General features: G+C 33.3%; 2 protein-coding genes, 1 non-coding gene and 2 pseudogenes across 3 annotated transcripts; 1 reads left to right on the top strand and 4 right to left on the bottom strand.

The window, feature by feature from the left end:
* Positions 1-3,767: 3,767 nt before the first annotated feature.
* Positions 3,768-4,870, top strand: LOC106794805 (ATP-dependent DNA helicase PIF1-like; annotated as a pseudogene).
* Positions 4,871-13,573: 8,703 nt separating this feature from the next.
* LOC102663812 (B3 domain-containing protein At2g33720) lies at positions 13,574-14,068 on the bottom strand. The gene has a single exon (XM_006589933.1). The coding sequence runs from the start codon at positions 14,066-14,068 to the stop codon at positions 13,574-13,576; it is 495 nt and encodes a 164-aa protein (XP_006589996.1).
* Positions 14,069-22,862: 8,794 nt separating this feature from the next.
* LOC106794804 (protein SEMI-ROLLED LEAF 2-like) lies at positions 22,863-42,765 on the bottom strand (annotated as a pseudogene).
* On the bottom strand, positions 30,890-30,996 carry LOC112998206 (small nucleolar RNA R71). Its single transcript, XR_003263246.1, has one exon. It is a non-coding gene; the product is annotated as a small nucleolar RNA R71 (small nucleolar RNA).
* Positions 42,766-53,257: 10,492 nt separating the features above from the next.
* On the bottom strand, positions 53,258-59,403 carry LOC100794037 (zinc finger AN1 and C2H2 domain-containing stress-associated protein 16). Its single transcript, XM_003535855.5, has 2 exons — positions 59,109-59,403; positions 53,258-54,162 (listed from the first exon to the last, which is right to left on the bottom strand). Exons 1-2 carry the CDS (start codon positions 59,205-59,207, stop codon positions 53,425-53,427), a joined length of 837 nt encoding a protein of 278 aa, XP_003535903.1. The 5' UTR covers positions 59,208-59,403; the 3' UTR covers positions 53,258-53,424.
* Between the last annotated feature and the right edge of the window lie 12,686 nt (positions 59,404-72,089).

Below are 72,089 nucleotides of genomic sequence, written 5' to 3'. Positions count from 1 at the left end.
TAAAATATGGTATAATGAAAACATATCAAAACGTTCAAATGGCTCAAGCCCACGATTCAACCTATGTTGTGGAAATGACAAGATTGAACTTCCATTGATACAGAATCCACCTAAATTTTTGCCGCAACTTCTATTTAAGCAAAATGCAGCTCATGCAAAAAATTATCAACAGAACATAAGAACTTATAACATGATGTTCGCATTTACTTCTGCTAGTATTAAATTTGACAAAACAATTGGTCATTCGAGAGGTCCTCCTACAATCAAAATTCAGGGTCAACCCTGTCACAGAATTGGAAGTCCATTACTAATGCCTAGAAAAGAACCTAAATTTGCACAATTATATATCTATGAAACAGAAAATGAAGTTCAAAATTGAATTAACACCATGAGGTAGTTAACAACACTGTGTCAATATAAGATCTGTGATTTAGATTGATGTCCATTGTTTATTTTACATTAACATCCTCTTAATTTTTGATATATTTGAATATCTGGATTTTCAGCCACTATAATGAAATAGAGGCACATATTGTCTCAAATTTGCAAAAAATGTTGGATGAAAACAATGCTCATGCAAAAAGTTTTAGGATGGCAAGGGATAGATTGACAAACACTCAAGTGCATAATGTCATACTCAAATTGATTGCTGGTCGAGAAAAAGATGGTCGTACATATAATATACTAAGTGTTCCAGAAGTTGTTGCACTTATTGCAGGTGATATTGATGCAAATTCGAACAGAGATATTATTCTTGAAACTCAAAATGGGCAATTACAGAGGATACATGAATTACATTGTAGTTATCTAGCTCTACAATATCCTCTATTGTTTCCTTATGGAGAAGATGGATATAGGACTGACATTCTACATCGTGATTCATTAAGTGGGAAAAGAAAAAAAAGGAATCGTCTTACAATGAGAGAGTGGTTTGCTTATAGACTACAACGCAGACCCAATGAAGGTCAAACTCTGATGCATTCTAGAAAACTATTCCAGCAATTTGTTGCTGAATGATACACAATGATTGAATCCGAAAGAATCTCCTATGTTAGAAACAACCAAAAGAAACTCAGAGTTGACAAGTTCTGTAGCTTGCAGCAGTCATCCGAAGCTGGAAATACAGAAGGTTTAGCCCAAGGCAAGAGGATCATCTTACCTTCAACCTTTGTTGGCAGCCCACGTTACATGAATCAACTTTATTTTGATGGCATAGCTATATGCAGTCACGTAGGCTTTCCAAATCTTTTTATTACTTTTACCTGCAATCCAAATTGGCCTGAATTCATAGGCTGCTAACACCTTTGAATTTGACAACAATAGATAGGCCAGAAATAATCTCCCGCATTTTCAAGCTTAAATATGAGCAGATGTTATCAGACCTTACAAAGAATCACCTGCTAGGCAAAGTCGTCGCATGTAAGTTGATGCTAATTTCTATTTGTAGTGTTACAAATAGATAAGCCATTTATTGTAAATTATGTTTTCTTTAATACATTTCTATTAATCATATTTGGTTACAACTACAGACATGTACACAGTGGAATTCCAAAAACGAGGGCTTCCTCATGTCCATTTATTGTTATTTTTACACGCCAACAACAAATATCCATCTCCAAACGATATTGATCATATTATATCAGCATAAATACCTTCACAGAAAGATGATCCAGAACTCTATAAATTAGTGCAAAATCACATGATTCATGGTCCATGCGAAATTTTGAGGTCTGCATCTCCATGCATGAAGGAAGGCAAATGCAATCGATTTTATCCAAAAAAGTTTCAGGCCACAACTCTTATAGATGGAGATTGTTATCCTGTATATCGTAGAAGAAATACTGGTCGGACAATAACCAAGAATGGTATTATAATTGATAATAAATGTATTGTATCCTATTATCCAAAATTACAGAAAAAATACCAAGCACATATAAATATTGAATGGTGTAACCAAAGCACTTCTATCAAATATTTATTCAAGTACATCAATAAAGGATACGATAGAGTTACCGTTGTGATGGTACATGATGACAATGAAATAGTTCTGCATGCAAACACTCCAAATGATGAAATCAAGGAATATTTGGATTGCAGGTATGAACCAAGTTTAATATGTAAATCATCTTATGATTGTATTTTTAATATTTTTTTATTATAGATACATTTCTCCATGTGAATCTGCTTGGAGGATCTTTGGTTTTCCAATACATGGTAGAAAACCTTCTGTAGAGAGGCTACAGTTCCATCTTCTAGGCCAACATAGCGTTCTCTACCAAGACCATGATGATATTGATGATATGCTCTCTAACCCAAGCATTTCTGAATCAAAATTTATAGCTTGGATGAATACAAACCAAGTTTTTGTTGAAGGTAAAAACCTGACTTATTTTGAATTTGTGACTAAGTTCGTGTATAACCAGAAACAAAGATGTTGACAACTTAGGAAAAAAGGTTATACTATTGGCAGACTTCAATGGGTTCCTCCAACTAAGGAATTATTTTATTTAAGGATGATGCTGACTGTCTGTAGAGGACCAATCTCATTTGAAGATATCAGAACAGTGGATGGTGTTGAATATTCTACATATAGAGAAGCATGTTTTGCTATGGGTTTTTTACAGGATGATAGAGAATTCATTGCTGCAATCTAGGAAGCAAAAGACTGGGGCTCAGGACCTTATCTAAGGAATATTTTTGTATTATTACTTTTGACAGGTACCATGAACAAACCTGAAGAAGTATGGGAAAAAACTTGGCATTGGTTAAGTGAAGATATTGTATATAGTCATCGCAGATCATCAAACACTCCAGGTTGGCTTACATATAGCTTGACACAAAAAAATTTAATCATAAACATTATCTAACTTCCTTTTCAAATGTCTTAGGATTACATATTGATGACTCCAATCTGATGAATCTGGTATTGCTTGAAGTTGAAAAGCTGTTACAAGCCAATCAAAGATCACTTAAAGACTATCCTTACATGCCATATCCTGAGAACGCAAATTTACTAACACATGCAGACAACCACCTCATTTTGTCTGAGCTAAATTTCAACAATGAAGAACTTAGATCCAAATTCCTTAACCTTTTTTCTCAAATGACAGGTTTATTTATTGTACTAACTTGCCTTCCTTTTTTTCCTCCCTTGTGTTTCACTCTGAAATTTCAACCTGTTATTAAAACCAGAACAATCTTTATGCCTACAGACCAACAAGCAAAAATTTATAACCAAATTATTCAGGCTGTCAATAAAAATGAAGGTGAAATGTTTTTCTTATATGGATATGGAGGAACAGGAAAAACATTTATTTGGAAGACACTTGCAGCCTCATTGAGAGTTGACAATAAAATTGTTATTATGGTTGCTTCTAGCGGCATAGCTTCTTTGTTATTGCCTGGAGGAAAAACAACACATTCCAAATTAAAAATTCATGTTCCTATATTTGAAGACTCGACATGCAATATTCATCAAGGAACATAATTGGCTGAATTATTGAATGAAGCAAGTCTTATAATATGGGATGAAGCCCCCATGGCTCACAAATTCTGTTTTGAAGCACTTGATCGAAGTCTAAGAGATGTTATTAAGGTGAAATCAAGTTCTGATAAAATCTTTGGTGGCAAAGTTATGCTATTTGGTGGAGATTTTCGGCAGATTTTGTCAGTCATTCCTAGGGGTAGTCGCTCTGATATTGTTAATTCAACTATTAATTCATCTTATCTATGGAATCATTGCCATGTTTTGGCACTGTCGAAAAAACATGCGTTTAGAAGCCAATACAGATGCAACAGACAAAGAAGAAACTGCAACTTTCGCGAAGTGGATCCTTAATATTGGTGATGGAATTGCTGACCAGCAAAATGATGGCTATGGTAATTCAATTGAAATTCCAAAAGATATGTTAATCACAGAGTATGATGACCCACTCTATGCAATAGTTAATTCTACATTTCCAAATTTATCTCACCATCATACCAATCCTAAATACTTTCAAACCAGAGCCATATTAGCTTCCACAAATGAAACCGTACAAGAAGTTAATGATTATATACTATCATTGATACCAGGTGATTATAACATACCTAATCTAATTCTTATTATATATAAATTTGGACTCTATGTCATTCTTATCAAACATTCTGCAACATTACTAATCAAATCTATTAAATATTTTTTCTCCATAATGATCTTCTAATTTTTTACTCTTTTTATTCTTTATCCAATATGATAACCTGATAAAAAATCACAGGTGACCAAATGGAATATCTAAGTGCTGATTATATGAACAAATCAGAAACACTAGAGAGTTCTCACTTTCGATCACTAACAACAGAATTTCTTAATTCATTAACAACATCCGGTCTACCGAATCATAACATCAAAATCAAAATTGGATCACCTATCATGTTGTTAAGAAACTTAGACCAAACTCAAGGACTATGTAATGGCACTAGATTAATTGTTACAAACTTAACTAAACATGTGATTGCAGCTGATATAATTTCTGGCAAAAATATTGGTCAGAATGTTTATATTCCAAGAATGTCTATGTCTCCTTCACAATCATCATGGCCTTTTAAGCTTTTGAGAAGACAGTTCCCAATAATGCTTTCTTATGCAATGACAATTAACAAGTCCCATGGTCAATCACTATCCTCAGTGGGTCTTTATTTACCTAAACCTGTCTTCTCACATGGACAATTATATGTGGCATTGTCAAGGGTTAAATAAAAAAAAGGCCTTAAAGTTTTAATCCATGACAAAGACAAAAAAAATTCAAATTCTACAACCAATGTTGTCTTCAAAGAGGTCTTTGCAAATCTTAAAAGGTTAATCCATTTCATATATATTCTCAATGATTAGTTTGTATGCTATAATATTCGATAGTTGCTTATTCATTCTCTAACATGCAGTTAGATACAAAATTATAGCTGTCAGCTTTCGACACATCAATTCCAGTTCCTACATATGAAAGGTCCATTTTTGCTGCAACCTTACAAAATAATCCAGCAAAAAAAGAGCTTAAGCCAAAAGTTCAAGATATAGGCAGAACCATATTCTTCATTCATGTACTTGAAAAAATATTTGATACAAGTATTTTGCTTACACCATTTAATATTTAAATGTGTTTCCTGTATTTTTTTCAATTCTGAATCATAGAGCTGAATATATCTACCATCAATTATAATCCCTTTGTTGGTTATTGTCCCATCAGCATTTCTTGACTTCTCTTATTTCCCTTCTTCATACATAGACACAAAAGCCTCAAAATTCCACATGAACCATTAACCACATAATTTTGTAGTAAAAATTATATCTGTCTTCGAATTTGCATCAATATCACCTGCAATAACTGCACCAAATTCTGAAACCATTGGCATCCTAAAACTCTTTGAATTAACATTAATAGAGGATGCAAATGTCTAAGGCAAATCTATTTTCCTGATATTTCATTCAATAATTGGTACTGTCCAGCAATCCAGCAACAATCTATATATATATATATATATATATATATATATATATATATATATATATATATATATATATATATATATAGTAACATAGAAAGCCAGCATTCAATATTAACAATCATCCAGAGCAAGTTTAATCATTCAATCAATGCTACTGTCCAGCAAATACATAAATAACTTAAATCACATTATTTAATTAACATGATTTTAGGAAAACAAACTATATTTATACCATATATTCATTGATTAAATATTTAGCCATTTCTGGAATACCAAATTTACTATGAAATACTATAAATACGTTTAAACAAAAAACTAAAAAAGATACTTAATCTTTAAATTCTTTACATGAAAATAAAAAATTTAAACTTTATTTTTTACAAACACTTATTTCTTACAAATATCATCTAATACTCATCAATCACACCATATTTCAGGTCTTCCATTTAATCATCAGCATTTGTACAAACAACACTTTTTCTTCCCTTCATTTTTTAAGATATATATATTGCTCATGACATTCAACCACTGAAGGAAAAGTAGAAGGTAAAAGGAAAAAAAAAATATACACACGATCTAAACCATGATTCAGCTCTTGGATAATTTACAACATTCTGTGGTGTAAGGGAACAAATTCACTATTACCAAAATTCAACTGCCCCTACATGTCCAATCCATCGGACCAGCATTCAATATTCCACGATTTGCAATTTACTTGCCACGCCTCACATCACATATGTTGGCTAACCAGCACTTTACTGACTAATTTATAACACAAACATCATTTCCTTACAAACATTCACCTCTTTCAACTTTGCTAAAAAACAATAGCAACTGAGCTCCGACTATGAGTTCAGACTCATCAACTGCTTCAAACAAAGTAAAATTCTTGACTCTTCTTTCCGATTTTGACTTCTATTTTTGATTCTATGATGAAATTTATTATCTACATTTCAAATTTCCTCACTTGGTTGCAGAATCCTTACCGACTTTTTCTTCTCTCTCAGTTAATGTTTTGAATTCATGCACCCATATATTTTATGTTTTATAGTTGACATCCATTCGACATGTCTAAAATTATTCTACATTAGGACTATATCAATTATTTGGACTGTTGTTTCCGTATGACCTTCAGTTTGTCTGCTTTGGAAATTTCTTTTTTGTTTCATGCATGTTGGAATGCATTCTCCAGCATTGCTTCAACTATTCTAACCATGCTTCCTCTGTTCTGGTCTTTTCTCAGTTTGTTGATCATTTTTGTATCTTCATCACTTCCACTCGATTTTTTCGCCTGCTCACACCTTCCATTTTGTTATGGCTTTGCTTTAACTTCAACCTTTCTTGCTTTTTAGATTTCATTTCTGTTCTTGCTTACTCTGATCACCCATTCCTAAAACTACCATATCATAACTTAGATCTTAACTGAATTTCCTAGCTCACAAAACCATATTAAATAATTTCATACTATCAACTATACTGATTATTTCAACTATTCTTTTCATATCGTGTTTATTTGTGCATGTTAGCCTCCCTCATTAAATTTTGTTGTTCATCATTCTATCAGCATAACAATGAAAACACTCCAGCTCAAGATTACTTTTTCTTACATATATCTTTAAAACATTCCATTAAACTTTAATTCTCTTTAATTCCCTGTATGTTTGATCAGCAATTGTTCAAGTTTATATCCATCTAAATGTCCTAATCTAGAATTACACATGCCTATAGAGGCTTAAATAACTAAATGAACACGACAAAAGATTAGAATTGAGTTGAGTATCTAACAAAGTTGTTAATATAATTGAATTAAATGTGAAAAAACCAGTACAGCAAGATGGCTAATCTGTGATGCTAATCAAGCTTAAGATAAGATGGATATTACATGGTCTGTAAAACATAAGCAATCAAATAGGCAGCAAATAAATATGAAATTACTGCAGCACGGAATGGCTAACACGAAACTATGTTGATGCGACCATCAATTGTTTTATTCTTGAATAGCTTTTATACTTTGTTTCAATAAAATTACAGCAGAGAGGAAGAACATGGATAGACATCATTTTTCTATCATTTCAGCATATTGTTCGACAATTTTACTCCTCTAAAATGACTAACCATATTTACACTTTCTGTACCGGCTTCATAGATTAAACTTTATTGCTTTGTTTCTTCCTAACTCCACATCTTTGATTATTATCTATCTGAATAATACAGCTATATTGGTTTTTATGTCCAATCTCATTCTAGGAAGAACTTCCATTTATCAGAAAACCAGCAAACATGCAGTTTAGAGCCACATTCCACAACGACAGGGTAATATTGGATTAAAACTCTTTTTTTTTGTTTTCTTCCCAGCTTATTTATTATAATTTTACATTCAATATTTTCTTGCAGGACATAATAAAAGTCCCGTTTTTTTACCGCATTCAGTGGGCACCAAAATATCCCGAATATGTTCGTTTCAAATATAATGAACTTATATATCAAATCCAACTCAGACTTCATAAGGGAAAAATCTTCTTTGCTGAAGGACTGAAACAGTTTAGAAAAGAATTGGCCATTTATGAATCCACCATCATCCATTTCTTTGCAATCGACCACATCTCAATATTCGACCTTCATTTCAGTCCATCGCTGGAACACCAGACTTTCGGGAGACCCTGGATGATATCCAGGCGGCATATTTGGACACTTGAAATAACACAATCAATGATTGACAGACCGCGGCCTTTGGTAATGATAAAATTTTTTATTATGACTCATATAAATACAAAACTAAATATTATTATTATTTATCCTCTTTTGCAGAATCTTCCAAACTGTATAACTAGACATCTAAATGTCTGCGATCACCACATGGCAATCCTTAGAAAATTTGGACCTCTGTTACAGTGGAATGTTATTGTTCTTGATATTGGAATTGACCAAACATATGTTCTGCAACCTTGGTATCAATTCCTTGAAGACAGTAATTTTTCTCATGGTGATGAAATCTCATTCTACTATAGGCATCATGAACAAATTTGGAAAATTATTATTTGGAGACAAAATAATTGGAATAACAATGATAGTGATAGTGACTAAATTAAGTTTAGGTTATTTCTTTTGTTTACTAACATTATCTTCGTCAATGAAATACAAACGATCTAATTATTATTAATATTACCCATATTTGTGTTCATTTTTATTCTGTTTTATTGAATAAATTAAAATTCGTACAGAATAAATTACAAGTGACCCGTGCATACGCACGGGTTACCAACTAGTTAATAATAAAATTGTATAAAATTGAAAATAAAATTCTATAGTTAATGATTAAATCAAATTATAAAAAAATAATTTTTTAATATTGGAAACTTTTGTCGGTTTGTGTCTTACTCATGTGTCCCAATCCCATAGAAAGGTTTTTTATTTTACTAAAATGCATTAAAAATGAAAAATAATTACCATATGGGTTAATTAAGAAAATATTTATTAAAATGAGTGGTTTTTGTCACCTTGGAATGTAGGAGGTTTAGTGCTTTTTATTTATCATGTGTATTTAGTCGACACAAAATATTTGTTTAAGATTATAAAACAGAAAAAGTTTATTCTATTAAAAAATACTTTTTAAAAAATTTTTAAATGAAACCACTGATTCTATTTTTATTTTAATTTTTAATTAAGCTTATAAATATAAATAAAAAACAAAGTTTTGGTGAAGTTTTGGATTAGCTATTAATTTTTTAAGAAAAGTTTTGGTGAAGTGCATGAAATAAAGATAAAACAAAAAACTAATTATGTTCATTTAAAGTTTACCTAATTGAATACTCATTTAGAAGGAATTTTAGTTTTTTTTTTTTTAAAAGTCTGGGATCATTTAATTCTATATTTTTCTTAAATAAAGTAACTTACAGTGTCCACTTGTACCCTCTTTTTAGGCTTCCCAAAATAGAATTTTTTTCCTAATTAGTTTATATGAAAGTTCTACTTTTAGGTCTTTATTATTTGAAAACATTTTTTTCTAATTTGGCCGTTGTTTGATCATTTATAAGAAAATTAGTTGTGATTTACTGAAAAATACTTAACCAAAAAATTGTACATGAAAAATTTGAGGTTCAAACTATTTTTTATTTTGTCTCACAGAGATATTTTTTATTTATATTTTAAAGTTAAAATTTTCACTCAATATCATACAACAAAAACTTATACAAAGAGGGGTATAAGAGGGAAAAAATATAATGATTTTTGTCGATATGATTTGTAGTATATTATAACAATACTAAATTACATAATGTTCTTGGTTACCAAGAGAAATAAAAATACATACGTGTGTTGTTTCATTCTTTCGTTACAAACAATAAGTACCTTTTTTCTAATTAATTATACATTTATACTAATTATAAATAGTTTCATCAATATAACACACACATGATTGGTTGATATGAAAATAAATTGTTAAGTTAAGAGTTTAATTTTAAAGGTATTTTGCATTGATCTGACCCATGCTAAATAGAGTGAAAATGTGTCAAGTGATCTTAGTCATTAAACGAATATTTAGCGATGGTTTGCTAGTAGGGTTCCTCCATTCTTGTGTTATAAATATCACCATATTGATAAATACTTTCTTGACCAATCTATATTATGGTAATTTGTTTTTGTTTTTAAAACATTTTGTTAAAAAAAATATGTATCAAAGTATAATAAAAAAGGATTTTAAAAGAATTTTATTTTAAAAAAAAATCTTGAGATGTTCAATCATGATTTTTAAATAATAAAAATTAAATAAGTTATGCGGTATTCAAATAAGACTACTAAGATGTTTTAAGAAATTCAATAAAGTCTATTAGTATTCAATTAAGATTTTTTACAACTTAAAAAAAGTCTTTTAGTATTCTAAAGTATACAAATTTCCTAGATTCTTTCTTAGGATGAATTTTAATAAATTTCATAAGACTTTTTAGGAGAAAATAACATTAAACCATATCACCAAAATCCTTGAATTTTATGAGACTTTCATTCTTTTTTTTTCTTTTCCTACAAATTGAATGTTTTTTTTTCTCACACATAATTCATTGTCTCTTTGTTAAAGACATTTTTTATTTTATTTTTTTACTCTTTTGACTAATGGTCAACATGCTTTAAATTCATGTGATAAGTGAATAAAATTGATTATCTTTATCAATAATTTTAAATGTTCTTTTTTAAATTAAGTCTTTTGAAATCTTAAAAATTGAAAATATTCTTTTAAATTTTATGAATTCTTACATAAATTCATTAAAATCTAAACTACAAAATTCTAATGATTAAAAGTATTTTAAAAATTCTTTTAAAATCATATTGCAATACACCCAAAAAAAACTCAATTGAAAGTTCTCTTCTTCTATCTATCTGATTCGCTTCTTCTCTCTCTCAATCTGATTCACTCTTTTTTTTTTCTTCCCAATCTATCTATCTGTTATTCTTTTTTCTTTTGAGAAACGTTTTGCAATTTGGAAAGTTCATTGGTTTTTGGATAATTTGTTGCTTTGCTTGGCTCATGTTCGCATCGCATGCATGGCTCACGTTTTTGTGATTTTGAATTTCGAGTTTGAAATTTGAGTTTTCTTTGCCGCAATCTCCGTTATATTTGCTTTAATCTGATCCTTTTTCCTTTTCTGTTTAATAAAAGTACGAACATAAGGCGATCGTGGTTTTGGGTAGTGTAGTTACGATGCTCATTTATTTCTAATTTGTTATATGAATTTTTTGTTTCTCTTTTCTATTTGATTCTCATTCTTGTCCAAAAATCACATGAACTTGTTGGAATTAGGATTCAATGCTTGAATCTGAAATCACTTTTGTTGTCCATTTATTACTTGATGAAATGCCAATTTGGTGTGTGCCTATCCGATGATTTCAATAGAAAATTTATTCTAATGAATTTTCACTGTGTAAAAATCACATGAACCTCTGTTAATGCTTAAATCAAGCATGCTAAGATTTTTGCACTGATTCGGGAATATCACCAAAAAGGCGATTTCCAGTGAGCATTAACACCTGCAGGTTCATAAGCTGTCAAAATTCTGGTGGAATTGTTCCGATGAATCATTTGAAGCCAAGTTCAAGAAGATGAGATTTGAACACAGAAAAGGGTTTGCCAATTCCTGATTTCCTCAGGAAGATCACCACTTGAATTGTTCTGAGTAAGGATACGAACTTCTAGCTTCCCTGGAGAAAAAATGCTTCCCGGAATAGGACCTTCAAGGTGGTTTGAATGCAGGTTAAGTATAAGCCAAAAAATGATTCTCATAAGCAGCAAAAACTCTTAGACTGGTCCAATTCCCCACCATAAATGGTATCAAACCACTGAAGTGATTGTCGAAAATCTTGTAAACTCTCAAGGCCCTGAAGTTCCTAAGGTATCTCTCCCACGGTCCCACCAACAAGTTATTGGAAAGGTTCTATGTTTTGAGTCTCCTTAGAGCACCCAATTCTGGTGGAATTGAACCTTCTAACTTGTTTAAATATAAGTCTAGATATTCAAGATAAAATAAATTATTTCCAAAAGCAGGTGGAATCATCCTATGAAAATCATTATTTGAAAGTTCAAGCACTTCAAAGCTTTGAGTCTGATGAGAATGAGCTTCTCCACAAGTGAGTGAAACCTTCCCAGGAACAGCAATCTGAATTGTTGGCATTCCATGCAGAAACTCTGAGCTCTTGTATGATAGCAAGTAGTATAGTTTGTTCCTGGGACTCAGAACCCACAAGCAGAGATTGACAGATACCAAGTTAACAGAAAATGCAACAAGCATAGAATTCTCATCACTGAATACACCATCCTCCAAAAAGTTCTTGGAAATGTGAAAATTTATGGAACGAAGAAAGCTACTATTTGCAACACACCCTCAGATGAAGATCAGTTTTACTTATTGCTTCATTACAAGAAAAGAGGTTAATTCACACATTTTATCCTTATTTTCTTAGCATTCAGCTATGTTAGAGTAAACATTGTACTGTGAATTCCTCTCATTTTAAATAAGCTTCTAATTCCAAATAGAGCTTCTTAATCTGTATTGAATATGTTATTGATTTCTCCTCAATTCCAAAATGTTTGAATCCCTATCCAAATAGTTCTGCCATGGGGCCGAGACATGCATCTATGTTATAAAATAACTCCTAATCACAAGTAGTTAAAGCAAAGTTTGCCACTTCAAAATGACACCCATTTGAAAGAAGGGAAAAGTGTTAAGGAAAAAATAAACAAACCAAGAAAACAATTATCTATATAAGCAAAAGTGACAGAGATTAATTAATCCTGAAAATTAAGATATTTCTCCATGTTCACATGTATCTTATTCTATGGCATAAACTAAAGTAACTATTCTGTTATGATTCATGCTCCGCTAAGTAAACTTTAAAAGCATCTTATCTATTTTAAATTCAAATTCAACAACACAAGCTAACTTGAATTTAAATTGAGGCAACATAAGCTTGTAAAAACTTAAGTCTGAAATTTCTCTATAGATAAGGAACAAAAATGGTCAGACCAGACCAACATCTTTTCACAATACAGTGTTTCTGATATTTTTGACTCAGAAATTTCCATTCATCTCATTGGAAAAGTCCAACCCACATTTCACTGTATATTAGATTCAACTTCTTGATATCATGTGCTAACGAAGCACAAGATTTAGACTCATGATATTGAGTTCGGGATACTCAGAAATTTAATCTACAATGGGCATTTTGTTGAATAAAAAGCAGGCAAAAATTAAAATGAACAAAATCATGCCAATAATAACTATAGAACATTAGACAACACTGACAAACTTAGTCGCATTAGCCACTAATTGAATAACAGAGCTTAGTTGCAAAATAGTAGTAAGCCAATAAACATACACAGAACTAGACAATTAAGAAAAAAACCAAAAAGAGACAAAACGGGGGATATAGTTGTAGTTCAAATTTCACTGGAAAAGATTACAGTAGAAGCATATATGTCTATACATAAGACCTTCAAAACAAGACTTTGAAGGCTTATAATAAATGGAAGAATGGTTAGAACCCCTCATTCTACACAATTGACTACAGTAAAAAAAAGAATAACTACACAATTGACTAGTGGTGCCTATCCCATGTAGTTGACTTGAAGAACAGAGAATTCAAAGCCATTCTTGAATGGATTCCATTGAAAACCAATCTCATCTCCTTTCCTTAAACCCCTTCTTGCAACAAAATCTTTAATCCAATTACCAATGAAGACATAGCTTCTTGAAGAGACCCATCTCTTGAAAACAAGAGAGTGCATGGAGTTGGTGTCCGCATCCCAAATCTGAACAGAAACTCCACTATCAATCTGATCAGCATCATCCCCCAACACAGGCAGCACAAACTTCTCTGCCATTTCTCTCGTCAGTATCAACCTGCTCATGCTCCCAACATCGCTCTCTTTCAACACTTTCTTGATCTTCCAAACCTCATCATCTTCATTCTTTAACTTCTTATTTCTTGAACCAACATTGGCTTTGTTGCAAAGCTTCCTCTTCTTGGTGGATGAAGAACAAGCAAAGCTTGGGGTGCAAGAACACATACCCAACGTCAAATGGGTGCAAACACTAGCCATTATACTGGTACGAGAAGAGGTTACTTAGTACTTATCACTCAAGCGGTTGTTTGTTGTTTTTTTTTTCTTACAATAACATATATAAAACATAAAACTCCCATCTTCTTTTATAATATATTCGATCCTTATTGATAGATTTAGATAATATAGCCGTTAAAAATGTAATATTTTTTATATAAAAAAGATTACATCTTTTTTTCTTTCGGTGAATGGTTCAAAATGTAATCTTGTTCAGGATTGTTAAAAATAATTATTAAAAATAATGATAATAATTACTCACACAACACACAACTGCAATGACTGTCCGAATCAAAAATAAATAAAATAATCTAATCCGAACAAACTAGATTAATTGTCCTGAAGTAATCTTGTTCAAGTTTGTCTAAAATTTTATATCACATGAAATATATGTAAGAAAATATATAAAATTAATTTAAATTAATTAACATTTGACCTTTAAAAAATAATATGTCCATCTTTTTTTAGTCAGTCCTTCTAAAATGTGTGTTCATTATTTAATATGTTTTATATCAAATTGAAAATAAAATCACCAAGCATTAATTATAAATAAAAAAATCATTTAGCTTAAACCAAAAGTAGGAATTTTAATTTGGAACTGGATTTATTTTATCAGTTTGGAAATGTTTTTTATTAAATCAAAATATCAACTATATAATTACCAACAAGGTCCAATAGAGTTGGTCAACAAAGTCCAATAAAGATGGTAGATGGTTAGATTCTTTAAGCATATTGATTGGGTTTTGTTTCTCTGGTTGAGCATGAACAAACTTTGTTAGAAAATACAAAACTTACTTCAATGGTCTCTATCCCTTTGAGATTAGTCTCATGACTTTCGGCTATAAGAATACCTTATTTCAAGCAGAGAAAAAAATATCAGCTATATAATTTACTTTTCTTACCATTAGAGATATAATATTTGATTTCTTACATGCAAATTAAACTAGAGTATCTCACTCGTGTCATGCACGGACAAATGTTATTTATGAATATTTTATAAAATATTTTAAATATATTATTCTAGAAATTATCTACAATGAAAATATTACATTTTTAATTATCAATTTTGGTGTACATTATAGATATATAGTTGATTATATATTTGGTAGACTATTTTTTTAAAATGAAATAAATGAGAGAATTAAAATTTTTCTATTTAAATATTTATTTTAAAATAACATTTCAATCAATTTAAAGACTTCCTTATTACAATAAAAAAAATTATGAAATTATATTTTCCATATATATTTATATATTTTTTTAAATTAAAACTTAAATTCAAGTAATGTGTGCCATGTATGACATATATGCTAATAAGGATCACATTAGGTAACATCCTAAACCTTTTATAAATTTCTACCATTAAAAAATAATTCATCACCACCATAGTTGTTTCCAGCACCACCACTATTATATATCAAAATAATGAGTTATTCTTAATGTGTGTACATTATTTAATACAATTTAATGGTCATGTACGACCAATATAAAAGAATTTTACACAATCATGGGTTGTGATTAGATAATGATGTAAAACTTTTATAATACTTATCTTAAAAGTCAACAAACATACCATACTCATGGGTGTAAAACTTTTTACACGGTCAATGTATAACTTTTTTTCTATTTAATATGTCTTATTAAACCGAAAACTTAATCATCAAGCATTAATTATAAACAAATAATGCTAATTTAACTTAAAACAATAAGTAATTAAGTAGATAGAATTGAACAAAATAAATAATAGAATGACCAAATAAGTAATTAAGTCTAAAATAAAATAAAGACTTAAACATTAAAATATTATTTAATTTTTTTTATGCACTTAATACTTTGACATACTTGGTGTCCTGAATACTCTGTAAATTTCTATCATAAAAAAGTGACTCATCACCATTGTCATTGTTGTTACTACTGCTATATATGAAACCAATGAGTCATTCTTAATGTGTGTACATTATTTAATATGTCTTATTAAATAGAAAATTTTGATCATCAAGCATTAATTATAAAAAAAATAATGTTGATTTAACTTAAACCAGTATAAATAAATAAATAATTTTGAACAAAAAAGACCTAATGAATTACTTGTTTTTTAAATAAGTAAAGACCAAATTGAATACAATAATAAATAGTGACACCAAATAAGTAATGAAACCTAAAATAAAATAAAGGTATACTTAATACTTTCACGATTATCATCGTTATTGTCATCATTATTACTATTATCATTATTATCATCATCTCTATTACTATTGCTATTTTTGTCACCATTATCACTATTATATCATGATCATCTTATCATTATTGTCACTATACTATCATCATTACTAATATTATCATTATTGTTATCACTAGCACCATGAAAACTATGACATTAAGCTTTTAGAGTTTCCACCATATACCAGGGTCGTGGTTGCCTCGATCAAGGCAAGTTTGATTGTGGCCTTAGGCCCCAATTTAAGTTCTTAATAGTTTTTTATATTTTTAAAATTTAATTTAAATTTAAATTAGTAGGTTGTATATTATATTATATTTATTTGTAGTTAAATTGCTACTAAGATTATACAATTAAAAATATGTATATACATAAATATTATAACAAATTACATGTGCCTTTCCTGCATTTGAGACTTATTGCATTCACCTCCCTTTTTATTTTGACCCTAAGCAAAATCCCCTGCTCCTTAACAATGCTTAGCCTGTTAGCAGAATTCGGCACATGATTAGCATATGATGGGGTTATATTTTTTTCTTCCAAAATTACCCTCCTCCCCTTCCTTCAATTGCCAAAACCTAGAACATGAATGTGAAAAAAAATGAACTTTACTGTCCATCGTCAGGAGACCAATATTGATTCACAAAATGAAGATGGTGTAAAATAAAATTCAACAATCTATTCATCACAATGGTTTCATTATCCCAAACAAAGTTCACCAAAATCGATATGTTTATACCCATTAACATCATTGTTGCACATCATAAAACCAAAAATACAATGAGATATTTTTTCAATGTTAAATTTAAAAAACCGCTGCAAAATCAAAATCAATAATCTTAGGGGTGTATCAAACAAATACTTTTTCAAAAAAAAAAGTCATTTATCCACTTATACACGGTTAACTTCTCAAAGTTCATTAAAAATAAAAATATAATCAAGAAGCTCTAAATTTAAAAATTGTGAAGATCTCTCAAATAACACATTCTAGGACATGTTGTTGATGGGCTAAAAGAGTAAAAAGAAATTATAAATATCTACAACTTTCAACAAAGAGACATGAAATTATGTATGATAAGATAAGAAAACATGTCAATTGACAAGAAAAGAAAAAAAAGTATAAAAAATCTCAAGATTTATGTGAGATTGTTTAATGTGTATTTTTTACCAAAAAATCTTGTGAAATCCATTCTACAAGAGAACCCATTGAAATTTATATATTTTTTAATATTATAAGATTTTCTTTAAGTTGTAAAAAATCATAATTGAATATCAACAAATTTATTAAATTCCTTAAAAAATTGTAATAAGCTTGACTAAATACCACAAAGCTTATTTTTATTATTTAAAATTTTTGATCCAATACCCCAAAACTTATTTCTTAAAAATAACTTTTAAAATCTTTTATAAATGTTAATTGAATACATTTTTCTTAATGTTCTTTGTCGAGCTTTGGATGGGAAATAAAGTGCTGTCTTTAAATGCCTCCAAGAGATCAAAACAAATTAAGCCTAGAAAATGTAAGTGGTTCAATCCTTCGAAAGACTTGCGGATGAAAACATTGAGATTACTAATCTTGGAAACAAATAGAAAAAGAAGCCAGAGAACATGGGAGATACGCGCGTATGACTCCGCAAACACAGCGGCAGCACCAATCCTTTGTTGCCGGATATTTTTGCACAGTACGCAGCCTTCCATTGTGAGAATAGGGTTAACTTGAAGGGTTTTTTGTGACATTTCACTACAAGCTAATACTGTCAATTAACAGAATTGACATATAGGGATGTCAAAAAAATGCATTTTATCGTAGGGGAGTGAACTCTAATCAGTCCTAAACATAGAAGAGATGGATGTAATTTATTCTAAATATTATCCTAAATTATTTAAGAAGTTTTATTACTCATTAAAGAAAGTTATATAGAAAAATCATTTTATATTTGTTTTAATGTCAAACAAAAAATAGCATATTGAAATCTCAAATGAACATATAGATTAAAATTCATAATAGTACGATCTAATGTATGTATAAAAATCAAACATTCAGTTGAAGATTTTTTTTTTGGATTTTATAAAAAAATATCTCATTTAAGTCTTGATTTTTTTTATATATATCAAATCGATTGTGTTTCTCTTATGTAAAGCTAATCTAAACAAATTTCAAAACATGAAATCACTTTTGACTTTTTTTAAAAATTTTAAAGGAGAGAAAACTTAGAAATATATATATATATATATATATATATATATATATATATATGTATATATATATATATATAGAACAAATTTAAGTATTAGTGACTATTAATTTGATATTAATCAAATTAAAATGCATGTAACAATTATAGAATATTATTAATAATATTTGTAATTGTTATCATTCTCAAAAGTTTTGTAAATTAATTTTTTTAGATTGAATTTAAGATCATCTATGTTGCAAGATAACAAAATCCACTTTCAAAGAATAAAATCACGTTCACGCAAAATCTTTCTCCAAATAACAAAAACATAAAATTGACTAAAAACATTTCAGTTTATATTGTTTTTATCAACCCTTGCACTTTATGTATGTGTATAAGGAAATTGCCAATTAATTATACTTTACAAAGATTTCCATGGCATGAAGCTTTTCCTGGCATCACAGATGAAAAGAAAGAGAAAAATAAATAATTGAATTTGGAATATAGAAACCAATATTTCCATATATATCTTGGACCTAGAGCACCGTCAAAGCAACATTGCTTGGAAACCTTACCATTTTGACCAATAGTTAACTTCAGCAGGATTTCTTCACCAACTGCTAGAATATATAATTCGGTAACAAGTTTGTTATCTGATGTGAACTTGAGTAGGAGCGGATCGCTTGATACAGGTTGTAGAGTTTTTTGTTTGACGCCACTTCCGGTGAAGGAAGATAAGTCAGGGTAGACGCCACAAGGATTACCTTGATAAGTCTGATAATTGGTTCAACAAGGAACCCCGAGAGAAACTCTCACCCAATTTTATGAAAATGCCCAAAAGTTTTTTTATTCAAAACAAAAACCCATACTTATAGTGTAGCTGAACAAAAAGATAAAAATAGACATGAGCCTTCTAAACAGTTTGGGCCAAAATTACAATAAAAATAAATTATAACTAAAAACTTATTTAACTTAGACCTTCAAATTAGTTTGGGCCTTCAGCAACAATTAATAGTCTTGATAGTGTCTCTGCCTCTGGGCCTTCATCCTTCTCCACTTGGGCCTTCATCCTTCTCCACTCGGGGGCTTTGTCCTTCTCCACTTGGGCCTTCGTCCTTCTCCACTTGGGCCTTTAGCCTGTATTTGGCCAGTTTCATGATTCTCATCATTCCCTCCTTCTTGGAAAACATTTGTCCTCAAATGTCCAGGATCATCACCGGGTTCAAGTACCACTTCCTTCCTTTTCTTGTTGGCTTGCTTGGCATAGTTTTCATTCTTCTTTGCAATTTGCACCTTCACTTGGTCATACAATCTTTTCACATACTCAACTTTGGCATGTGCATCCTTACGTTGAGTCTCTTGGGGATTGCTTTTGTAAGTTGGCCTGTTAGGCAATGAAGCTCCGGGGAGGAGATCAACTTGATGTTCTATGCCTCTTGAAGGTGGTAGTCCATGAGGAATCTCCTTAGGAAAGACATTTTTAAATTCCTGCAATAATGGTTGAACACTAGGAGAAATAGAAATAGTAAACTCATTAGAATTATCAGTAGAAATTTTACTGTCTTTGCAATACTGTAGATTGAGTGGTTCATGAGCAGGTAACACTTTCCTCACTTCACTCGCCTCTGCAAAATAATTAAATTTTCTCTCATGTGTATCACTCTCTCTCTTATGTGTATCACTCTCTCTCTTATGTGTATCACTCTTTTCCTCGGGTGTATCACTCTTCTTTTTCATATTCCTTTGTGGTGCCTCACTATTTTCTTTCTCTTGTTCTCTCTTTTCTCCCATTCTGATTTGGTCATCACACACTTCTCTAGGGGATAGAGGTTTAAGAGTAAATGAGGAAGATTTGGCTATTCGTCTATAAGGCTTTTCTTTGTTACGGTTCAACAAACGTTGCATTTGTGTAGTCCACGCGTCCATAAATAAGCGTTGAGATTCGTCCAGATGATGATATACACCACCATTATCACCAGCTCTTGCCATGATTAAGGAACAAAGAATTTTGCAGTAAATTAAAAAAAAAAATTCAGGACCTCACCACACTCTACTCACGTGTTTCTCTCTTTGATGGTAGTTCACTCGTGTTTAATGCTCTCAATATAGGCTTTTGTGTGATGTTTTCACTCTTGCCTTTTACCACTCACTCCTTCTTAAGTTCCTGGATGGATCGAATTAGACACACAAGCTAATATAAAATAAAAGGAAAGACAATATAATTATCTGAGTAACAGATTTGATTTGGGATAACAACTTGGACTTGATTTGGATAGCAGATTGGATTTGATTTGGATAACAGATTAGATTTGGATAACAAATCTGATTTGGATAAAAAAAATTGATTTGATTTGATTTGGATAATAGATCAGATTTGGATAACAAATTAGACTTAATTTGGATAACAAATATGATAACAAATAAGATAACAGATAGGATAACAGATAAGATAACAGATATGACAAGTAAACTTCAAATGCTCATAACTTTTGCTACGGTTGTCCGTTTGAGGCCCACTATATATCAAAACGCTCAGAATTCAGAGGAGAATCTAGATAAGGGGATTTGTTCCACGATTTTCTTTCCAAAAAAACACCTCTAAATGCCTCAATTTCGTGTTCAAAGATCAAACACCCACTTTTTTTTTTCAAAATTTTGCAACTTTTTTTTTTACACAAAGTGTGAAAGACACAAGAAACAAGAACAAGAACAAGAACAAGAACGAAACAAGAACGCAAATAACAGAACACAAGACGCAAACAAGAACGAAACAAGATGTAAACAAAAACGCAAATAACAGAACAAGGACAAAACACGAACCTGGACAAATTTCAAAGAAAAATAATAGGATAGGATAGAACCTGTATCAAGAGCCGAAGCTCTGATACCAGATGATGTGAACCTGAGTAGGAGCAGATCGCTTGATACAGGCTGTAGAGTTTTTTGGTTGACGCCACTTCCGGTGAAGGAAGATAAGTCAGGATAGACGCCACTTCCAGTGAAGGAAGATAAGTCAAGATAATTGGTTCAACAAGGAACCCGGAGAGAAACTCCCACCCAATTTTATGAAAATGCCCAAAAGTTTTTTTATTCAAAACAAAAACTCATACTTATAGTGTAGCTGAACAAAAAGATAAAAATAGACATGGGCCTTCTAAATAGTTTGGGCCAAAATTACAATAAAAATAAATTATAACTAAAAACTTATTTAACTTGGGCCTTCAAATTAGTTTGGGCCTTTAGCAACAATTAATAGTCTTGATAGTGTCTCTGCCTCTGGGCCTTCATCCTTCTCCACTTGGGCCTTCATCCTTCTCCACTCGGGAGCTTTGTCCTTCTCCACTTGGGCCTTCATCCTTCTCCACTTGGGCCTTTAGCCTGTATTTGGTCAGTTTCATGATTCTCATCACTATCAACAACCAGCAGCTTTGAGAAATTTATCATAGGGACTTGCTCCTGGAAATTTGAACAAATGAGGATGATTCTGAATGGTTGCACATAGCAATGGAACAGGATAACAAGTTGGTTTGATTGAATCCATAGCAATATTCTCATCAAAGAAAAGTTGCTCTCCTGCATGGTATTAAATTTAATGAGGTGCTAAAGTAAAAAATTGTAAATATATGTAGATGATTATGTCACAACCTGAAGGCATTAGAATAGAAAGCAGTGTGTGTGGGTTTAACATCCACTCAACATATAAACTTCTATCTTGATAGCCATTATTTCAAGCTGAATTGAATATATATAGCCACCAAAAGTGAGTATACGTATTTATGAAATATGTACTGCAATCATGAATTTCTAAATCAAGGAATTACCTTATGAAAATCTACATCCAGCACGTGGGAAGTGGGTCCATATTTTTGAATTCATGTTCATGATTTTCTAAAAGATATTTCATCAAACATTCATGCTCCTGTTGGGCACTCATCAATCGGGACATTTTTTGTTTTCCCATCCGAAGTACCTCACAGTTATGCATCATATCCTTGTAAGGCATATCATATGTAATTGATATGGAAATCCTCCTAGCTTCATTAGGTGTGTCCGAAACCTACAATCATGATGTACGCTGTTAATCTTCTTATTTATATGAGAAGAGCTTCAAAGTTCGTAGTTTCAAACAATTTACGATGTAATAAACAGTTGGCATACTACTAATTCCAAAAGTTGATTAGCACTCAAAAGACTAGGGACCTCCATGGACAATCCTGGATTTTGTTTTATTTTACTATCAAATATTTCAATAATATTATCATCGCCAGCTGAAACTACTGAAGCATCCTATAAAATGCGAAGTAATTACATCAGTTGCTGCTAACAAGCTTAATTATAAACAAAGAAACAAGATATGGCCATTAGTTTCCTAAAAGATCCATCACTTGAGATCCATTTGACATACCTTTTCTGGTATATCCATGGTTAATTGGGATCCAAGTGGACACATATCATCTGGTGAGAATTCTTTTAGTAGCGCTTCCCTCATTGAGGATAATTCAGGCTGCACAAAAAGGCATCAGGATTATGGTGTATAGAAATGCAAATGTTTTATCTCCACATACTGTCCAAAATAATATTGACTTTGATATAACAAGTAGTAGCTTTACTTCTGATAAATTTACCAAGCTCCTGACAATTTCTGAAACAAATAATTCTTGATCTTGGTGGTTAAAAGTCGATAACTCTGAAAGTGTTTCTAAAGCCCTATCGGTATCTTCTTTTGATCCATAAGCGATCAGATTGTCGGGTGCAAAGCTGACAGCTTGTAACTTGTGATCGTCAATCACATCAAGGAAGGGATCAACCTGCATCCAGAATATAAAACTTCAAGGTTATATTAGATTATTTACTTCCAAGCAGGAACAGGATGCAGAAAAACTTCAGAACCAACTTACCTATCTCTGTAAGTACAGCCCCGGCACTATGGACAAGAGGGACAATGTTGTATGCTTTTGACGAAAACAGAATCATTGAAGTTGCCAAAGTAAATAGTGATCTACGATGTGATGGTGGCAATGGCCCTGCAGCAAAAAGTAGGAATTAAGAGCTGAAGTGAAATGCTTGATTTCCAAAACCATAGTCAATCTGTTCCTTCATGACTTACAGAATCATATGGTAAAACAGGAATTGTTCAAATCATTGATGTTCCACAATCAATTTTGTTTAATAAGTCTGTGTTAGTCAATATCAGATTGGATAGTCTTCTAAGGACAACCAAAATTGTTTAAAAGAAATATTCAGCAAATAAAACGTATGTTGCATACTATGGACCAGGACCTCATGGAACGAATTCTGCAAGACAATAAATTTGTAAAAGATGTTAAAGCCAAAGAATTCCCATTCATTAAAATGGAAAAAACAAATATTAGACAGAAGATATCAGCATTAATAATATTGACTAGACAGCTTTAAGCTTTTTTTTTCTGTTTTAGCAGTATCAGTATGGCTCCAGGAAAATTCACACCAAGTATAAGAACTTGTTAAATCATGGATGTTTATGACACAGTCATAAGGACAATTTGAGCATTGTTTATTGTAGCATTATGGAAGTATGATATTTCTAGCAGCAGAAATGAGTCCAGAGGACAATATCAAGGACCTATAGTATTACGATTATAAATGAAAAACTACTACATCAAAGTTGTACACAACATAAAAATGATCAAGGGACTTTGTTCCTGAAACTTGACCTCATTGCCATAACCAATTTATAAACATATAGACCAAGTTTTATCGATGCACATGTGACTATTGCTTGTTTGTGTTATCCCGGATTGTGAAAACCATATTTATAACACTTCACATTTTCCTTATTTTCAGCCCCCAGCCCCAAAAAAACATTAAATTCTTTTGAACATTCAAATACTCCAACAGTAAGCACCAATAATAATGTATCAAGTTTGCTAGTATCACATTGAAAAGAAACAACACAACAATCTACAAAGGGAAAGGACACCTTCAACAAGTAAAATTATCTAAACATCATAAAAAGGGTAAAAACATGGGAGTGTTCAATTCGTACCTTAGCTCTAGAATACAGAAGCACCAAGTTGTATGTATGAGCAATTGCTTCATAATTGACAGGCATATTTTAACTTGAGATAGACTGAGCCCAAATTGATGATAGCTATTTGATGGCTACTCAACTTGAGGGTTGTAGCCTCATGTGTGTTAGGAATAAAGAATTGAAACGAGAAAGAAAAGAAAAGATTTTATTGAGTAGTAAGAAAAGAACAGAGAATAGGAGAGAAAACTCTCCTCCTCCAAGGGTTTCCCCTTCACAAAGGATTTCTCCTTTCACAAAGAGCTAATGCTCAATCTACAAATGATAAGATCCCCCTCTCCTATCCTTCTTCCTCTATTTATATCTAATAAACCCCTCTAACTAACTCATTAGTAGTCTAACTATATTAACTAACTCTTTCTTCTTATATCCTAACAATACACCCCTCCAAAAAATCAACCTTGTTTTCAAGGTTGGAATATGAAAACTAGAATTGCACACTGAAACTTCCTCAAGTTTTCTCTGATTGCTGGAAGACAATTGCACCCCTTGTAGCTTAATTGGGAATGACCCATTGCCCATGCATGCAAACTGAGGTTTGGTGACTTCAGTGGTGGGAGGGACAAGGATGGACTCCATATAACTTTAATCAGCATGACTGGCTCAATACAATCCTTCTGGCTTAGTTCCATGGCTAAGCTGTTAGCCATAGAGGCAACAAAGTTTAATGCTAAAGGTTGACCTAGCAAGTTGAAATTCCAAGATTCCGATGCCATTGAAGTTCCAACTGTAACATCGCATTTTTCGTGAATTAAATTAAAAAGGTTTTTCATTTAAAATAAATAGAATTTTTAAAAAATGATGAGGCTTTTGTAATTAAATAAATAAGGAGAAATAATTTTATTAATTAAAATAATGGTTTGAGAGAAAAAAAAATTATTTATTCATTTGATAGGGAATAAATAGAGTTCTTTTTTATAAAATAATAAAAATAAATAAATAGAGTAAATAATGAGTTGTAAGTACCTTAACTATAAATAGAGACGTGTTAGGTCAGTTTAGTTTTCACATTGACGATGCCTCCTCTTCCTCTCAATTTCGTTTTTCCCTCTCCTCCTCCCAAAACCCTCTCTTTTTCCCGCATACCACCAAACCTATCTCAGAAAAACGACAAGACTCATTCACCGTTGGATCGTTATGAAATTTGAGCACCAGGTTCGCAACTCAATTCCGAACATTCTCACCGTTGAGAATTTTGAAAATATGTCAGAGCTGGGAGAAAAACCCTTTTTATCGCAACTTTTTCTCTTCTCGCAAAAACCCAAAACTCTCAGTAAAGCTAAGATCTCATATTCGTTAATCGTTGGATTGTCGTGAAATTTTGATATGTGGTTCGCAATTCATTTATGCATACCTTGGCCATTGGGATTTGCAAAATAATGTTCATGGAGAGAGAAAAATGAATCACATGAAGAAATACAAAATGAAGGCCTCAATCACTTATTCTCTCTAACGTTTGGGAACCCTATCAAAGCAATCAGAGAAAAAATTTGAGGAATCTCTGGAAACCATTTGAGATGCCGTTATTGTTGTCACAATGCACACATGAGCCCGCTTAGAGGTAAGGGATGAATTTATCGCAATTGGAGTTACAATGAATATTTGTAGGAATCCTTAGAGGATTAAATTGGGGTTTTTTTTGGGATTTTTATTGAATTATAATTTTTTCCTTTATGATTATAAATACAATATTGATGTTCTGATACGAATTGGTTGATAAAATTGAGTGTTATTGATGTTTTCACTTTTTTATACCTATAATTTGGATTAAATTGAGATTGTGAAATGGTGATTCAAATTGTGAGTATGTAATAAATTGAACCTGTGATGAATGGTGAAATAAATGCGTATTTAGATGTGTGTATTGAGTTGTGAGCTATGAACTGTGCAATCACACAATTTAAGACCCTTTAAGGGTGACGAGTATTGTGATGGGATCCACTGAGGGAACCCGACGAGTTAAAATGATTTTGAAAACAATTGAGTAGTTGTGTGTATTACATAGTTCATAGGTAAAGTGTATATGATTTAGGAGGTGTGATAACGTGTTAAATTAAGATTATACCATTGTAATTGAGATCGAGTGTATGTGATAAATTCAGTATGTATGTGATTGAGATATATATGTGCATTGAGATGTTGTGTACATTGAGTTGTGAACTATGAATTATACAATCTCACGACTATAAGACCCTTTTAAGGGCGACGAGTTAATGCTAAGACCTTTTAAGGGCGACGAGTTAATGCTAAGACCCTTTAAGGGTGACGAGTTAATGCTAAGACCCTTAAAGGGCAACGAGGTAAAACTATTTTGAGAACAATTGAGGAGTCGTGTGTTTTGTACAGTTCATAGATAGAGTCTGTGTGAAAAAATGTTTTCTGGGTTGGACTTGAATCAGAAGGGAGAGGCCCTGACGGACTCTTCGGAGTGTAAGCCTTGGGGGTAAATACACTCGGGTTGAGTGCTCCTTTAAGCCTATGTTGATCCCATATGGTTGGAGCATTCTTGCAAAACAGCGTGATCCTGACTGGTCTCCCTATGATTTTACCTAGTGAGAGTGACCTGACTTGCTAGTGTGTGGTTTGTCTTGTCATGTACTCATAGGCGCCCGACGAGGTTTTTCACTGACATGGTACCACATTGCATATAGGATTGAGTCTTAGTGTAGATGTTGCATAACTCTTGTGTATTGATCGATATTGATTGACTTGGTGATATTGTGTTTTAACCCTTGAGTACGTGAATGTTGTGAAAATGAATGAGATGTGTTATGTTGTGATGTGATGTTGGGCAACAAAATGGTGAAATGATGTGAGCTATATTTAAGTAAGTTTTATTTTGTTTATATGATATTTATACCTACATGTTATCTTGTTTCTCTCCATTAGTTAGGAATGTGATAACTCACTCCTTGTGTGTTGTTTGTGTTTGGATCCTGTGATGATCTTGAACTTTGTGTTCGGGGGAGCAGATGACTAGGTGAATTGCTTTAAGGAACCTTGTGTTGAAGGATGTCAAGACATAATGCTCTAATAGGATGTGACATTGGGGTATAAGTTTCTATATTAATTGTATGAAGTCTTAGACGGTCTTGTTTGAGCCGAGATGACTTTATTATTTATTTGGACAAGTTTGAATATGATGTAAAAGAAAGTGAATGTGAGCCTTTTACCCTGTTGAAAGGATTTTTTTTAAATGTGTTTTAATTTTTTTTAATTAATTATGATTTTTTTTCCTTTTATTAGTTCATATATGTATGGGGTAGAGGGTGTCACACCAACCACCTTCGTGATCGAATTTGGATCTAATAGTGATTCCCGTTTCATCATAATATTCTTTTTATGGAAATCTGAATCTTGAAAAGAATGAGACCAGGTTGCATCACCAGCTTCAACTTCCTTCTTGATCAAATCTGTTGTTGGGTTATCAAGACAATCGTTTATGCAGCCCATATTTGTCACTTTATTTTCCTTGTGTTTCTCCCTCTTTATCGATGGATCAACTTCTTCCTCCATAACCTTTTCAATCTTTGTTCCTCTTACTAATTTTGCTTCATCATTTTTGGTTTCTTCTCCACCACAAAGGGTATGGTTTTTTATTACTGAACATTCTTTATTTCTATTTTCTGATTTCAAGAACTGTAATGGGTCATTGTCACACTCAAAACTTCCACCCTTGAAATCAATTTCCCCTTCTATGCTTCTATCAAAGTTGGGTGGTTCCACCTTTCTTGTCAAAGAACTACCATTTGCTTCACTGCATTTTGACCCTCTTCCCTCCAAGCTATTTTTGTCTTGTTGAGAGGCATGGGAATCAACTTTTTCATTCAATATCTTGCACAACATGAGTTTAGCTTTGAAATGTTGATCCTCTCTTTCAGAACTCTATGGAAGTCTTCCTTTTTTTATGTTAGTTTCTATCTCAATTTTCTCTTCTTGTTTCAAGATACTCAATCTTTTTTTATGTGGGCTGATGTGTCATCATTTTCTCCTATTTCTTAACCCCTTTTGTCACCATTTTAATTACTGATTAACCTTAATTGTCAAATTAATTATGCAGTTTTATCATTTGGGCCTACTGGACTAATTTTGTGATTTTAATTTAATTTCAAGAGAATTATAAGCAATTGGGCTTGAATCTGAAATTGGGCTTGGACTTGAAGAGAGCAGACAATTTTATTATACCAAATCTTATCTTATCCAGATTTTATCTCATCTAGATATTATTTCATATCTAGATTTTATTTTATCAAATCTTATCTTATCTTGTCCAGATTTTATTTTATTAATGGGCTTGGACTTAAAATAGATTTGTAAGCTTTGGGGGCTGAGAACCTATATAACAGCACCAAGGTTTTAGTTTAAGGGCTCTTTTCGTTTTGGGGAGAAAGAATAATTTTAGGTTTTGCAATTCTAGTTTTTACTATTCACGTAGCAATAAAATTCGTTTTCTGCTTCAATCTGCAATTTCGTTTTATGGTTCAATCTGCAATTTCATTTTCTACTGATTAATGGAAGGCTAAGTCTCTAGCATTGTTTTCTCTTGAGGATCAAGCACAACTCTCTTTGAGGTATTATTATTACTATTGAATTCTAATCAGTTTTTCCTCTTCACCAATTACTCTGTATTTGTTGTTATTAATCCATGCATACTTAGTGCTTGATTAATTGTCTCTACGCTTAATTTACGTTCATGCTTAATGATCAGTTTCGTTCAGATTAATTGGTGTATGTGTTGCTTAATCACATAATGACAACCTTATGTTAAATTTCGCTTAGTAATTTAATTTAGGGTTGGATTAAGTGGTTGAACTGATAAAGGATAAATTCTCGTAACCTAGGATAAGAGACTTGCTTGTGAATCAAGGGGAAACAACATGTTTTAATTCTATTATTTTCTAATTCAAATTTGCTTGTTGTTTAATTTACAAAAGCAAACAACCCCCCCCCCCCCCAATTCGTTATTGTTTTATTACTATCTATTATGAACGTTTGGTTGACCATTGCTCGTTGGGAGACAACCTAAGATCACTTCCTAGATACTGCATTTTTAATGTTTATCTGATTCGGGTATGGCCTCGATCAAATTTGGCGCCGTTGCCGGGGAGCAGTGGGCCAAAGGTTCATAATAGTGTTTAGTTATCTTATTTTGTGTAGCGTTCTGTTTTACATTTCAGTTGCATCCCCTGTTTAGCGACTGTCTCAGCTTTGTGTTTTGCTGTGAACAGTGATTAGCGACTGATTTTGCAATTTAATTAGCGATTTTTGTTTTGATAGTTAGAGTTGTTATTTTTGGCTGATTTTTTGTGTGGTAGCTTCTTTTGATCCATATTTTGTGTGAAAAATACCAGGAGCACTTAGTGTGACAGTATTTGAGATAGACAAATTTTGGGAACTTGTTTTTAGCAAAACTTAAAACAGTCATAACTTTTGCTTCGGGTATCAAAATGACTATTATTATATATGCATTTGGGGTAGAAAAAAATCTCTCAAACTCTGAAATAGCCAGTTGTGGTCTCCCAAGCTCCAAAAATCAGCCATTTACTAAGTTTCTTTTTTCAAGTATTATTGTCCTATTTTTCTAAACTTTGCTTAGGTAGTTTTCATAGTTATACTTTGAATTTTTTTTTTTGAAAATTTTTGTGCTATCTTTTCATGATTTAGGGTGTTCCTCACAAAATTTCAGCTCGTTTTGATATCGTTTGAGTATAGCAGTAGTTTTACCCCCTTGTTAGGTGCTTGTTGAGAAACACATTATTTGCTGCATGTAGTGCATGACTAGGGGCAATCCAGGTGATTTACAACCCTTTGATCCTAAAATAGATAGAAGTTTTCATAGATTAGTTAGGCATAGTGTGCATCCTAGTCATTCTGTGCATTTTGAGCATTCTGAGCATTCTGTTGAGGTTAATTCTGAATATTCTGATTTTCAACATTCCACTACAAACTTTCATACTGAGAACATGGCTCAACCTCCACCTCGTGAGAGGACTCTTAGGGAGATGGCTGCACCTGATTTCACTTATGAAAGCTTGTGCATTCAATATCCTGATGAGGGTGTTCCATATGTTCTCAAGACTAGACTAATACATTTGTTGTCCAAGTTTCATGGTCTTGCAGGTGAAGATCCTCATAAGCATCTTAAGGAGTTCCATATTGTTTGTTCCACCATGAATACCCCTGGTGTCCAAGAAGATCATATCTTTCTAAAGGCTTTTCCTCATTCTCTGGAGGGAGTGGCAAAAGATTGGCTATACTACCTTTCTCCCAGGTCCATTTTCAGTTGGGATGACCTTAAAAGGGTGTTCTTGGAGAAATTCTTCCCTGCATCTAGGACCACTGCCATCAGAAAAGACATTTCAGGCATCAGGCAACTTAGTGGAGAAAGCTTGTATGAGTACTGGGAAAGATTCAAGAAATTGTGTGCAAGTTGTCCTCACCACCAGATTTCTGAGCAACTCCTTCTTCAATATTTCTATGAGGGACTTAGCAACATGGAGAGGAGTATGATTGATGCTACCAGTGGTGGAGCTCTTGGTGATATGACCCCTGATGAGGCTAGGAATTTGATTGAGAAGATGGCTTCCAACTCCCAACAATTCAATGCAAGAAATGGTGCTATTATTCTTAGAGGAGTCCATGAGGTGGCCATGGATTCATCTTCATCTACTGAAAATAAAAAGTTTGAAGGAAAACTTGATGCCTTGGTCAACCTAGTAACTCAGCTTGCCATGAATCAAAAATCTGCACCTGTTGCAAGAGTATGTGGTCTATGTTCTTCTACAGATCACCATACAGATCTTTGTCCTTCTTTACAGCAACCTGGAGTCAATGAGCAACCTGAAGCTTAATGCTGCAAACATTTATAATAGACCCCCTCAGCAGCAAAACCAACAACAGCAGAATAACTATGATATTTCAAGCAACATATACAATCCAGGTTGGAGGAATCATCCAAATCTGAAATGGACAAGTCCTCCACAACAACAACAACATGTCCCTCCTTTCCAGAATGCTGCTGGTCCAAGCAAGCCATATGTTCCTCCTCCAATACAGCAACAACAATAGCATCAGTCGCAACAAAGACAACAAGCAACTGAGGCTCCTCTTCTACCTTCCTTAGAAGAGTTAGTGAGACAAATGACCATCCAGAATATGCAATTTCAGCAAGAGACAAGAGCCTCCATTCAGAGTCTGACAAATCAGATGGGGCAGATGGCTACTCAGTTGAACCAAGCTCAGTCCCAAAATTCTGACAAATTTTCACAGACTGTGCAGAATCTGAAAAATGTGAGTGCCATCACCTTGAGGTCTGGCAACCAAATTCAAGTGCCTCCACCAGTAGTAGCACTTTCACCTGAACCTTTCAAGCATCATTCTACACCTGAAAAAGAGGATGAGATATTTTCACAAAAGAGAAAGCTTCCTAACAAAAATTTTCATGCAGGTGGACCTTCTTCTAGTAATTCTGACTTACAATAGCCTCTTATCCCTCTTCCTTTCCCACCTAGAGCAATTCCAAACAAGAAGATGGAAGAAGCGGAAAAGGAGATCTTGAAGACCTTCAGAAAAGTAGAGGTGAACATACCTCTGCTAGATGCCATCATGCAGATTCCAAGACATGCCAAGTTTCTAAAGGAGTTGTGCACCCACAAAAGGAAGCTCAAAGGCAATGAAAGGATTAGCATAGGCAGAAATGTGTCAGCATTGATAAGTAAATTTGTTCCTCACATTCCTGAGAAATGTAAGGACCCAGGTACTTTCTGTATACCTTGCATTATTGGGAACAGTAAATTTGAGAATTCCATGCTAGATCTAGGAGCATCAGTTAGTATCATGCCTCTGTCCATTTTCAATTCTTTATCTCTTGGACATTTGCAATCTGCAAATGTGGTGATTTATTTGGAAAATAGAAGTGTTGCTTACCCCGCAGGTTGCATAGAGGATGTGCTGGTTCAGGTTCGTGAACTTATTTTTCCTGTTGATTTTTATGTTCCTAATATGGAAGAGGGATTTTCCCAAGGTTCAGTTCCAATTATTTTAGGCAGGCCATTTATGAAAACCGCTCGAGCCAAGATAGATGTTTATGCTGGCACATTGTCTATGGAATTTGGTGATATTGTTGTTCATTTTAACATTCTTGATGCCATGAAACATCCATCTGAGGATCATTCTGTTTTTCGTGCTGAGATAATTGATCAGATTGTCGATGATTATATGTTTGATTTTGATTCTGTTCTTCATGGTAGGAAACATCCATTTTTATCTGATTTGAATACTTGTCATTCCTTATGCATTGAGTTTGAATCTGATCTTGTGGCTGACTTTTATGCTGAAAGTGAATTTGAACTTAAGTCTGATATTGTACCTCTTGATGTCGATTTTTTAGAGTCAGAATGCACTAACCATGTTGCAGGAAGTACATATACTTTTGACTTGCTTTATCAGGTACAGGCTGAGGAACCTTCTTCTTCTCCTACCCTGGTTCCTCCCACTATTCGGCCACCACCCACACCAGAGTTGAAGCCCTTACCTGCAACCCTCAAATATGCTTACTTGGAGGACAAGGAAAAATTTCCAGTGATCATCTCTGCCTCCCTTGCTGCTGAGAAAGAGGAGAAATTGTTGCTAGTTCTCAAGAAGCACAAGAAAGCCATTGGATGGACTTTAGCAGACATTCCTGGCATTAGCCCATCTACCTGCATGCATAAGATACTTTTAGAGGATGGAGCTAAGCCAGTGAGGCAGCCATAGCGGCAACTAAACCCCGTCATTCTAGATGTAGTGAAAAAGGAAGTGACCAAGCTCTTACAAGCTGGAATCATCTATCCCATTTCTGACAGCCAGTGGGTGAGTCCAATCCAAGTGGTTCCTAAGAAGACAAGTCTCACAGTGATCAAGAATGAAAAGGATGAGCTTATCCCCACAAGAGTGCATAACAGCTGGCGAGTCTGCATTGATTATAGGAGGCTGAATCAGGTAACCAGAAAAGATCATTTTCCCCTGCCTTTCATTGATCAAATGCTTGAGCGCTTGACAAGTAAGTCTCATTACTGTTTTCTTGATGGTTTTTCTGGTTATTTACAAATTCATATTGCTCCTAAGGATCAAGAAAAGACCACATTCACCTGTCCCTTTGGCACTTTTGCCTATAGGAGGATGCCCTTTGGCCTATGCAACGCCCCTGGTACCTTACAGCAGTGTATGCTTAGCATTTTCAGTGATTTTTCAGAGAGTTGCATAGAGGTATTTATGGATGATTTTACTATTTATGGATCCTCTTTTGATACATGTTTGGATAGTCTGGATAGAGTTCTTAGTAGATGCATTGAAACTAACCTTGTGCTGAATTTTGAAAAATGTCACTTCATGGTAGAACAAGGTATAGTTTTAGGGCATATCATTTCCAATAGGGGCATAGAGGTAGACCCTGCAAAAATAAATGTTATTTCACAATTGCCTTACCCCTCTTGCATGCGAGAGGTTCATTCTTTTCTTGGTCATGCAGGGTTTTATAGGCGCTTTATCAAGGATTTTAGCAAAGTGGCCCTTCCACTATCCAATCTATTGCAAAAGGAGGTGGAGTTTGATTATGATGACCAATGCAAAGAGGATTTTGATTGCCTCAAGCGTTCGGTGACTACCACCCCTATCATTCAGGCACCTGATTGGAAAGCCCCATTTGAGCTAATGTGCGATGCATCCAATTACGCATTGGGGGCTGTCCTTGCTCAAAAGATTGATAAGCTGCCTCGGGTGATCTACTACGTTTCCAAAACTTTGGATGCTGCTCAAGCAAATTACACTACCATAGAGAAATAGCTATTAGCGATAGTGTTTGCTCTTGAAAAATTTTGTTCATATTTGCTTGGTACTCGTGCTATTGTTTATACTGACCATGCAGCTCTAAAGTACCTATTGAAGAAGGTTGAATCAAAGCCTAGATTGATCAGGTGGATGCTTTGGCTCCAAGAGTTTGATTTGGAGATCCGTGATCGGAGTGGTGCACAGAACCTCGTGGCTGACCATCTGAGTAGGATTGAGAGTGTGTCTGAGGACACACCCATTCGGGATGATTTTCGGATGACCATTTGTACATTCTGTATAGCATTTATGATTCCTTCCCCACTCCTTGGTTTGCTAATATTGTGAATTATTTGGTTGCTTCTGTTTTTCCCCCCTTAGCATCTAAAGCTCAAAATGATAAAATTAAGAGCGATGCTAAGCATTATATTTGGGATGACCCCTATTTGTGGAAGTTGTTCAGTGACTAGGTTATTAGGAGATGCATTCCAGACCATGAGATTGACTCGGTCCTGCAATTCTGTCATTCTTCTGCACCAGGTGGCCATCTTGGCATACAGAGGATAGCTCACAAGGTGCTTGACTGCAGTTTCTATTGGCCCACCATCTTCAAGGATGCGTGGAGAATCTGTAGCAATTGTGAGCCTTGTCAGAGTGCAGGCGGCTGACTTTCATGGAGACAGCAAATGCCTCAACAACCCATGTTATTCTGTGAGATGTTTGATGCCTGGGCTATAGATTTTATGGGGCCTTTCCCTGTCTCTTTTAGTTTTGTTTATATTCTCTTTGTTGTTGATTATGTTTCAAAATGGGTGGAAGCCAAACCCACCAAAACTAACGATGCTAAGGCTGTTGTGGATTTTGTTAGATCTAATTTGTTTTGCAGGTTTGGAGTCCCTAGAGCCATCGTTAGTGATCAAGGCACCCATTTTTGTAACAGATCCATGCATGCCTTGCTCAAAAAGTATGGGGTCGTGCACAAAATTTCTACACCTTACCACCCCCAAACTAATGGGCAGGATGAGATTTCAAACAGGGAGATAAAAAGGATCTTGGAGAAGATTGTGCAGCCGAACAGAAAGGATTGGAGCACCAGGCTGGATGATGCTCTTTGGGCGCATAGGACTGCCTACAAAGCACCCATAGGAATGTCTCCTTATCGGGTTGTCTTAGGCAAGGCATGTCATCTTCCTACAGAGATAGAACACAAAGCTTACTGGGCTGTAAAAACCTATAACTTCTCTATTGATCAGGCTGGAGAGGAAAGGAAGTTGCAACTAAGTGAGCTAGATGAGATCCGTTTAGAATCCTATGAATTCCAAATTCTACAAGGAGAAGACCAAGAAGTTCCACGATATTTTGATAGCTAAGAAGGACTTCGTGGTTGGACAAAAAGTTTTATTATATAACTCTAGGCTCGGACTCAAGAGTGTTGAGATCAAAAGTAAATCCACAGATAAGAGCTTCAAGGTCAATGGACACCAGCTGAAACCATTCCTCACAAATCCCTCCTTAGTGGATGTAGTGGTGGAGGAGACCTTCTTACTTCACCCTACTTCTCTTCCGCCATGACTTAGGGAGTTTTCTTTTTCTGTCTCCTTTTTTACTTTTATTGCACTTGTCCAAATTTATTGATTTTTTTATTGTTCTTGATCTTATGATTGTGCTACATTGAGGACAATGTGTTGTTTAAGTGTGAGGGGGGGGGGAGATTGTTCATTAATTTTGTTGGGTATTCTAGTTTAATTTTATTAGGTTTTTTTTCTAGGTTAATTTTGTTATTTTGGTTTTATGTTTTGTGTACAACATTGCATGTTCCTCTTTGAATTTTGGGTTATGTACATGTAATGGGTAATTGTTTTTGAAATAGGATTTTATTGGCATTTTGTGAATTGAAACCCTTGTTTTTCTCTATATGTCAAGTTAGTTTTGAAAGTTCGAATTAAAAGTGATAGATTTACCCTTGGTGAGAATTTGAGCCATCATCATCTATTTTATTCGGTGTGTTTTGCCTCATTGATTGCTTGCACAATATCCTTGGCTTGACTCTTGTTGATACTTCTTGCTTCACATGCATGTTGGGAGATGATTTAGGCATTTTGTTCTTATAAGCCTCTAGCCAAATGAGCCTACCTTGAATTAATTCCTTTGATAGCCCCTTTGAGCCTATGTTCCCCTTTCTTTGTTTTGAAGCTCATTATAAGCCTTAAGTGAAAAACCATGATTTCACCTTACCCTTAAGGAATTTTGGAGCTTTGGAATTGTTTTGGGAATAAGTGTGAGGGGGGGAGGGGGTATGTTTCATTGGATGATATGTTTTTATTGGCCATTCTTGATGATGTATACATATATTGTCTAATTGTTGCTTTATTTTTCAAATGCTTTCAATTCCTACTGTTCACGTTAAAAAAAATACAAAAAGAATACAAAAAAAAAAAACAAAAAAAGAAAGAGAATGAAGTTGAATAAATGAGGTCTTGGTTTGAAGACTTGGATTGGTTGAGGATTTGGTTGATTTTGTTTTGGGTTTACTTTCTAAAGCTTAATTTGTAATTTTGGTTTTGGGGTTTACTACTTTTTTCTTACTTCCCACTTATTCCCCATTGCTCCTCTATCCCTTTCGGTTTTAGCTACTATCCCATACTTTCATCTACCTTGTCCTTGGCCCCATTACAACCTTAAAAGACCTTTTGATCCTCATGTGCATGTGCTTGTGATGTGGTTGTCAATTTTAGAGTCTTGCCAAGTCTATGTGGTGTTTGTTTTCATGGGTGCTCTGAGAGTAAATAGTAGCCTAGACACTTGAGAGATAGAGTGCATATCTTGTGAGGCTTTATCACTTTTCATTCTTGAGCTGATTGACTATCTTGCCATATTTGAGATGCTTGGAGGATTTTCATGACGGCCTTGATTATTTAACTTTTTACGTGTTGGATGTTACCCATTCTTTTCATTCTTTGAGATTCATTGAGAAATATGCAAGTGTTTTTGTGTCTGTTTGTTTCTTTTTAATGTCTCTGGATTTGTTCCTTGCTTTGCTTTTTGATTTTTCCTAGGAGTGCAAAATGCTAAGTGTGAGGGGATTTGATGTGTCATCATTTTCTCCTATTTCTTAACCCTTTTTGTCATCATTTTAATTACTGATTAGCCTTAATTGTCAAATTAATTATGCAGTTTTATCATTTGGGCCTACTGGACTAATTTTGTGTTTTTAATTTAATTTTAGGAGAATTATAAGCAATTGGGCTTGAATCAAGAATTGGGCTTGGACTTGAAGAGAGTAGACAATTTTATTCTACCAAATCTTATCCAGATTTTATCTCATCTAGATATTATTTCATCTAGATTTTATCTTATCTTATCTTATCTAGATTTTATTTTATCAAATCTTATCTTATCTTGTCCAGATTTTATTTTATTAATGGGCTTGGACTTAAAACACATCTGTAAGCTTTGGGGGCTGAGAACCTATATAACAGCACCAAGGTTTTAGTTTAGGGGCTCTTTTCATTTTGGGGAGAAAGAATAATTTTAGGTTTTGCAATTCCAGTTTTTATTATTCACGTAGCAATAAAATTTGTTTTCTGCTTCAATCTGCAATTTCGTTTTATGGTTCAATCTGCAATTTCGTTTACTACTAATTAATGGAAGGCTAAGTCTCCAGCGTTGTTTTCTCTTGAGGATCAAGCATAGCTCCTTTTGAGGTTTTATTATTACTATTGAATTCTGGTCAGTTTTTCCTCTTCACCAATTACTCTATATTTGTTGCTATTAATCCATGCATGCTTAGTGCTTGATTAATTGTCTCAGTGCTTAATTTACGTTCATGCTTAATGATCAGTTTCATTCATGATTAATTGGTGTATGTGTTCTTAATCACATAATGACAGCCTTATGTTAAATTTCGCTTAGTAATTTAATTTAGGGTTGGATTAAGTGGTTGAACTGATAAAGGATAAATTCTTGTAACCTAGGATAAGAGACTTGCTTGTGAATCAAGGGGAAACAACATGTTTTAATTCTATTATTTTCTAATTCAAATTTGCTTGTTGTTTAATTTACAAAAACAAACAACCCCCCCCCCCCCCAATTCATTACTGTTTTATCACTATCTATTATGAATGTTGGTTGACCATTGCTCGTTGGGAGACGACCTAGGATCACTTCTAGATATTGTATTTTTAATGTTTATTTGATTCGGGTATGACCTCGATCATGGGATACCATAGTGATCTCTGAATCTTTTGATTAAAGCTGTGGAAAATGACTCCCAATCTGAATATGGGTTTTTTTGGATCCAAATGTAGAATCAATGTATCGCAACACACTCCATGCTCATGAATGCATATTGCAGCTTATGGAATGAAGGAATTTCTTGTACCTTAAAGAATTTTTCAGCCCTAGCAATCCAACCAATTGGGTTTGTCCCCATGAGCATTGGAAGCTCCACTTTCTTAGATCAAATTTGTGCTTCCTCCATCTCTAACACTAGCTCTCCCTCGAAGATTCGACAGGTCGAACCAATTGTTAGGAATCAAGAATTGAAATCAGAAAGAAAAGAAAGGATTTTATTGACTAGTAAGAAAAGAACAGAAAATAGGAGAGAAAACTCTCATCCTAGGATTTCCCCATCGCAAAGAATTTCTCCTTTCACAAAGAGTTAATGCTCAATCTACAAATGATAAGATCCCCCCCTCTTCTATCCTTCTTCCTCTATTTATATCTAATAAATCCCTCTAACTAACTAACTAACTCATTAGTAGTCTAACTATATTAACTAAGTCTTCCTTCTCCTTATATCCTAACACTGTGTTCAAGCAAAAATGTAAACCATGACCAAAGCCAACATAAAATGGTACACCAAGGTTAGAGTGGGTGTATATGATCCAAATTAATATTACAACTATAGGACCTTATCCAGATCCATAATGTATAATCATGAATGCAAGGCTCATCAAGTCCTTATTAGCATTGTCTTTGGTAATTTCATATATTATAGTAGGTTGTAGGGTGCTATTGACACTGTACACTCGACTATAGGTTGATTTCAATCTGTTCAGGGTTCCACCATCGCCATGAGCTAGTACCAGCTCTCCAGCAAAGTTTTCTTTATTATATTGACTTAGATTTTCACTTGAAAACCCTTTCTCTTGTCTTAGCTTCCCAAATAAGGCAGTTGAAGAAGAGAAAACAGAGACTGCTCTCAAGAGTGTTCATGGAACACCCAATGCTTTCAAGTTAGATACAGGAAAGCATAGGTGAGGACATATAGACGCTGGTACAAGAACAATATAAAAGATGCGGTGAGATCCGACTTTGGTTTCATGATCTGGATGGACCATAGTCATGAGTAGTTGATAAAACAATGCCTCAGGGAATGCCTAGAAAAGAAAGAAACATTTTTGCAGTAAATTCAGTCGTGAAACTTAAAGTAGCCAAGAAATCGAGGAAGGAACTAAATCATGGATATTCTATCCTTGCCTTGTTTTTATAAATTTGGCAAGGAAGCTACAATTTGAGCAGTTCTTTAGACTGCAGAGACTACAATTCTCGATATTACTGTAACAATTGAGATATTCTCTAACATCACAACCATAATGTCAAGAATTTGGCATGCTTCTCCAACCTTTCCATGATCAGCATCTTAGTCGTCTTCTATTTTAATATAACTAATAATATATCAATATGACAGATGTTGTTATGAGTCATTTAAAGGGTCTTATTTATTTAAAAAAATTATAGGAAAAATGGCTTTACTTTGCCTTTGGATTCCAAAAAAAAAAAATAGCCATTGAAATGGAAAAGGGTCCAAATTTCATGAAAAACGTGTAATTTGTAGAAAACCACAATTTGATGAAAATGTTAATGATGAAATCAAACATTCTGTTGAAGATTCTTCCATAGAGACTCGATTTGAACAATTTCCACAATATGAAACTATTTTTGGTTTTTTATTTATATTTAAAAAATTTAAAACTTTAAGCGAAGATGATCTGAAAAAATATTGTATTAATCTTGAAAAGAATTTATGATGTGTGAACATTCAGATATTGATGGTCTAAATTTATATTTAGAATTAAAAGTATAGAGAGAAATATTAAAAGATGAAATTGCTACACCAATGGAAATATTAAATTATATAAAAGGATTGGAGTCTTTTCCAAATGTATGCATTGCTTATAGAATATTATTAACAATACCAGTAACGGTTACCACCACTGAAAGAAGTTTTTCAAAATTAAAATTGCTTAAATCTCATCTAAGATCAACAATGTTACAAAATAGATTGAATGGATTAGCTATTTTATATATTGAGAATGAAATATTAGAATTGTTGGATTATAAAACATTGATAAATGATTTTGCCGCTCAAAAAGTTAGAAGATTAATTTTAAAATTTGAAATTTATATTTCACTATTTATTTTTATAAAATTTTCCTTAGGCCTAAATTTATGTAGACACGGCCCTAACAACCAGAATTCTAAAGGAGATGAGAAAAATCTCACACACAAACACAAGAGATTTAACAAGGTTCGACAAGTGTGTCTACATTCTCAAGAGCAGAGCATAATTGTTTCTTTTTTCTTATTCATAAATAATGGGGTTACATTAAAATATATAATATACGCGTATGTTATCTTAAATTGTGCACATTATCTTTCCATGTGCATTATCTTAAATCACGTACAATATCATGCATACCATGGGGGCTTTACCACTGCACCCCTAACCCGCTTCGTAATCCAACAGCAAGTGGTCCTTACGCTCTACTTGAACATTTGTCCGCTCATAAAATATGAGTCATGCACAACAATCTCCACCCTTGTGAATATTTAGTCCCTGGAAGATAAATGGCAAATCTACCGCGGTCTCCTAGATTAGCGGTCTTGTCATTGAACAACATTCAACAAGTCCAAGCAATGCTTGAACTTTTCAATAGTGATTGCCTTGGTTAGCATATCAACTTCATTCTCTGAAGTGTGAATTTCCAGAGAAAAAAATGACCATATGTCATCAACTCCTTGATCTTGTGGAACTTCACATAAATATGCTTGGTTTTAGCATGATACACTTGATTCTTTTCCAAATCGATAGCACTTTGACTATCACAATGCTATTGAACTCCACCTTGCTCAATGCCCGACTCTTTCACTGGCCCTGCTAACCACAACTTCCTTGTTAGCCTCTACTATTGTCATGTACTTTGCTTTAGTTGTTGACATTTCCATAAGAGACTAAATAATGGACTTCTAAGACATACCTTGTTTTACACCTTTCTATCATCCAGATCACCAAAATAGTCAAAATCCACATATCCCACAGCTGAAGGATCACCCTCTTAACTGCCAAACTTGTAGATTTGGCTTACATCATGTGTCAAATTTGGTCTAGTGCACACCATAACATACATCAAGCAACCAATTTCACTAACATAAATTGACATGTACTCCACCTTAGCATTTGTCTTCGAACATTGATCTACATAAAGCTTGAAGTGTTTTGCTAATGGAGTACTCACAAGCTTTTCATTGCTAATGTTGAACTTGTCTAACACCTTCTCAACATAGCTTTGTTCTGAGAGCCACAACTGTTTGGATTTCATGTCCATATGAATCTCCATCCCAAGAATCTTCTTGGCAAGACTCAAGTCCTTTTATGTCAAACTCTTTGCTCAAAAATGGTTTCAACTCACTCACATCACACAAATGGCTACTAGTAATCAGTATATCATCAACATGCATACACTAGTAGAAGAATAAAAGAGCCATCATCAAGGCTCCTCACATAAACACAGAAATCCTACTCACATCGTCTATAGTCAATCTGAAGCATGTATTAATCAAACTGTTTGTACCATTGTCTTCGAGACTACTACAATCCACACAAAGACATCTTTAACATACAAACCAAATGAATCCACCTTTACTGAATCCCTTTGGTTGTTCCATGTAAGTTTGTTTATCTATATCACAATGAAGAATGGTTGTCGATCTTCAAATTCATCTGCTCCAAGTAAATGTCATGATTGGCTACCAAGGCTAGCATTGTCCTGATAGAAGTGTGTCTTACGACAGGGGAGAAAATCTCATCATAATCAACCCCCTTCTAATGTGCATACCCCTTTGCTACCAGGTGAGCCTTGAACTTTTCCTTTTCTTTTTTTGATACTAGAGGTTTCCTCTTCTATGCCCATTTTCCCTATGACTTTTTTGCCCGTTGTAAGCTCAACTAGCTACCATGTTTGATTCTTTTGCAAGGCTTCATCTCCTCCTCCATAGCACCCATCCATTTGTCTTTCTCCTGATTGTTCATAGCTTCTTGAAAGGTAGAAGGATCTCCAACACTAGTGAGAAAATCAAAAGCAACCAATTTAGCTAATTCTTCAAACCCATATTGGATAACGAGTTTCATGGTGAGATGATTTCTATCTTAAATAAGATTGTACTCTTGATGTGGTCCACCTTGACTCACTGATCTAGACTCAAGTGTGGGTGTGGCCTCAAGTCTTGGACTACCTAGTTCTTCCCTTTCAAAAATCATCAACAACTGCTCAAAGTCCACCTAAACCTTCATGGAGCTAGAGGAAGCTCCACCAGACACTGGCATAGTTGTGATGCAATCTTTCCAAGGAGGGGACCCATCACCAGAGCCATGGCCAAGAGACTCCAAGAAAATTGGACTAGGGATGAAGGAGAAAGTCATAGGATTCTCATGAGCCTTAGGATAGATTTTGGGCCCATAGGCTAAGTAAGTATGAGTCCACTTATCTTTGTACATATTAGATTAGGGTTTCATTATTTTTTTGGGCCTTGTATTTAGGGCTTCATAGTGTAGGAAAGGTACCCCACAAGTTTAGGTACCCTAGTCATGTAGGATTTTTCAACCCTTGTATTTTAGGGCACCTAGACTAGTTTTTGTATTAGGAGTAGTTTTATAATTTCACATGCATTAAGTGAACTATTTGATGTGTGTGTTGGGAGAGAAATTTAATTAAATTTGGAGAAGCTCAATCCAATTAAATTTTGAACCAACCTAAGGGGGAGATGAACATTTGCTTGCTACACCTCATTGCCACATCATATAGTCACACTTTGTGCATGTCCTTCATACTTTACATGCCTCGTGACTCTTAAGTACACTTAGTGGAGAATCTTGGATTAGTGGGATAAACCATAGCTGACACTCACTAATCATAATTAGTGAAATTTTGGCTCCACAAATTTAAATTCAAATTCAAATGAAATTTGAATAGAAATTCAAATTTCCCTTCAATTTTATGTGACACTTAGGCTTTGAATAAAGGACTTGTGTGTGCATTTTGCAACTTTGATCATTTGAGAAATTAGACTTCAAAGTTTATACCTCATTCTCTATCTTCTCTGTCTCAAAATTTCATTCCCCTCTCTCCCTCTCCCTCCACTTATCTTCTCCTACCTTCAAGCTCTTATCCATGGCTTCCTATGGTGGTGAGCTTGTTCTTGACTTATCTTATCCTTGAAGTGACGTCTCCAATCACTTTTCCTCCTTCTCCATTCCGTTGTCATTGATCTTCAAGAAGCAAAGAACTTCATTGACGAAGAAGATCCAAGGCCTACAAGCTCTACATGGAGCTATATTAGTTGTCTCATCTACCTGGGTAACATGGACTACTCATCAAGCATTGTATCCTTGTTGATCACCATCTTCTTGGAAACTATATCCCAAAACTTGAATCCTTTACACCTTTGGAACATGTGATACCCTCTACCCCGCACACATATATGTAATAAACGAAATATAAATGCGGAACTAATTAAAAGCTCATTAAACACATAGTATATAAAAACATTTTCAAGGGTAAAAGGTTCACATCCACTTCTCAAGTATCGAAATAAAACTAGCCCAAATAAGGAAATCGAATTTTCTCGGCTCAAAACACGTTGTCCAAGTTTATGAAAAGGAATTCAGCTGATAGCGGAAATCATAAAACAACTACATAGTTCATGAAATTATAACATGTGATTTAAAAGCCCCATGCCCCGATGTCACATCTATCAAAGCATTTCCCTGAGAAAGGTCAAGCCTCTCCATCCCCAACATGATCATCATCATAGGCTGGCTCGCCTGAAATAAAATGGTATTTAGCCCAACCACAAACACACACCGAGAGTGAGTTATCACATTTCTGGAAATATTTATCAAATAGCTCCATTTAATACATCATGGAAATATTTATCACATAGCTCCATTTAATACAATCCACGTCACTTCACCACATTATCATTTAAAATTTATTTTTCAATTACCCATCACATTACACGTGAATCACACACTTGACTCAAGAAGTAACAACACTCACCAATTCCATAATAAACAATTCACAAGTGTTATGCAACAATTATACTAATATTCAAGCCTATATGCAATGTGGTACCATGTCAGTGAAAAACAACACCTGGGCGCCTAGGAGTACATAACAAGACATGCCACACAATGGGTTTATCATGTCACTCTCACTAACTAAAATCATAAGGTGACTAGTCATGGTCACTCTATTTTGCGAGAATACTCCAACCATATGGAATCAACATAAGCTTAAAGGAGCACTTAAATCGAGTGTATTTACCCCCAAGGCCTAGACTCTAAAGAATCTGTTAGGGTCTTACCTTCTTGATTCAGATCTAACCCCTAAAACAACTTTTGCGCGCAGACACTGCTCATGAATTAATAATACCTACAATCTCACATTTATTTTCAAACACCTTTAACACATTGTACTACAATTTAACACATTATATTAATGTGTTTAATCCTTTTTATGTACTTATATATATAATATTTATCCAATGATACGTTTATGATTACTGTTATTATTAATTATATATATATATATATATATATATATAGTATTGCATGTAATTGTACAGTGGTATGTTATATATATTTGTTAATAAGTCTTGAAGTTAGATATGTTATGTTATTATTATTATATATTTTTATCTAATTGTTAAGTATACTTTGTAATTAGTTAAATTGTGAGATGTTAAATTATAGACATGAGATATGGTTGTGAATGCGTGTGTGATTAATACTTGAAGTGATATTACTTGTCTTGTGAGCTATGAGTTATACAATAATCCAACCAGTGTTTAGCTTGAGAAAAGTTTTTATGCGCAGTGTTAAAGGAAAAGTGTAGGATTTCTAGTTAGGATCTTGAAGGGTTAAACTGTAGCGCAACTTGTTTAATGTGTTTGAAATATAAGTGTGAGGTCGTGGATATTGTATAATTCATAAAGAATTTCTGCATGCAAAAATTATTTTAGGGGTTGGACCTGAATCAGGAAGGTGAGGCCCAAACTGATTGGAGTCTAGGCCTTAGGGGTAAAGACACTCGGTTTGAGTGCTCCTTTAAGCCTATGTTGATCCCATGTGGTTGGAGCATTCTCGCAAAACAGAGTAACCCTGACTGGTCACCTCATGATTTTACTTAGTGAGAATCACCTGACATACCCATTGTATGGTGTGTCTTGTTATGTACTTCTAAGCACCCTAGTGTGGTTTTTCACTGGCATGATATCACATTGCATCTAGGCTTGAGTCTTAGTATAATTTGTGCATAACGCATATGAATTGTTTATTATGAAATCGGTGAGTGTTGTTATGCCTTGATTGAGTGTGTGATTCATGGGTCATGTGATGGGTGATTGAAAAATGAAATTTAAATGATAAAGTGTTAAAATAACTTGTATTGAATTAAGTTGAGTTATGTTATAAATAGTTGTATAATGTATTTTTGCTTATGCTTTTATTTATCCGTATTTTATTTAGAAATGTGATAACTCACTCTTGGTGTGTGTTTGTGTTTGGGCTGATTGCCATTTTGTTTCAAGTGAGCGAGCATGTGATGAGTTCCATGCTAGAGATGGAGAGACTTAGCCGGTGATAGGGATATGCTTTGATAAGTGTGACATCAAGGCATAGGATTTTACTTCATATGTTATAATTTCGTGAATGATATAATTGTGTTATGTTTTCTATTTTATTTTTTTTATATTTATTCAGAATGAATGACTTTGTCTTGAGCCGGAATAACTTTATCTTTTATTTGAACAATTTCCACTATGATTTCACTAAGTGGATGTGAACCTTTTACCCTTTTGAATTGATTTAAATTAAATGTGTTTTAAAAAAATTAATTTCGCCTGGTTTTCTTTCGTTTTATTATTATGTTTAATAAAATTTAAATAAATTCTATATGATTTTATTTCCTTTTATTATTTATTTATATTTGTGAGGATAGAGGGTGTCACATGTATGACATGCCATTATCAAACCTCAAGTACTTGATCTTTATGCCTGCCTAGTTCTCCACCTCAGCCTTCCACAATTTAAATTTCTCAAAGACTTTAGATTTTTGTTTCATGAAGTACACCCAAACCTTGTGAGAAAAATCATCAATGAAGGTCACAAAATAGTGAGAACCACCCAACGATGAATATCTAGTAGGACCCCACAAATAAGTATGCACACAATCTAGAATTCTCTTGGTGATATGCTTTTCATCTTTGAATTACACCCTGGTCAGTTTCCCAAACACATAATACTCACATCTTTAAAATTTAAATTAAAAAAAAACTAAAAGGAAAGAAAAGTTGACTTGAAGAAAAAAAAAATTCTTTCTATTTTCACTCCTTTCAAATGGATCCTTAGGAATAGAAATAGGTTAAGGCGTTGAGAAAAGCCTATAACTTAGTTTATATCAAGGTTAGGTTAGGCTAAACTTTTTTAATAAATAAACTAGACTAAAACTTTTTTTATAAAAATCTATTTGGTTAAAAATGTTAGGATTTAGGTCAGATTTGCTAAAAGGGTTCGATGCAGTTCCAAGAAATTAATGTTGTTACCTGTTAATTTGAATTGATTAGACTATAGTTTATCATATAGTGCATAGTTGTATTGCTCTCTTTGGGATCTGAAATCTCCTTTGGATACGGCTACCTTTGGACTTTTAATCTAAGTTCCTTCGACCAAAAAGAAAATATGGTGTTCATGTAACATGTTTCCCACTGATGGTTTAGAAATAATACAGTTTTTTTTTCCTTCTATATCTTCTATTATTCACTCCTTCGTCTTCCTTTCTTTGAGGTCCGTCAACAATACAACCTAGCGTTATATAAATTCCATACAGAGACGGACCAACAATTGTTTTTTTGGTTGAATTTCAATTTTAGTCCTCTTATTTTTTTTTAAATCTATGATTTTGATTTTCTTGATTTTTAATTGTAACATTTAGTCTCCCTAATTTTATAATTTTTTATTTTTATTCTCCGAATAAATTATTAACTGATAATTATGATTATTAGAGATATTAAATTAAATAAAAATTCTTAATCATTAAATTTTTTTAATAAAAGACTATTAATTCTAATGTGGTGTTAGTGTCACTGGAGTTGCATGCAGTGGTGAAGATAGAAGAAGAGATGTATGCGGAGAAATGAGAAGTGTAAAAAATTAAGATAAATAATTTTTTATTTAATTTTTAATAATTAATGATTTTCATTAATTTATAATTAATTTAATAACTCAATTAATTAGAATTATTTGTTAATAACAAAATCACAATTTTTTAAAACTACCAAATGTTACATTAAAACCTAAGGGACCAAAAGCATGAATTTAAAAAATTAGGGAGACTAAAATGACAATTTAAGCTTTTTTTTTTGTCACGGACCAACAATTTTGGATATTTAGAATCAAACAATACTCCTTTTGTTCTTATTTAAAAGACCCAAATTTAAAATGATGTTTATTTTTTTATAAGACCTAATTATTTTTAGATTAGAAATAACCTTCCTTAAAAGAAAAAAGAGAATCCATTGATAAACTACTGTGAAGTCCGGATACGTGAAAAAAGGAAAAGTGTCGGTGTCGCACCCGTATCCGACACCGATACTCCACGGATACGGCCGGATAGTATCCTAGGAGTATCCAAAAAAAATTTATTTTATTTTTATTTTTTAAAATACAAGATACGGCTTAGATACGGCTTCCTAAGGCTAGACACAGCTTCAATATGACTCCAATACGGCTTGGATTTAAACGCAAAAGCTTTATTATTTCACGAAACCCATTTGCTTCTCTTCTTCTCCATGCTTATGAAGCTCAAACCCATTTTCTTTTCTTCTCCACACTATGTGACAACTGAAAACAAAGTTGCAAAGTGATTATGTTCCGCATCGACATGGTTCTTCTTCCTCGTTGATGGTTTTGCAAGCCATCTTCAACGGCGCCTTCTTGACAATGAGTTCTTCTTCAACAACTCTCTTCATTGGCAGTTCTGCAAGCACTCTTGTTGTCGTCGATTCTCGCCATCATCAGTTCCCATCATTGTTGTTTCTTGTTTGTGGGTGTGTTTGTTGTGCTGTGAAAGATGTCTCGTATAACAGAAATGTTTGCATCTTCAAAATATCAAGATGACCATGCTCCACTGTGGTCATTTGTTACAATAAAGGAAAAGATATGAGATGGGGGTGGTAATAGGCTGTGGAGTTGTAATTTTTGTGAAAAAGTTGTCAAAAGTTCATACTCTAGGGTTAAAGCACATTTGCTCAGAATTTGTGGTAGTGGGATTGCTACTTGTTCGAAAGTTACTGATGCATATTTGGTTGATTTGAGGAGGGTTTGTGAAGAGGCTGAAAACATATTAAAGTCTAAGAATGTTCCTTTACCTACTGACAAAAGGACTCCAACACCACCAACATTACCACCAAAAAGAAGAAAATCAAGCAATATAGAGAGTGCGTTTAATATTGAGGATAAGAATCATCTTAGAGCAGAGATAGTAAAGATGTTTTTATTCTGTCGGCTTGTCATTCCATCTTGCTAGAAATCCACATTTTGTTAGTTCTTATTCATTTGTTGCTAACTGTAATCTAAGTGGGTTTCTTCCTCCTAGTTATAACGCATTGAGAACTAGTCTTTTACAACAAGAGAGGTCTCATATTGAAAGGTTGCTTCAACCTATCAAATCTTTGTGGAGTTTAAAAGGAGTTACATTGGTTGCAGATGGTTGGATAGATGCTCAAAGAAGACCTTTGATAAACTTCATGGCTATATCTGAAGAAGGACCTATGTTTTTAAAGGCCATTGATGGGTCCAAGGAGTACAAGGACAAACATTACATGTTTGACTTATTAAAGGATGTAATCAAGGAGGTAGGGCCACAAAATGTAGTCCAAGTCATAATTGATAATGCTCCTGTTTGTAAGGCAGCTAGGTTATTTGATAGAAGCTGAATTTCCTAATATTTTTTGGACCCCTTGTGTGGTTCATACTTTGAATCTTGGAGTGAAAAACATTTGTGCTGCAAAGAATGTTAATGTTAATGAGAATGTCTTCAATGAATGTGGCTGGATTGCTGAAGTAATTGGCGATGCTTCTTTTATCAAGGTTTTCATCATGACTCATTCAATGAGATTAGCAATATTTAATGAGTTTTCTTCTCTTAAATTGCTTTCAATTGCTGAAACTCGTTTTGCCTCTATGATAGTCATGTTAAAGAGATTAAAATTGTTGAAACGTTGTTTGCAAAATATGGTCATTAGTGATCAATGGAATAGTTATAGAGAAGATGATGTCAGAAAAGCTACACATGTAAAAGAGTTGATTTTGAATGATATATGGTGGGATAAAGTTGATTACATCCTTTCTTTCAAGGATCCTATATATAGCATGATTAGAATATGTGACACCGATGCTTCTAATCTTCACTTAGTGTATGAAATGTGGGATTCTATGATAGAAAAGGTGAAGACAACCATCTATAGGCATGATGAAGTGCTAGAAAATGAAGTTTCTAGTTTCTTTGAAGTTATTCATGAAATACTTAATTCTAGGTGGAGTAAGAGTTGTAATCCACTTAATTGCTTAGCTCATTTCTAAATCCAAGGTAATATTTTTATATCAATTTTTCAATAATGTGTATGGCTTAGCTTAGCTCTTTCTCAACCATAGTATGACTAAAATGTATACATATATTTTTTTTATAGGTACTATAGTGATAATTGGCTTAATGAGGTTCCAAATAGTGTTCCTCCTCATAGAGATGATGAACTTTCTAGCCAAAGGAATAAATGTCTTAAGAGATATTTTCCACATGTTAATGTTAGGTCAAAAGTTTATGAAGAATTCTCTAAATTCTCATCTTGTGCGGGTGACTTTGATTCATTTGATTCAATTGAGGATAGATGGGCATTAGATCCAAAAACTTGGTGGGTGATGCATGGATCCTCTACACCTATACTCCAAAAGGTTGCTTTAAAGCTTCTAGTGCAGCCATGTTCTTCCTCATGCTGTGAGAGGAATTGGAGTACATACTCATTTATTCATTCTTTGAAGAGAAACAAAATGGATCCAAAGAGGGCTGAAGATTTGGTTGTTGTGCACTTTAATCTTAGGCTTTTGTCTAGAAAAGAGGAAGGGTATAAAAAAGGAGAGACAATATTGTGGGACATTAATGGAGATGTACATGATCCACTTGATGATAATGCTGGAGTTCTTGAAATGGCAAATTTATCTCTTGATGAGCCAGATTTAGAAGCTATGCTTTTCTTAGATGATGGCAATGGAAGAGAAGAAAATGAAACAATTAGAGTTTGACAATAATTTAGTAATTTCTAACTAGTAATGATACTTTGATATAGGCTATTGTATAAAGCCAATACTTATATGAAAGCTGTATTTTTTTATGTGAAATAGGGTAGAAACGGTATTTTTTGCTTATGATCACAAGTATGTCTTTTTGTAAATTGTGATCATTATATGAAAGCTATAAATTAATGACAAATGAATGAATGATCAAAGTATTACAGGCGTTTGATGTGATTCAATCTCACAATTTGTTTGTTTTTGTTGACTAATTGATATGCTATTATAGTCTCACAATTTGTCAGTGTCACTATCTCTTTTGTGGTTGAGGATGACACCCTTAATGGAGTCTGTCCTATAGAAGAGAAGAGTGATTGCTTGGAAGGAGGTCCAACTATGAATTCTAAATTAAAAGAATTAATATCACATGAAGGTATCATTTTCTGGTCAGACATAGGTGAAAATATCCTGTCAAAAATTAGATTTAGTTGGTACTCATTGAGTTTGCAATATCCTGTCATTTTCTGATTCTAATGATTCTTTCTCTGGTTTTGTCTAGTGACAGGAGATGTAACCAACATAGCATTGGATCCTTTATTCATGTTTGTTTTCCATAGCATTGGATCCTTTATTCATGTTTGTTTTCCATTTGGGTGTTAATGGTGTAGCTATTGCTCATGTTATAAACCTTAGGTTTTCTTGATTTGATGGTGATTTATGTTATTTGTTGTTTTACAAAGCTGAATATGTATCATATGGGGCTGAATTAATTGTGAATTGAATATGTATCAAGTAATGACTTGCTGCTGAATTGAGCTACAAGGTGGAATGAATCAAGTGGATAAATTGGCTATCTTGTCATGAATTTGGCAAATTTATATTAGATTACTTGATTAACTATATATTATGTATACTACTATGTTGTAATGGAATGGAGGTACAATTGTTGTTATCAGTGTTATGAAATGCAATTTAAAATCATGACATGATAATGATTTGGTTTCTAAATTCTATTTCTGAAATAAGTTTTTCTGTTGTGTATCCTTTGTTTTTTTTTTTTACTTTGTTCTTGCTTTTTTTTTCCATGAATTGCTTCCTTTTGTGTTCACATTTTTCATATTTTTACCTCTGTTTTGAACATGCAGCTTCATATCAAAATTCTAAATCTTAAGCTTCATATCATTTTCTAGTCTAGGCAACATTGACATTATGTCCTGATTTTTCATGTTTTATTTTTTAATATGAATTTGAAGCTATTCCAATAAAAAATCTAACTGTTCTAGAAAAAAAAATCTGAAACTATATATAACTTTTTATATATTTTATTAACGTATCCAAGACATATCATATCTTTAATTTTAAAAATTTATCGTATCTCTGTATCTATGTCGTATCGTATCCGTATCGTATCTTGTATCTAGGCTTTATAGATAAACTATTAGGATAGACAAGTATTAATGACAAAAATAATTTTAAAAAAAAGTTATAAATTTAAAAAAAATTATTACTATCAATTAAATTAATCACTTTTCTTAATTTTAATAAATTATACATTTATACTAGATAATTGGATTTAATATATAAGAAGTATCTCTTATTTCCCAAAAATATGAAGACTAAGTTGAAGATGGTGAAACTTAAACGACAATTTAATACTTTTTATTTTGACAGACAATTTAATACAATAATAGTAAAATGTTTGAAATTGAGTGGAGACATGGGCCCTTATATGGCTCGATGTAGGTCCGCCACAGCTTCCAAATAAACAGATTGAGTTTAAACCGGAACTGGAGACCATGCATTTTCATTCTAATTTCATAACGAGAAATTAGATATTTCTACAAGTAAGACCAACGCAAGTTAAGTAGCACTATTGATTCAAGACTTAAATACCTGTATTTTTTTTCATTTTAATCCTTATAAAATGTGTTTATTTTATTTTTCATCAATTCCTGCAGGTCTGGCCTTTTCCGAAGCTGATGAAGTGTCGATTGAAGCAGTCCGTGTGATTCAAAGCATGAAAGAATAATCTTTCAGAGAAATACAGGAAAAATACAGAGTAATTAAACAATGTTATCAGTCCATCGGTGACATAGACATTTAATAAATAAATAAAAAAACTTCAAATTCATATTCACACTTTAGGTGCTGCAAGATCGGGCACATGAATGTTTAATTTTGATATACAATGTGTAAAGATTTTTATAATATCATCTATCAATGAATTAGATTTTAGAAATCACCTTAAATATGACTTTTAAAGTAATTACAAGAAAAGTCAACAATTTACAATTTTTACCACATGATTGAATGACAATGTTTACACTCTCGATGTATTCCAATTAAATTCATGTTTATAAACACTATATTCCTCCAGACTATTTATAGCAAAAATATGCAATTTCTTCAAGTTAAAATTCATTCAATAACAATAGCAACTCGTACCTATGATCTAGAACTTCCACCGTGATCCCTCTCAACATGTTCCACTAGGGCCACCGGATCTCGAAATCCTCTACTACACTTTGGACAAACATCAATTGTAACCTTTGCTCCAGATCGGTTGCGACTCCTTTCATGAACTTTTTGCACATGGTCAACCAAAGTAGTAACTGAGGAAAACTTAGCACCACACTGAGGGCATTGCTCCACTTGACCACTGCTATGGCTCTGTCCAACCCCACCCCTTGCTGTCTGCCAGGAACTTAACTTTGACACACCAGCCTCAGCCGAAGCTCGAACGTTAGAAGCCGCATTAAGAAAGCTTGTACTCCATGAGGTTGCACTTGACTTGGGTTTGGACTCCTGCTTTTTACTCCCATTCAAAAGATTCATGAATGAAAAACTTGATTCCACCTTTGTGGGACCAGGACATTTATGATCAGGTCCAAACCGATGCTTTAAACAATGCTCTACTGTGCAGTCCCTGCACTTAATTGTGTTTGAGAATACTAATATCACTCTGCACCCAGGGACAGGGCATTTTTTCTTCTTTGTGACTTTCTCATAATTCGATGGGTCGCACTCGGTGTTGACATGATTCTCCCAAGTTATGTTTGGATCTTGATCAGGAACTAGGCGAACTCCTTTGGCACAAAGTGGACATATAACTACTGTGACATCTTGCTTGTCAGCTTTTGTACACTGATGTTTATTATAACTTCTGTGGTCCAAACAATACACCTGCAATAGATTTGGCTGATATAGTTAGGCCAAACAAAAAGCTTTTAAACTGAACAGAGGTACAATACTAATCCATAATTCCATACCTAGACAAATTCCCAGAATGTCATCAGGCAAAATCACTAATCAGAATATTGTTTCTTGCATGAACCCAAGAAGTGTAAGTGCTTACCAGAATTAAATAAAAATGATTAATACATAACCAAAACTGAAAATCATAAACAGTGGCGGAGCTTTACCCAAAATTGACTTTTGAGGGGTACAAAAGTTTTTAGTGCAGTTCCAATATTTAGAAGTTTAAAACAAGATAGCCAAACTTAAGAGATTACAAAAACTTGTGGAACTTCTGCAAACTAGACTCATAAATTCATAAGAGTTTACATAGTATAAAGAGTTATATTAAAAATCAACCTATAAATGACGAATTTGGCTCCTCTAAAGTGAAGATTCACTTTAGAAATTAGAAAATAAATTGCACTAACAAACATTGATTGAAAAATCAATGGTTCAGAATTCTGATAAAATCAAATACAAATAGAACAATAGATTTGAAGAAATTTTTTTATGGTTTTGTAAGAATCCCGAAAATTTTCACTATGGTTTTGTAAGAATCCCGAAAATGCAATCAACAACAACAACAACAACGCCTTATCCCACTAGGTGGGGTCGGCTACATGGATCAACTTTCGCCATAATGTTCTATCAAGTACCATACTTCTATCCAAACCATTAATTTCGAGATCCTTTTTTATAACCTCTCTTATAGTCTTTTTGGGTCTTCCTCTGCCTCGAATTGTTTGTCTTCTCTCCATCTGGTCTACTCTCCTCACTACAGAGTCTACCGGTCTTCTCTCTACATGCCCAAACCACCTAAGTCTATTTTCCACCATCTTCTCTACAATAGGCGCTACTCCAACTCTCCCTCTAATAGCTTCGTTTTTAATTTTATCCTGTCGAGTCTTACCACACATCCACCGCAACATCCTCATCTCCGCTACACCTACTTTATTCTCATGTTAGCTCTTGACCGCCCAACATTCTGTTCCGTACAAAATCGCCGGTCTTACCGCAGTCCGATAAAATTTTCCCTTTAGCTTGATCGGTACCTTTGCATCACATAACACCCCCGATGCTTTTCTCCATTTCATCCCGAAAATGCAATCAATCAGAGAAAAATGGAGATGTTGAGGCAAATGAATATAAGAGAGTCAATGGATAAGAATGAAGTATTTGAAGGTGCATCAATATATTGCTCGCTTTTGATATCAAGCTGGTTTGTCATTCAACCTCATTAAATTGAAAAGCTTTGAGAATATGGTTGTAGTCATTGGTCAATATGGGCCACATTTGTCCATTCCAAGCTATCATGACATCGGAGTTCCACTTCTGAAGAAGGAAATTGAATACACTGAAAATTTGATGAAAGGCCACAGGGAGCAATGGGTCAAGTATGGTTGTACTATTATGTCCAATGCATGGACTGATCAGAAACAAAGATGCATCATTAATTTTTTGGTTAACTCTCAAGCTGGTACAATGTTTTTGAAGTCTGTTGATGACTCTGATTTTGTGAAGACAGGTGAAAAACTTTTTGAGTTGCTTGATGCTATTGTGGAGGAAGTTGGAGAAGAGAACGTTATTCAAGTTGTAACTGATAATGGGAGCAACCATGTTTTAGCGGGTAAGTTGTTAGAGGACAAAAGGAAACATATTTATTGGACTCCTTGTGCAGCCCATTGTATTGATTGGATGGTTGAAGACATTGGGAAGCTTCCCTTGATAAAGAAGACAATTAGAAGGGCAATTAATCTAGTTGGGTTTATCTATGCCCATTCTAGTACATTAAGCTTGTTGAGAAATTGTGCAAACAAGAGGGAATTGGTGAGACATGCTATTACTAGATTTTCCACTTCTTATCTAACCTTGGAAAGGCTCCACAAAGAGAAAGCTAATATTAGAAAGATGTTTATTTCTGATGAATGGATCTTAAACAAGTTATCTAAGGAGCCTAAGGGGAAAGAAGCTGCAAAGGTAGTGCTCATGCCTTCTTTTTGGAATAGTGTGGTTTACACTCTTAAAGTCATGGCTCCACTTGTCAAAGTGCTTCGTCTTGTGGATGGTGAAAGGAAACCAGCCATGGGCTATATTTATGAAGCAATGGACAAGGCAAAAGAAACAATTATCAAGTCTTTCAACAACAACGAAAGCAAGTACAAAGATGTGTTTGCAATCATTGATAAAAGATGAAATTGTCAACTTCATAGACCATTGCATGCAGCTGCCCACTTCTTAAATCCAGAGTTCTTTTATGACAACACTGATTGCATTAAGAAGTTGGTTCCACAATTTGATGTGCAACAGAAAATTCTAACTATGTTGCATCTTTACAAGATTGGTGCTGAACACTTTGGTTCTAAGTTTGCAATGGCTCAAAGGAAAATTCATTCTCCTAGTAAGAAACTTTTACCAAATGACAAATACTAATATTATACTATTTTTTTTACGTATTAATGTTACAATTCAGAATTCTAAGTTATGCTCTTGGTTGGTATTGTAGTATATTGGTGGCGAATGTTTGGGTCACAAACTCCAAATTTGCATAAACTAGCTATTAAAATTTTGAGTTTGACTTGCAGTACTTCAGGATGTGAAAGAAATTGGAGTGTATTTGAGCAAGTAATAGTGACAAAACTCTAACTATGCTTTTTAATTCTTATTTAATTTTGATGGTCAAGTTTTATTTGGAGTGTATTTGATATTGAGATCAAGATTTATTTGTTATGTTGTAGATTCCTTCCAAAAAAGAAATAGGCTTGAGCACAAGAAGTTGTGTGATTTGGTGTTTGTCAAATACAACCAACAATAGAAGCAAAGATATAATGCAAGAGATGAAATTGATCCAATTTCTCTTAATGATATTGATGTGTGCAATGAATTGCTTGTGGGAGAGATGGATGAAGATGATGATAATGATGCTGGAAATGATTTAGTATTTGAAGATGATGATGCACTAAATTGGGCAACTGTGTATGAGGCTTCGGGGGTTGGAGAGTGTAGGATGTATACTAGGTGGAAAAAAAGGGAAAGAAAGCAACCAACAAGTGATGGGTCCTACTGCGGCTGCTGCCCACACTTCTAAAAAATGGACAATGGTTGTTGGATTTTCATCAAGGAAGCAAAAAGCAGTCCAAGAAAATAATGAGGATCTAGAGTTTGAGGATATTGAACTTGAATCTGAAGAAGAAGAAATCATGATTAATTTTGAGGCGTCTGATGGAGAAAAGGGTGAGGGAGATACTCCACTACCTTATGATAACAACGAAGAGGATTATGTTGGAATTGAAGAAGATGATTAGAGCCTCAACCTTTACTTTGCACTTTGCATTATGCTATTATCCTTTTGTTATTTTGAACTCTTGAATGAGTTTATTTGGTGTTGGTTATTATGTGAACTCATGAAACTCTTTTAGTTTATTTGAATGTAATCCATTGTTTTTTTAATTTTTTATTTATATTTATTTTTTATCTATTGTTTTGTTAATATTTATTTGTGTGTGTGTGTGTGTGTGTATATATATATATATATATATCTATATACATATATATATTTATTTTTTATTTTTTTTGTCCGCCATGACGTCCGTCATTTGCTGCTACACTATCCGTCATATTTTTACGGTGGATTGTTGGCTTTCCGCCATGAACCGTCATCCGTCATTAAAAACATTGTTGTGGGGTCAATGGAGGAAAAATTACATTTGATTTCAAATGTTGACTCGCTTCTTGACTCAAGAGTTTACACGGTTTTAATGAGTTTACATGTGTTTACATACAAAAGAGTTTGACAATGAGTCAACATGCTAACTAGAATAGTAAACTCATAAGAGTCTTATGAGTTAACTCAAGGGTTTAACAACAATGGTTTAAAACATTAAAACAGCCTTTCACACCTAAATATATATACTTTGGTGATACTTCTATATAGTGGACTTTGAGGCTTGTGGAAATAAAAATAAGAGCAATACCAAGATGCAATTCCTTAAGTGCTTTTGGTGTCATTCTCACATTATAATTGGGGTTTCACATTAGTAGCCAGCAAGTAATGGTTGGCACTTGGCATTAGTTACAGAGGTAAAGTGAAACTTCAATATCAGTCTGAAAACAACACCTAAAAAACTTCACCTGTTTTATCCTAAAAATAACCATAAGCTTAAACAATAAGGAGCCAATCATTCCCATCGTTTTGGTCTCCCACTCTTATCAACCACTCTCCTTATCTCTTGATAGGTGTTTGGATTAAAAGTCAACACACAAAAATATGCACGTTTTCTACATGCTAGTATATATAGCTTTATGCATAAGTGTGGCCAAAAAATGCGATTTCAAGCACCATTAGTTTATAACTACTTTTAACCTAAAAAAAGAAGTTTATAACTACTTTTAACCTAAAAAAAGAAGTTTATAACTATTTTTATCGTCATTCCAAATTCTCGAAGCCATCTCTACAATTTTCTTGTATTGTTTTATTATGCACCTAAGTTGGTTAGTACAAGTACAACAACTAACCAACTTCCCATCCCCACTTCAACACAAAAATAAAAATAAACCCATCCTTCCATAGCTTATCATTTCAAAAGTAACTCATTTTCGTCGTTTTAGTTCCTACAAATTTGTGTAAATTTCTACTACTGGGAAAAGAGATTCTCGCCCAATTAGCTACTAACTATGCAATCAAAGTTGATATGATGTTACAGATCAAGCGCAAAAGGTTATTAAAAATTAAAGGAACAATTTTATTCATACTACTTGATGAATAGTCTATGTCCCATTTTTCATGATGATATAATCACTTTAGCAAATTACAACTTTAGGAGTATTTTAATTAACAAAATCGCATGTTTGGGGGTATAATGGAGATTGAGATTGAGAGAGGAAAATGGAAGAACCTGGTCGCAGCAATCGCAGGTGAAGGGCAAGAAATCGATGAGCTTGCAATCCGAGACAGCACAGTGCTTTCCCAGATCTGGGAATTCCGGAGTACCCATTGAACACACTTTCAAACACAGCCTTAAAAATGAAATTGAAATTAGCTTAATTAGGGATAAATGGCGAAACCCTAGAGAGAGAAAGAGAGAGAAGTTAGGTGGGTGGGAATGCAGAGTCGCCGCCTCGTCGGAACTGAGAGGGAGTCTTTCTATGCTGACCTTGACTGACCCCCTCTCCCTTCGCACGCTCCACCCACGAGATGAAATCATCACAATCTAAGTTATTTAAATATGTGTAATTTCTTTTTTGATTTTTTTTTCTAAAATATACTTTTAATCTTCGTGAATATAAAAATATCTAAAATTCATTCTTTCATAATTTCTAATATGTTTTTTATTGTTTCAAAATTAAAATATATAATTTTTTAGCTAGATGTTCAGTTAAATTCATAACTATAATAATTATTTTTTGACACGCATAACTGATATTTATATGATATTTTTTAAGTTAATTTTATATATATAATTGATGTAAAATGTAATAATTTTTTTATTAATTATGCATATAAAAAGTAAAATAAAACATACAACTAGATTAAAATATTTGAATCTTATCTCGAGTCAAAAAAAATAACATTTCAATGAAATTAAAAATATACTTAAACTTTTAAGAGATGAAATTCAAATATTTTTATAGAAGATGAAATATATATTTTATTTTATTATATGGAAACTAGAAATTAATTTTGTTTTATATGATTTTCACCTTAGCTTTTCTTCACAGACTTACCGCTTTAGGTGGAATCAACCATAAAAATTAAATTAAATCTTTTAAAAAATTAAAAAATCTAATTGAACTAAAAAAATATTAAAAGACTAAATTAAATTAAAATAATAAATTAATAACTAAAAAATTAATTTGATCATTGAATAATAATATAAAAATTATTTATACTATTAATTCATATATTATTTATTTTAAATCAATTATTATAAAATATAACAAAATTATTATATGTAATAAACAATTTTATAGTTTCATTTACTATTCTCTTGTATAAATAAATAAATTTAGCATTAAAATTTAATCAAAGTATATTAATATTGTAAAAGTTTATATACTATTATTCGATCATTTATTACTATATTGTTAAATATAATCAATTTTATATCAAATGATTTAGAATCAGTAGATAATATATTTTTTAAATTCCAACACTAACTTTTAAAGAATTACTCATATCCTTTATTTTCTTTTAATTTAACCGTTCTAGCAAGTTACTTTTAAGTATTAGATTAAAAATCAAAGATAAAAAATAACTCTAATAGTTAAATTAGTTACTTATAAAAATTAAAAAAAATACATGGCCGGAATAGAAAGTAACTCTTACTCTTTTAGATTTTTTACACATAATATAAATAAAATAATTAGTTGCTCAAATAATACAAATGTAAAATTGTTTACACAAATTATATAAAACATTATTCACGTTGAGAAACCGATTCACGAAAAATTGATTTTTCAAGGTGAACAATGTTTTTTTTTTTTTAATTTTGCCTTATTTTAGAAATCGATTCTTTTCTCTGAACTAAGGTTAAAAAAAAAACTTATTACAAAAATCGATTCTCCAACTAAACGTGTTTTTTTAACTGAGTTTAGAAATTGCTTTTTTTTCTCTAGACTGAGTTTTAAAAAAAATATTTGTTTTTATTTTTTTAATGCCTTTTATTTATATTTTTCTTTTTTAACTATCTATCTTTACGTTTTCTTTAAACTAAAAATAATATTATTTTTTATATGTTGTTGTTAACTTTTTTGCATATTTTTTGTTTTATTATTTTTTGATGAGCTGAAATCCTTTGTGTTATTGAAATTCTTTTTAAAAGTCAGAACACTTTGTAACTTGAGAATCCATTGAGTTTGTGATTGTTGGAAAAAACTTGAAGTCAGAAGTACAAAACAGAAAAATATAACACAGATCGGAGGTTTGTTGTGCCGTGAAAAAACACTGCCTTGAAAGTAAAATTTGGCTAGACCTTGATGCAATCTAGTTTGCCGACTGCTCCCCAAGGTTAACACAACGAGCCTATGAACACGTGCACTCGTGGCCTTAGGCTATGGAAATCACAGAACAATTGCCCAGAATTTTAGAAGTAGATAATAAGAAAAGAATTGAAAATTATTTTCTGCCTGTGCAAGACTATGACAGTCCTCTTTTTAATAGCAAAACCAATGAAAAACGTCTTTCTCTTTTCCTGTCCACAAATCATAATTATTAGCTACACATTTAACAAATTGACCGTTAAAGAATTGCTAATAAAGTGGAGGTTATGCTATTTGGTTTATAGCTAATCAAGAGCATTAAATAAAAGGAAATATTTGTTAAAAGAATAACAATCAAAACTGTTTAAAATCAGTTAGGAAATTTGGGAATAAAGAAAAGGAATATTATATTTCCGATGTGGGACATCACAATGAAACAATTGTGGCTTCAGTTTGCCATTGTCCAACAATCCCCCACCAATGGTAAAGCTGGAAAAAAAAAAACAATTTCTGGGCAAAAGAGAGAGTAACATTTAAGTATCAATATCATAATGATTGAATTGATACATAGTGAAGTAAGGCAACAATTGTGTCTAGGTAGTGAATTACTCTTGAACTACCAAGTTTTCAAATGAGACCCTTACAACACATGTATTTCTCTAATATTTGTGATTTCCGCGATATTACAAACCAGCGCTTTTAGTGGCCATGCGCACACCTTGGATACTAATGAGAGCTCTAGAAAGAAAGCCTAATTCTTTCATAGAAGGCGGCCCACCTTCACTCTCACGAAGTTGAATCCATCAAGTGCGTCTCAAAAGCACCACCAAAGAGACTATGGATTCATTAAGAGCAAAAAATTCTCATCTTTCAAAATAACAAGCGGTGAGTCCATCAAGTCCAATTCATATGGACCACCTAATAATTAAGGCTATGCACTCATTAAGAACTAAAAGTTCAACCTATCCACAATGTATTACCACATGTCATGGAGATGAGAAATGTAATACAATAGAGTAATCATATGGTTTCGTTTGACCATTGATGGTATCCACCATACTTTCCTCAACACAAAGGCTTAAGCCCCATCCCCCTCGACGATTCAAGTACAACTTTCTTTGTTAGACCTTTAGTGAACGGATCTGCCAAGTTGTTCTCTGATCTAACAAACTGTAATGAGATCACACCATTTTTTAACAATTCTCTGACTGAACTGTGTCTAATGCGTATGTGTCTCCTTTTTCCATTATAAACACTGTTCTTAGCAATTCCAATAGCTGCTTCAGAGTCACAATGAAGAGAAACTGGTATAGACCGTTTCCCCCACAATGGCACATCTGCCAACAAGTTTCTCAACCATTCAGCTTCTTGACCTGCTAAATCAAGAGCAATAAATTCTGATTCCATAGTTGAACGTGCTATACAAGTTTGCTTGGAAGACTTCCATGATATGGCACCTCCACCTAAAGTAAAAACATATCCACTAGTGGAACTTACTTCATCATTATCAGTAACCCAATTTGCATCACAAAATCCTTCTAACACAGCAGGAAATTTATAAAAATGCAAACACCAATCCATAGTACCTTTAAGATACCTGAGTAAGCGACGAAGTGCAGTCCAATGTTCATTACCTGGATTGTGAGTATATCTGCTTAGTCTACTCACAGCATATGCTATGTCAGGTCTAGTACAATTCATGAGAAACATAACACTCCCTATGATTTTAGCATATTCAGTTTGTGAAACACTAGAACCATTGTTTTTCTTAAGATGTATGCTAGGATCATAAGGAGTTCTCACAGGTAATTCATCATAACAGTTAAATTTTTTAAGTATCTTTTCAATATAATGTGACTGACACAAGGAAAAACCATTATCACTTTTTCTCATTTTAACTCCAAGAATCACATCAGCTTCTCCTAGATCTTTCATATCAAAATGAGAAGATAAGAATAATTTGGTCTTTTCCACTACAGTCACATTAGTACCGAAAATTAACATGTCATCAACATATAAACATATTATCACACATTCTTGTCCAAACAATTTAGAGTAAACACAAGTGTCAGATGAATTCACAATATAACCATCACTTACCAAAGTTTGGTCAAATTTTTCATACCATTGTTTGGGAGCCTGTTTAAGGCCATATAATGATTTTCTCAACTTACACATTTTGTTCTCTTGACCTTGAATCACATAGCCCTCAGGTTGTTCCACATAAATTTCCTCTCTCAAGTCACCATTAAGAAAAGCTGTCTTTACATCCATTTGATGCACTATAAGTCCATGAATAGCAGCTAAAGCAACAAGAGAACGAATTGTGGAAATTTTAGTAACAGGAGAATATGTATCAAAATAGTCAATTTCTTTCTTTTGTGTGTAACCAACAACTACTAATCTAGCCTTAAATTTATCAATGGTTCCATCAGTTCTTAATTTCTTTCTAAAAATCCATTTGCATCTAATTGGTTTACTTCCCTTAGGTAAGTCAACTAAATCCCAAGTATGATTAGACATGATAGAATCTAATTCACTATTAATTGCCTCTTTCCAAAAATTGGCATCAATGGAAGTTACAACCTCATTATAAGTTTTAGGATCTTCCTCAATGAGAAAAGTAGATACAAAAACATCATTTATTTTATCGACATCATTGTTTTCAACCACGAAGGCAGTAACAAAATCTGGTCCAAAACTACTTTCTATTCTCTTCCTTTTACTTCTTCTAGGTTCATTAACTTGTTCATTTGTTACAGAGGAAGAAGTACGCAAATGTAAAGGCACTGAAGTAGTATTACAAGAAGAAATCAATTCATTAACATGTTTTGTTAAAGGAAATTCTTGTTCAAAAAATTCTGCATTTCTAGATTCACAAATAGAATTATCATTCAAACGCAAGAACCTATAAGCAGCACTATTTTGAGCATATCCAATAAACACACAATCAAAAGTTTTGGTACCTACATTAGTCCTCTTGAAATCTGGTAGAGCTACCTTAGCAAGACATCCCCATACTTTTAAAAAATTTAAATTTGGCGCAAATCCTTTCCATAATTCATAGGGAGTTTTATCTAGTCGTTTATGGGGAACTCTATTTAGTATATAACAGGCCGACAAAATGGCTTCCCCCCACATTTGGGTAGACATACCAGAACTTAATAACATAGCGTTCATCATTTCTAGTTATTACTACTTTGTCAGCTTCAAAAACCAATTTTAATCCAGCTCTATTTAGACAACTACCAGAAATTAGGTTCCTACGCAGAGAGGGAACATACAAAACATCACTCAAAGATAATGTTTTTCCAGAAGTAAGTTTAAAGAGAATCTTTCCTTTACCAAGCACTCCAGCTGTAGCTGAATTTCCCATGAAAACACATTCTCCGTCATCAGCATCCTCAATCTGGTGAAAAAGCTCTTTGTTGGCGCATAAGTGTTTAGAAGCACCGGTATCTAGAATCCAGTCCACCTTGTTGTCGACCATGTTTGCCTCCACTACCACAGCAGCTATCACTTCTTCATTTTCTGCTAGATGTGCTTGAGGAGCATGTGGTGCAGCAGGTTTCGAGTTGTTAGATTGTTGTCCCTTCCTCAGTTTGCACTCATAAGCTTTATGACCTGTTTTGCCACAAACATAGCACTCACCCTTTCTTTTCTGAATCTTGTTAACACCTTTGTTGATATTAGTGTGTGTTTTCTTTTGTCCTTTTTTCTGAAATCATTTTTCTTTTCCTTTTGACCTGTATTGATCAGCAAACTCAACAACATTAGCATTAACTGAATTTACAGAATGTAAAACATGCTTATTTTTAAGTCGGTTGGCCTCCTCTGTCTTCATATGATTTATTAATTCTTGAAGTGACAAGTCCCTCTTCTTGTGTTTCAGTTGGTTGCGGTAGTCACTCCACGAAGGTGGAAATTTTTCTAGAAGCACATTAGCCACATATTTCTTTCTTCCAGCATCGTCATCGCCGTAACGTTTCAGCAGAGTGTCCCATATTGTTTTCGCAGACTTTTGATTAATGAAAAGATCAAACAGATTATCTGCCATATGAGTTAGCAGATGACCTCTAGCAGTTTTGTTGTCCTTTTCATATTTCTTCTTTGCTTCTTCGTCAGCTTTCTTGGTTTCTGCAGGAAGCGGTGTGACGACAGGGGTGGCAGGAGTTTTAGGAGTAGATGATTCAGAAGCGTTGACATCAGCGGGAGGATCTTCAAATAGCACATAATCAACCTCTAAGGCTTCAAACAAAATCAACAGTTTTTGAGACCATCTCCTATAATTTGAGCTATCTAGAGGTTCTATTTTCGACATATCCGGAATGATTTTTGATAGACTTCCAGCCATTTCTGTTTAGTACTTGATGCAAGGAAAAAAAATAAAATTTTGCTTTCAAATTGTTGGAAAAAACTTGAAGTCAGAAGTACAAAACAGAAAAATATAACACAGATCGGAGGTTTGTTGTGCCGTGAAAAAACACTGCCTTGAAAGTAAAATTTGGCTAGACCTTGATGCAATCTAGTTTGCCGACTGCTCCCCAAGGTTAACACAACGAGCCTATGAACACGTGCACTCGTGGCCTTAGGCTATGGAAATCACAGAACAATTGCCCAAAATTTTAGAAGTAGATAATAAGAAAAGAATTGAAAATTATTTTCTGTCTGTGCAAGACTATGACAGTCCTCTTTTTAATAGCAAAACCAATGAAAAACGTCTTTCTCTTTTCATGTCCACAAATCATAATTATTAGCTACACATTTAACAAATTGACCGTTAGAGAATTGCTAATAAAGTGGAGGTTATGCTATTTGGTTTATAGCTAATCAAGAGCATTAAATAAAAGGAAATATTTGTTAAAAGAATAACAATCAAAACTGTTTAAAATCAGTTAGGAAATTTGGGAATAAAGAAAAGGAATATTATATTTCCGATGTGGGACATCACAATGAAACAATTGTGGCTTCAGTTTGCCATTGTCCAACAGTGATAATAACATGAAAATAGAAACAACTTACATAATTTATAACCATGTGTTTAGAAGGTAAAGAAAGAGATAAATGAAATGTAAAAAAATATTTAACATGACATAATGAGAAGATAAACTATAAGAATTGTTTTATAAAAATTAGGAACACCGACGCACATTCTTTTGAACACATCACTTCATATATTTTATTTTCTAATTCATATTCCAATTATTAAATAAATTTATTTTAAAATATTATACTAAAATGAAATAAAGTTGATTTAAAAATCATTTAGTTAAAAATAGCAATATTTTGTATTTCATTACTTTTACATTTTTAAAATAAAATAAAAAAGCTTGGACAGAAGCTCACCCTACCTTACATGTTATGTACTGTAATTATGTATCCAAAATTGTTTTTCTTTAAATATTTTCTATTTCTATTTTTTAGTTTAAAAGTTCTTCTGATACAATAATTGATTGATTGACCACAACTTCATGAGTAGTGTAGTGTAATTTCATTACTCACATAAAAATTATAGAATATTTTGATACCAAAACTAAAAAAGAAGAAAAAATATAGAGTATTTTTATTTCTTTGTATTTTATTTTATTATTAAAATACATATTTAAAATTAAAAAAAAGATATGTAACCAACAAGTTAAATTGAACTAAAATATTTAAATTACCAAATATATATAAAATTACAAACAATATAACAAAATATTTAAATTTGAAACAATACAACAAAATATTTAAAATACAAAGAATATGACATAAATTTAACATTATTTGTAACACCTCAAATTTCAGACTAAAAATATTGCTTGAAAATGCTTTTATTTAATTTATTTTAGAAATATGTGTCATGATATTTAACTGCTACTTACAAGTAGTAAAACTTCTTCCTTTATTTGTTTATAACAAACGAAAAACAATAAACCTTTATATCGAATTAAAATAAATGTGGATATAGAATAACTTAGTCTTCACACATAAATAAATAACACCAGTAGTGCCACGGAAGAAATAATACAAATATAACCCATGATAGTATGAAAGTAAGCAAAATAAACTTTTGCATTCCTGCTTTAACAAAATACACATTCATGGAGAAACCTCTCTCAAAATACATCAAAATCAATAAAGAAAACTAGGACCGGAGCAGACCACTTATCACACCAGAAGCATTGAACTAACTAAGATATGTCCTCAGAAGGATCGTCACTCTCCTCCTTGGATGCATGCTTCAACTGCCACAAAAGTTCTTGGTACTCCTCGATCTCCTCAGACGACATGTCTGTATGGTCTCGATGATCCTCTCTAACCTCCAGTGGGTGCACTTGCTCCAAACTGTATCGGCGAACATTGTCCCAACCATCGTACTCAACTGGAGTCAACAGGAATTCCAAATCATGATGTGGCTCTTCCTGTCTGAAATACAAGCAAGAATCTTCATAATATCGAAGCTTTGTGCGATTGGTGAATCGCCATGGGATATAGCAGGTTAATGTATGGTCTATAGTAATAGGCATTGCATTCGATCTATCTACTAGCACTACGTGGACTCGAGTATGGTAAACGTAACGTGTGGACTGTGTAACAACTCATGGCCATACCCGCTCACTCTACAAGCTATGTCAAGCCCACAAATGCCTCGGTGTACTCGACATCTTCAATACCTGGAAGTTGTTGGTTGTAGGGGTGAGTCCTCCACTCCTCAAATGCCACAAACACACAATAGTCAAACAAAGACAACATGCAACCTAATTAACCATGACGTGTGGTTTCTCTAAGAAAACAACACTCTCGCATCCTAAGCACGTAATTATCACACTTAATTCACCATTGGGCCCAATCACCGCCATCAATCCTCACTACATACGGATACATCGTACATCAACCCCTCATCTCCCAACTCAAAAAGCATAATTTTGGAGCCCGTCAAGAGTAGCAAAGTGAGGCCTCTGAGTTACCCGTGCCAAATGAGTGCACCAAATGTTGGATAGTCACCACTCACTAATTCCCCTAGGTTATTCAAACCTCTCAGCCCACTATATCCCAGTGTATCTTTATCCATCATCCACTTTCTCAATGTAATCTTACTTTCTCACAAAAGAAAATAGAATCATTGATTCATTGTTCTCTCTCATATCCTTTTGTGCCACGTACATCAACAAACATGTATAACACAAACAAACAAACAGGAAATAGCAACGAAGCTCAGGCCTACATACTATTCTCAAGGAACCAATCGTGGTCCCTTAAACGGCAGAAACTACTCATCACACAAAACAATTGGACAACATAACAACTATGATTAGAACCATCTAACAATCATAACAAACAATTTGCTGAGGGTTGAACATCCCTGGACCCAAACCACAACGCGTATAGATAAAATAACAATATATAGATACATATAGCAGAATGTGAATTCGCACGCCACATATATAATTTTCCAAAGCTCACAATTTGCCGGTCTTATCATTCACCAATAATAATAATTAGTATACATGCATTCATCTCATAAATTTCATCAACCGAGAATTATCACAATTTCCAGAATAGGCATCAGTCATCAGATCTCGGAGTTTACCTCAACAATAATATAGTAGTTAAATCAACAGTTCCAGAAAATAAATAATTCTAAGGTAACTTATCCAAAGGCATAGATCCCAATGTTAAGTTGTCTACTGTCTAAAATTACTTTGTCACTCATTCTTACAAAGTTTTGCTCCTAACTTATTTTCAGTGAATCTTATATATTACCCTATATTTTCACACCTAACATAGTCATTTTCGAGGTCAAAACTTTAAGAAAAAAATCCATACAACCATAACAATCAGTTCAATTTCGTGACAGATTTTTATTTTACAAAAGGTCCTTAAACTTGTTTTATTCATAACTTTTGCTAGAAAACTCTGATTTAAGTGAAATTTAAGGCTAAGCCTAATTTTTAACCCCCAAAGAACTCATTTTTAACCTTAAAATTTATAGAAAACAACATATCCTCCAGTTCCAGCCAAGACAGTAGCTATGAATATTTGAACATCAAAACAACATGCAATGAAGCCTAGCTTCCAAAGACAACAAGGTTGGGATTCAAGAAGTGGAAAGACCCCCCTTACCTTGAATGAAGCTACACGAATGACTTAGATGAACAAGGGACTCTGGTCCTTGATGTCTCAAAGTTCTAAGAATGAAAAATGAAATTTTGGTACCAAAAATAAGAGTTTTGCACGAAAACGATGGACAAATAAAAAGAAAAGAGAGGTTTAAGAGCTTCTTACCAAAACTTTGAGTGAAGAATTTTCAAGAATACTAGTATGGAGCTTTGAAGAAGAACAAAAATGGTGGCTTCTCCTCTCTTGAAGGTCTTGTGCAAGAGGAAGAAGAATAAGGTTCCAAGTTTTTGCTTTGTAGAGAAAATGATGAGTTAATGGCCTAAGGCTAGTGATAAGCTCAATTGGCAAGCATGAATGACGGTTAATGTCTTAATTACGTTAGGATTTACATCGGTCAAGTGTGATCGAATCCTAATTGTAGTATTGAAGTGAAGCTCGGGTTGTCTCCCAAGGAAATAGTGCAAGGATGAATATTCAAATTAAAACCTTTCGGATAAAGATATTTTTGTGTTTTTATATTTTAAACTATCTAAAACTAAAACTAATCAAAATAGAAAATAAAAGATATATTTTCTAGAGAGATTAATGTGCTAAAAATTTAATAACATAAATTAAAAGAAAATGTAAGAAGTTACTTGTTGACATGATAATAATTGTAGACGGAAACAATAACGCTGAGATGCTAAGATTGTACTCGGAATGGTCTTCCTAGAGTCAAAAGGACACCGGCGTCTTCTTTGATATCCATGATGACAAAGTTCACTGGTATGGTGAACCTCCCAACTCGTACAGGCATGTTTTCCACTATTCCAAAAGGAAATTTAATGGAACGATCCGCTAGCTGCATCATCATGCATGTTGGTTCATCGCTACCTTTCCAATTTTGTTTAGCAAAGATAATGATATTAGGTTGATGCTAGATCCAAGATCAGGGAATGCTCTACCTACTGATAGACTCCCAATTGATATAGGAGTAGTATAACTATTGGGATAACCTAGCTTCTTTGGATTCTCCAAGATGACACTGCAATCCTCTTCAAAAGTCATTGCGCCATAGTCTTTCAAACTCACCTTCTTAGTTATGAGGTCTTTTAAAAGCTTTGAGTTTTCTAGCAGCATGTCTATGGCATTGGTGAAAGGAATGGTGAAATTGAGTTTCTTAATAAAGTCTATAAGCCTTCTATATCGCTGCTCCTTGTCTTGATTTGTTGGTTTGCAAGGATACAACTTCTCAGGTGTAATTGCTTGTTTAGCTTCTCATGTTAATTGGTTCTTTTTCTTAATTGGCTCTCGTGCTATTTCTTCAACTATCACGTCCTCCTCTTTTATGGTCTTCCTTCACTTTTTCATTTACCTCCATGTCCTTTCTTACTAGCTTTTTAGTTGCTAACCTGCTTCTTGTTGTTATGACATTGTAGTCAACCTTGATGGGGATTTCTTTTATTTGCACCACTAACTGTTTTACTTGATTTTTTTAATGAATTTTATTACCTCCATGGTGTTCTCGAGGTTATAGTAGGACGTGGTGCTAAGGTTGATTACAACTTTTTCTAATTTTGTAGTGTGTTTTCTCATGAATTTGGCTTCCTTGGCTACTTCCTTCATATAATAAGAGGTGTGGTGGTTACCTCCACACTCTTCACATGAGAGTATTGGTTGTTTTGGCGGTATCAACGATTGAAGTTGTTTTACTATGCTTTTGGTTATGTTTTCCATCATAGCTTTCATTTGTGTTTGTTGTTTGAGGGATTCATCTTCGGTGTCTTCTTTGGGAACATCCTTTGGAGAGTTGCAGTTGCAATCACGGGCCCATTCATTAGCTGCTACATCTTCTATAATTTTCTTTAATTTGGTCATGGTTCCATTGACATAGTATCCTCTTGTTGAAGCGTTTATCATTCGTCTATATTCATTAGTTGTTCCTTTTATAAACATGGAGATTGGGGGTAATTAGAGTAACCGTGGCAAGGACAGCTCCTAAGTAAAGCTTTATACCTCTCATATGCATTGAAGAGAGACTCGAATGTTGTTTATCAGAAGCTAGTTATCCTTTCCTTGATAGCTTTGATTTTTGATTATGGAAAGAATTGTTTGAAGAACTCATCTTTGATTTGCTCCCATGAGGTTAGACTATGGTGTGGTTGAGAATTGAGTCATTCAAGTGCACTTCCCCCTAACAAAAAGGGAAAAAGTAGCATCTTGATGTGACTGTCTTTGATTCTGGGTATTCTTACTAATGTGCATATTTGTTGGAACCATGTCAGGTGGGTATGTGATTATTCAGTGTTGGATCCTATAAATTGAGTGTTATGGAAAGTATTAATGATCCCGCTAGGAAGATTTACTTGATATTCTCCCGGCAGACAAATATGTTTATTTATATTTATGCCTTGGCGGACTTCTAATTTGGTCATGCTTGGGTCTTTGGCCATTTTTATAATTACGTGCGATACTAAAAAATAAATATTTATTATTTCTTTCTAAAGAAGGGGTAAGTGATAAATTTGGACAACACTAAATGATAACTAAATAGAAAATTTATATAAAGAATAAAGTAGTTAGCCTAAAAATTTTCCGATTACAATTTTTTTAATTAAAATGAGTAAGTAGAAATATTTTTAGAAAAACACAGTTTAAGAGATAAGAGGTAATATTGAACTATTAAAAATAGGCAAGTTGTTTTTTTCAAAAATCAATTGGAGGGGCTATAAATATATTTTCTGAGAATTTGAATATTTAAAACGGGAAGAGAAATTTTTTTTCGAAAAATTAAAAGATAAAAATAGGATAATAAA

The sequence above is a fragment of the Glycine max genome, chromosome 10, assembly GCF_000004515.6.
Source record: "Glycine max cultivar Williams 82 chromosome 10, Glycine_max_v4.0, whole genome shotgun sequence".
Classification (NCBI taxonomy): domain Eukaryota; kingdom Viridiplantae; phylum Streptophyta; class Magnoliopsida; order Fabales; family Fabaceae; genus Glycine; species Glycine max.
The sequence above is the reverse complement of the archived record's forward strand: the minus strand, read 5'-3'. Positions and strand labels throughout refer to the sequence as shown.

What these genes read in the sequence shown, in the direction of transcription:
- LOC102663812 (XM_006589933.1), bottom strand. Translation starts at nt 14,068, where the DNA reads ATGGCTAGTGTTTGCACCCATTTGACGTTGGGTATGTGTTCTTGCACC.
- LOC100794037 (XM_003535855.5), bottom strand. Translation starts at nt 59,207, where the DNA reads ATGGGTACTCCGGAATTCCCAGATCTGGGAAAGCACTGTGCTGTCTCG. An exon ending in CCTGCGATTGCTGCGACCAG is followed by an intron (nt 54,163 to 59,108) that starts GTTCTTCCATTT and finishes AATCTATTGCAG; the next exon opens with GTGTATTGTTTGGACCACAG.